Here is a 71,615-nt window from a genome sequence, read left to right as displayed (position 1 = left end):
CTTGAGATTTGAGGAAGTGTTTTGGGTTTTGCTGTCTGGTTCCCGGTGTAAAGGAACTATTGAAGACGTGGGAAGGTGAAGGTCTGTGATCTCAGGAAGTGCTGGGCTGGGCAGCTTTCCCACTGTGACGGGGGCACTTGCCCTCAAACCCGCCTGAGATAATCGCGTGAGGATGGTGCTGCATTGTGACAGCTCTGAACTTGATCTCCTTGAACGTTGCCAAGTACATAAGCTTTGGGCGGTTACCGTCTAGTGTCTGCGGGAGACCTAGAATTTGAACATTGTTGACTTTAGAACACTCTCATTTTGATAACACTCTACCTGTTCTCAACAATAGGAAATATGCTGTGTCCTTTTTTTTAATGCCTTAATATTCTGTGTTGTGGTGGCAGTAGTTGCAGCGGATGTTACTTCTGGTTCATGGTCATCGCCAAACACAAGCTTCTGGAAACCGTGTGAAAAATGAAGGGGAAAGTGCTTTTCTGCAAAGGGCTTTTTTGAACATCCTGTTTTTTTCTGGAATATCTGTTGTGGTGTAAAACGTTTTCATATTTAGGGGTTTGTAACGTGTTTTATATGGTTAGCTTTGAAACCCCATGTTTTTGCATGTCATGGGGCTGCTTTATCCTATTCTATGATATAGCTGGTTTGCAAAACTATTGGTTATTTCACTTTAAAAACCAAAGCAGCTTGCAGATTGAGTGTGATTCCTGTAAGAATTTAATTGTAAAATTGATTTGTGTTCAATAAGCTTACTGGAATGTCTAGATCCGTGGACAAAAAGATAAGAACATGTCAAGTCTCTGGGCCAGGAAGGACTTCCAAATAATACAAGTGATACACGGTAATTTCTTAACAAACAATTAGATTTAGTATATAACTGGTTAAAACCTCTATATTTTCTATTATAGCCATTCCACAGTGCCCATGGGGGTGGGCTGCAGGACTGCCTATGGAATCCAAGGTCTGTGGGCACTCAGGTCCCTGCAATAAAATGGCATCGTGTTTGCATATGACATATGCACATCCTCCTGCAGACAGTCATGTCAGGGTTGCTCGTAACAGCTATACCATGCACATGCCATGCGAGTAGTTGTTTAATGAATAATAAAGTCTGAATGCTTAGTACAAACACATTAAAAAAAAGTCTTGATCTGTGGTTGGTTGAATCCACAGGCCTGGAACCCCGGGAGAGAGTACAAACTCTAGAAGCAAAACGAACAAAGCACTTGAGGTCAGCAGTGACGGGTGTGGGATCACACTGAATCTCATGTGTTTTGCTGTCTGTGTCACTGTGTCCCGTGTAAACGGGAATCATTTGTAGCTTAAGGTAAAATAGGTAACAGGAAACACTACAGAATGGGCACGAAGGCGCGCCCCTCATTACCCCGTGTTACAGCCAAGCATCTGCCTCCTGGGGAAGGATCTGTTCTGTGGGGAGACTAGATGTTGATGATTTCCGGATGTGTGAAGGGAAACTCCCTCCGAGAAGCGTGGCTTTGGCCGGAGCACATCAGATGAGAGTTAGCGCGGCATGGAGTTTCCACAGTGCCTCTCAGGCCTGCTGCTTCTCTCCTCTCTCCATCCCTGGCCCTGACTCTTACCAAGGGAGGAAAGTTCAGCTCCAGCTGAGCCCCGCACAGGGCTGTGGGTCTCTAGGGCAGGTGCCACCTTCGTCTGAGCAGGCTGTGTCAGAGGAGGATCTGGCTGTACTTGAGCTGTGAGAGATGCTCTCAGAGATCCAGCATCCTGAAAACCCAGGTGCTGAAGGTTCCTCCTCTTCCACCATCCTGCGGGGAAGGGGGTCTTATCCTGCTTCCCCTCAACCCAAGCTGACTTCTTGTCTGTTCTGTACACCTAGGTTTTCAGAGCAGTTATTGTTAATCATCTAGCAGACAAACAACCAGAAGGTGACAGCCTGGGAGGGTAGACGGCGCTGGAAGGTAGTTTTCTGAATAACAGCGTTCAGTTTCCTGTTTTGCCGTCATTTGACCCAAGGCCCCAAGATAATTGAAATACCGTCAGCCAAACACCGATTTTTTACCTGAGGTTTTTTTTTTTTTTCTTTTTAAGTTATGGGTGCAAACTTATAACCAGGGACCTGACAAAAGAGAAGGATTTATTTGCAAAGTGAATGTCGGGGATGGTTGGCATTTGCCAACTCTGACTAGCAGGGACCCAGGCTGCTTCCGTTCTGCCGCCCAACTCCTGACCCTCCAGCTCCTGCCCCTGTTCCCACCAGCAGGAAGAGGAGCGGGAAGGTGCCTTTTCCCCTTTAAGGGGATGAGGTGAGAGTTGCACCTGCCAGTTTGCTAGTCCCTGGGGTGATTCTCCAGCATGGGTGGGAGTTGGGTTTGGAGGCCTGAGCCCCGTGAAGCTGGGGTTGCTGTTCCCTGAGCAGCAGGAAACTGGACTCTGGGAAGTGGGGTCAGAGGGTAGCATCCTCAGGAGGGGCCTCTCGTCCCGTTTGACATCTTCACTGCAAAAGGGGGTGTGGGCTTCATGGTCCATTGACAAATAGAACGTTATTTTTGTGTTGTTTTTTAAGCACATCGAATCCTAATTCCTTTGGCCTTTACTAAAGTGGCATTTTGTAATTCCACATGATTTCATTGATATACTCGCAGGAGAGAATGCTTCCTGTAAACCAGAAGGATCTCTGAGACGGTTCTCGGCCCATAGAGAGTTCATTTTCCCAAGGTTAAAGATACAGCCTCAGGCGGGGTTGAGGACACACTGCAACAGCCTCAGGACGTCCTGGACATGTGTCCAAGGTGTTTGGGACACAACTCGGTCTTACACATTTTAGGGAGACGTGAGACATCAATATATATGAGATGTACGTTGGTTCGGTCCAGGAAGGGAGGCTCGGCTCCAAGCGGGGAGGGGTTTCCAGGTCACAGGTAGATCAGACAAATGCGTTTCTGGTGTACCTTTCCAGAGGAAGCAGCCAGATCCGCATTTATCTCCGTGTGCAGATGGGGACTTTGAATTCTCTCCTCTGTCCATGAGGAATTTCCTTGTGCATCCGTTGTGAGGGAGGTACGTGGCTTTTTTTTCCCCTCTCCCCAGTAGCTGTCTCTGTTCGGAAGAGCATGGGAGGCAGGTTTGCTCTAAGCTCTTCCTCACCTTGACGTCGCTTTAGCGTAGTGATTTTGGGGTCCTGAGATGTAGTTTCAACTTCATGTTTCTGAACACACTGGCACTCGAAACAGTATTGTAGTACTTAGAAGTAGTACTTGAAGTATTGTAGTACTTAGAAGAAGAATCTATTTGGAAGGACTTGAGCACATTCCTCCTTGAGAGAACCAAGCCTTTGTTTAGTTTGCTTTGCCCCGAGGCTGTTACGCTGCCCCGGGCTGTGCGGCCTTAGAAAGCTGTGCCCCTGTGAGCTACTGCCTGTGGAATCTGGTGACTTTGAAGTTAATCCAGCAGCTACATGTTTTGGAAAGCAGATTCCCTTTTAAAGTGTTGGTGATTATGATTCTAGCACTAGAATTTCAGTGCGTATTTTCCACCTTCTTACTTTGTCTCCTCATACACTGAGGTCCTGCTGCATTTGCCCTTAGGCTTCACGGAGGGAGGGTCAGTTCTGACCCTTTCTTAGATATTGACCTTGAACAGACAGAATCGAGATTCAGGAAAACTCTCGAGCTATGAGTGTGCGCTGATATCTATGTAAGTGGGGTTCATGTGTCAAACTCAGGTTTAAGAAAAACCAATTCTAGGCTGGGCATAGTGACTCACACCTGTCATCCCAGCACCTTGGGAGGCTGAGGTGGGCAGTTCACTTTTGAGCCCAGGAATTCGAGACCAGCCTGGGCAACATAGCAAGACCCTGACTCTACAAAAAATTAAATAGGAGTGGTGATGTATACCTGTGGGCCCAGCTACTCGGAAGCTGAGGCTGGAGGTTCACCCAAGCCTGGCAGGTTGAGGCTGCAGTGAACCATGATAGCACCACTGTACTTATGGTGCACTGTGCCTGAGTGACAGAAGAACAACCACCCCCCCACACACACAAAGTATCAATTCATGCAGTGGCCAGTTCTGCTGGGACCACCTGTTAAGGCTACTCTGGGCCTCACGGTGTGAGAAGGGTCTGTCCAGCGGTGAGAAGGAGTGGCTTGAAGGCCTAAAAGCCAGTTGCTGTGGTTCAGCATGACTGCGGGTGTGGAGTTGGGGGAACGGCTCTCCATGGCATGAGTGGGTAAACGCATGGGCTTCCAGAACGTGCCCCTGTGACTTTGCCTGGTTTGCATCCGTCCAATACAAATCCACAGGCTCTTACTCTAGAAGCTTCTGCCGGGGCTGATGGACTGGCCTGGGGACAGAGGGTGCCCTCAGAGCCTCAGGGTGCTGTCTGGTTTAGGACGAGCACTTAGTCACCTAGATCTAGGATTTATGACACGACAAGGGGACTCGTCACACTCGGAGCAGCATCCATCTGCATTCTAGACTTGGTTCTAGGTGAAGTATTTTGGAGCCTGTTGGTACCCTGTGTTCTGTTTATGTGTAAAACAAGTTAGAGTTATAACTAGTTAAAACCTATTTTTAAAGTTTTGCCACAGAATATGGCAATTGTGGTGGAGCCTGGCCAGAGACCCCCACACTTAGACGCTGCCGTGTGCTGGGGCTGCAGGCGTTGACTGCATCGGCTGTCCCTCCCAGCGTGTCTGTGTTCTTGACACGGGCGCCCATCGAGGCTCGGCCTGTGAGAATCGTGCCACCGTTTGTCTCCGTGTTCCTCTGAGGTTCCGCAGACTTCACGGTCCCATGGCAGAGCGTACGGTATCTGCTTGCATCCTGATTTCCCCAAACCCCAGGACAGGCCAAGAGTTCGTTACACACAACTGCAGAGGGCCCCGTGGTGTGGATTCGCGGTGACACAGCCTTTCCCCAGATTGGCCTTCGTCTCCAGAGTTGGCTTTAGGGCGATAGAAGCTTCCTTCAGACTGGGGGGCCCTGAAGCTTTGGTGCTAGGAATTCGGTGACCAGCACGGATGATACCCCATTTCTCTGCATTTGTAGCAATAGTTGTTAACACGACCACGAGATGTACAGAGGAAGGAAAAAGGAGGTTTTATTTTCAGAGTAACACTCTGTGCTTTGGGAAATGTGGTCTTGGGGGAGCTGTAAGCACACGCCCCTCAGGAGGAGAGGAGGCCGCGGCGTTACACGTTCCGGGGTTTGTTGGCTGTGTGTGTTCATCGGGCTCAAGGAATGTCTGAACGTTTACAGGGAAAGTGGGGTTTGTTCATCCGGTTCGTGCAATGTCTGAACACTTACAGGGAAAGTCTAGCACACATGCAGTGAGTTAACCTGTAACATCCATGTTCGCCTTGGGGCGAGCGTAACATTTGAAATGAGGTGGACTGGGCGTGTCATGTACAAAGGTGAGCTGTTGAGCGCAGACGTTTATGCGCAGCCTCAGTCACAGCCAGGACTGGCTCAGGGTCTGCAGCTTGTGGCGGGAAAGGACATTCACGAGGTCATTCTGTCCAGTTGGGGCTGCCGGCAGGGTCCCGGGGGGGGTGTTGTCTGGTCAGCCAGCCTCTGGAGTCCACCCAGGTCCCGTGGACAGCGTTCCTCTAAACCAGGCTTCTGATTGTGGAGGAGACTTCATGCTGGTTAACACACTGTACAGGAGTAGTGCCGTGGGGCTTTGGGGTTGACCTTCCCTATGATGCCAGTTACATTTCTCTCCAGATCTCATCATAGCCACAGAGATTGTACCTCCTCTGACAGCTGGGGGTGCCATGTTGATATAGTAATTTATTGCATTAAACTTTTTATTACTATTTTAATACCTTTTTTTTTCTTTTTCAAGAGATATAGGGTATTGCTGTGTTACTCAAGCCAGTCTTGAACTCCTGGCCTCAAGCAATCCTCCCACCTCGGCCTCCCAAAGTGCTGGGCTTATAGACGTGAGCCAGTGCGCCCAGCCTACAGCCATGTTTTTAAAACTCAGCAGTTCAAAAATCCTATTCCTTTCACCCCCTCAAGCAGGCTGGTTGGCCTTGTGCAAACTGGGGTGTCACGATCTTAGCCTCCCCCTTTTATTTTTCGCTTTGGCCTCAAGTTCTGATGAGAACAGCAGTTACAAAATGGGCATTAGGTGATTCTTCTGTTACTAAAGCCAGAATTCTCACCAGTTGGAGATGTTTGTCCCCAGGATCCCAGAAAGCTGCTTTGAATCAAGCCCGTAGTAAATAAGTAAGGAACTAAACTCTTGGTCCTCTGCTTAGTACCAGGGGAATGGGTTAGTTGCTGATACCCTTTGATATGTGCTCACGTGCTGCATCTCATCACGGGAAGCAGAGTCGCCCTGTGGAATAAAGCCCGGCTCAAGGTGGCGCGTCGAGACGCTTAGGGCTGTCAGTCCCTTATACAGCGGCAGACTTGGAGACTCAGTATTGCGTGCAGAGCCCAGGCAACCGGAGTGCATCCACCTTAGAGACCACATGGACGGTCGGCAAGGTGGATGTCCGGGCATATGGCCTTGACAGGCCCACTGCGAGGTGAATTAGGAATTCGTTAGCAAAGAAATCAAACTCGCCTTTGGGTCCCAGCTGCTTGGAAGGCTGAGGCGGGAGGATTGCTTGAGGCAGAAGGTCAAGGCCGCGATGAGCCATGATTGTAATACTGCACTCCGGCCTGGGTGACATAGCGAGACTCCAAGTCAAAAAAAAAAAAAAACACAAAAAAACCCCTCAAACCTTACTCTTCATAGCAGGAGGGAGAATTTGTCAAAGTAACTGCAACAAAATCTTAGATGATATAATTTCAGTGGCTAAGTGAGCTGTCCATCCCACGTGGCTGGCTCACAACGCAACAGAGCCAGGTGCTGCTGAAACTGCGCCCCTCCCCACCCGATCGCTTGTGGACATTTTCTGTTTTCCCATATCTCCCTTTTGGATACGTAGCTCGCTACTTTATAGCTAAGCATCAGTAAAACAGGTTGTCTATTTTGAAAAGTAACTATTATGTCTTTTAAGGACAGAAAATGAAGCAGGTGACAATAGCATGGCAACCTGGTGAATAGATTTAGAGGAATATTTAATACCTGGCACCACTCTGAACCCTTCTTCTCTCATGCTTAGTTACAGCTACCGCCTTCTATGACAAAACACTTTCAGCTCTGTGAGTAGGAATTAAGCATATTCTAAATCAGGAGTTTTAGTTAAGCAGTATTTTACGTGAATGCCCAGATCCTAAGTGTTCACTGTACTGGTGTGTGGTGTTGAAGAAGGAACGAGGGCTTGGGGCTGCGTTTATGGTGCAGCGTCCGCGTTCCCATATGTGAGATGAGGGCCATGAGACACGGCCTGGAAGGTTCAGACTGTGGGATTGAAGGGATCTACCCACTCCTGGAAAGCCTCAAGTCTAACTTGACTTGGGCTGGTTTTAGGGAGATGCTGGCAGCGCTGTCCTCACAGGTTACCGGGAGGGGCTCTGGCACCGTCCCCGTCAGGTGTCTCATGATCAGCCCAGCTTGCTCATCTCAGAAGCTGCTGGTCGTGTTCTCGTTCCTGTTGTTTGTTGCGTGTTATTTAGGGTTCTGTTCATCTGGGGACCTAGGAAGTTTCACAGTGAGAGGAGAGCCGCTGAGCCGACTTCCTGCCTGGACGCCAGCCCCATGGAGGACCGTAACTGCTTGAGGTTGGCTTCTGCCCCCGGCCTCACCTGTGGAGGCATTGATGCAGTGGTACTTTCTAAGCTCCTGGGGCACACAGTGCTGTTGTGTGGATCCACAGGCCACTGTGGCGTCCAAGCACGTGCTCCCGGAGGAGAGGACTCTGCGGGCACTGATAGTGGGAGCTGGCTGAGAGTCCAGCAAGTGAGACTCCCTGTGACGTGCACAGCTGCCATCTGCACAGCCCCTCCTGAGGCCAAGATGGTCGTGCGATAAATGCACAAAGCGCGTCTCCAGCAAAAAGCCGCCAAGTGTCCACATCCAGGATATCCACCAAGGTGGCCTTTTGGTGTTAATACGATGAATGTGAGCAGCAGGTGGTCTGTGTCGAGTGTGACTGTGCCACTGCAGTTTTGTTCTCATGTCTTGATGAGCATGAACAGTTCCTGACGAGGGTAGATAAGGATGCTGTGACCTGAGACTCTGCAGTATTGCAGCTTGAGGAACCAAGGAGTTCTTCTCTCTTGCAAAGCCGTCAGGGAGGATGTTCCAGGCTGGTGACTGCTCCATGAGGTATTCAGAGATCCAGGTTTCTTCCTGTCCCTGCTCTGCGTTCCCATGGACATGGCTGTCCTTGCTGTGGTTGGGACTGGGCGATTGCCATGCTGGCAGGGGAGGCTTAAGGTGAGAGTGGCCCTGATTTACCTAATCTACATAATGACAGGGAGCCTGGGAGTAAAGTGTAGCCATGGCCTGGAGGATGGATGATGGATGTTGGTGAACGACTGGCTGCACTCACCGCAGCTGGCCCAGGAATGGGGAAGGATGGCTGAGTATGTCATTCAATGGTACCTGGTTCTTTCAGATTTGACTTCCTTATGGATTTTCTGCTGTAAAGAGGAGAGAGCCTGTGGTTCTAGGCCAAGCATCTCACTCATCTCATAGCATCTTGTATCCCTCAGCCAACATTTATGTCAAGTTTTAGAAGTCCTATCAAACTGGCAAGCATTTCTCAATTTGGTTTAACCATTGGATTTTATATCTGTGTCTGCATGTCTATTTTACATCTATGTGGTTATTTGACACTCTGTAGTACCTTTGTAATAGGTTCTATTTGGTGGAAGTTACTTTCAACAAACCCTTGCTGCTACTTGAATTTTCAAGGTTGCAAGTAGAAAGGAGAGAATAAAAACCACATCTTCTCTAATTTTAAAATGTGTTGTTTCTCAAATCACACCAGAAGTACAGATATTACAAATTACAAAAGCAGCCAGAATCAAGGTTAAGAGATTTCTGGGCGATTCTGGCTAATCAGCAGTATTTGCTGAGGTGTGTGCAGCAGAGCAACATGCCAAAACGCCCGGGACGGGGGAGAGATGGGAGGCCAGGCTGTGACTTCGGAGGTGCTGTTGCCTCAGGGAGAGGAGCTAGATGTAGAGAGGATAAATGGACACAGGTGTGACCACCACCATCTTTGCGGTGGCATGGAGGTCTTTGTACAGGGACCTTTGTGAGCTGAGTTAAAAATTGAAACTGAGAGAGTGCAATGCATTCTTAGTTTTTAAAATAAAATGCTAATAGAGAACGTTTTGTTTGTAAGAATGTAAAATGTTACATCTTTGTTAAAGAATAATAATTTGCTTCTGAGATCTTTGTGACTGAGATTTGAAATCTTAAGTATGGTTTTTTCTTCCATGTTTTATACATATGCACGTATACACATATATGTAAGGTATATAAAAGGAAAATAAGCATATCTGTATTCACATTTATATACACTTCCATAATGTGTATACTTCTAGTCACACATAAGTCTAAGAGACTATGACTTGACTTGATAACCATGAGAGGGTAATTAAATAATTTATCTGCTCTTAGCCTTGCTTTTGTATGTGAGCAGGGACCCTGCGAAACGCGCCTCCTGCGTTCCAGGCCTCACACAGCCCGTGCCAGGTTTTGGAAGCAGGAGTTTGTCTGCGGCCACTTCGGGAAACATGTGGTTGCCAGGATTGCCTAGAGCTCCAGGCTGTCTCCAGTCCCAGCCTCCCTGGGGTAGAAGCTGCCCTACCAGGGGCCTGGACATGGACGTTAGGGCCTGGAGCCAGGGACCGCTCCTGAAGCGGGGGGCTCCCCTCACCGCTGGGCATGAGAACCGAGGATAGGAGGCGGAACCAGCCTCGGGCCAGTGCACGGCCTCCCTGAAGTGCTTGCGGGAAGCCCCAGCTGTACTTTGCTGACCCCATAGACAGCACCACACTCTGTGAGATCCCCCTGGCCCACCCCTCAGGTTCCTAAAATGATGAAGGTTTCCTGAGCTGTGAATTTTTAGGTCTAGGCTAAAAAGTCCTGGGACAGGCTCACAGGGTTGTTTATGTAGAAATGATGAGTGTGCTGGTGACTCAGAGCAGGCACTGCACCCTCACTCCAGGGTCCTTCGTGCCAGGTGGAAACGAGCGTGTGGGTCACCCAGAGTCCCTGCATCCTCACTCCAGTCACTGCTCTTTGGTTTCTTAATTAAAAGCCTAAAAGCCTTGATAATGAAAATGCATTCTCCCCAGAGAGTCGAGTTTCCGGCTATGGAGGCTCACCTGTAAATGCCGTGCCAGGTCAAATATGCTGAGATCTGGGCCAGGTCCTGCTTCCTGCTCACGGCCAAAGCAGGTACTTCATTTGGGAGGTGACCCAGGGAGATATCTGAGAGGCCTGCCGGTCCCCGAGGGATGAATCCGCTGGCCTTCACATTCTGCTCCGGCCTCCATCAGCTCCTTCCTACCTGCAAACTGCCGGCTTTGACGTTGCCATCATTGGAGATATGTTAGGGACTTGGTATGGGTTGATGCCCATAGGACCAGCAGATCGTGAAAAGGTGGGAACCATGGCTGGGAGGGTGGTGACCACGGCCAAACTGAGAACCGTGGTGGGCTGGGAGGTCCATCTTCTGTCTGAAGTGTTTTTTAAAATAAAAAACAGTGTCTCAGGAGCATGAGAGGGGAGGCCACAGACGGGGAGAACGCATCTGTAAAAGCTCATCTGAGAAAGGCTGTTATCCAAACCGTGCAAGGAACTCTCAAAAGTCAACAAGAAAATGAACAACCTGATTAAAAATGGACCAAAGACCTGGACAGATACCCCAACAAAGAAGATACACAGATGGCAAATCTACACGTGGAAAGATGGCCCGCGTCTTATGTCATAGGGCGAGGCGTCACTGCACCCATCGGCCTGGCCAAAACCTGAACTCCGACACCACCACGTGCTGGTGGGTGTGTGGGCATCAGGACCCTCACTCATCGCTGGGGGAAGTGGGGCAGCTCCTGTGGGAGGCAGCATGGCGGTTTTCCGTGGAACTAAGCTCTCCGACCACAGAAGCAATCACAGTCCTGGACGTTTACTCGGAGGAGCTGAAAGTTTACTTCCATGCGGAAATGTGCACACAGACATTGACAGCAGCTTTATAATTGCCAAAACTAGAAAGCAACCAAGATGCCCTTCAGTAGGTTAATGGATAAACTGTGGTATGTCAGATACTGGGATATTATTCAGCACTAAAAAGAACTGGACCCCTAAGCCATGAAAAGACACAGAAGGATCATAAACGCATGTTGCTAAGTGAGACTCCAATCTGGAAAGGCTGCCTGCTGTCTGAGTCCAACCACAGCACAGTCTGGAAAAGGCAAAGCTGTGGAAACAGTAAAATAATCAGCAGCTGTCAGTGGTTGGGGAGGGGAGAGATGAATGGGAGGAGCATAGGGGGTGTGTAGGGTGGGGCAGCAACTCCAGGTGGGGCTTTCATGGGGGATCCATGCCGTTCCACGTCTGTGAAACCCACAGAGTGAGCAGCAGCAGGCCGAGTCCTCGGGTGAGCTGTGAACTGTGGGTGGTGGTGCCGTGTTGATGCGGGTCTGTCGGTCGTAGAGACATGCTGGTCTGGTGAGGGCAGGAGAATGATGGAGGCTGTGCCTGTGCTGGGAAAGGATATGTGAGGACTCTCTGTACTTTCCTCTTGATTTTGCTATGAACCGAAAACTGCTTTTAAAAACGTCTATTGAAAAGGCAAACAAAAAAGTGCTGGCCAGACAACATCAGTGTGAGGGTGTGGCCTGTGTTCTACGTTCAGAATTTCCCTTTTAGAATACACGTATCTAAATTTTTCAAAGTTAAACCTTTGCATTAAGTAACTCACTACCAAGTTACAGTATCAGCTTGAGCACTGCCAGGATGGCCAGGATCCTGTATCCTGACCAGCTTCTCCCCTTACAGGTGCAGTTGACGTCCATGGCCACATCCCAGTAAGCAGCAGGGCTGGAATCAGGAGTCAGGCTTTGCGGGACAGAGAGGAAGTGAGATCTTGTAAGCACGTGGCTGAGGGCGGGCAGGGAGGAGCCCGTGGTACAGGGAGCTGGCAGGGATGACTTTTTGACCAGTTTTCCTTATCGCTGAGGCCTTCTTAGACTTGGGGAGTTGGGAGTCCCCACTCTCGGGTGCCTCAGAAACCAAAGGCTGCTTGTAATGCTCAAGTTCCAGATGCCTCAGGGGAGGTACCTGGGTTGTTGGGTACAGTTCCGTTATTTGCTGCTCGGTGGGATTTGCCTGCAACATTTCTGATTGTTTTTAAGAGCTGATGTTGGAGCTGCTTAAAATCACATATGGATGTCGATTTATCTATAAAAGTTAAGAATGGAATTTGAGTGCAAAGAGTTGTGAAAATGCTCAAGGTTATGTACTAATGTGTACATTACATTTGTGGAAATATTTGAAAGTGCAAGATTTACATTAAACACTTCTCTTGATTTTTGTAATATCTACCTGTCATTTTCCCATTTGATTAATAGACGTCAGAGGGCTTAAATTTTGAGTGCCTGAATTCACTGAAATTAAAACTTCTTACATCAAATGTAATTGAACTGAATGTAGCAACAGTGCATGCTTTTATAAGGACTGATTAAAAAATATATAAAAACACATATCCATGAACATGCAGATGGGGGCAACATATTAAACCATGGAAGTAGAATTAGTATTGTTTTCTGAGAAGACAAATTTTTAAAAAGCTAAGGGGTCTTATAACTTTCTAGTTTCCAACTTATTTACCCTAAAGTGGAAGATTGACAGCAGCAGAAGAGGAGATCCTGGGCCAGTGCAGGCTCTGGGAGCAGCGGGGTGAGTGCTGGAAGGAGCTGGCTGGAGGCAGAGCCAGGGAGGTGCTCAGACAGGCCAGGACGGCCTCAGGGCACGTGGCTCAGTGAGTGAGAAAAGGTTCACATTTCTTGGAGAGCCCTTGACTCTGCCCACGGAAAACCCAAACTCCTTCCAACGGGGATGTGCATCTCATGTAAAAGTTGTTACTCCCAGAAAGAAAGCCAGTGGATGTAGAAATTTTACGTATGCAGAAATTACTTCAAATTTGTTTCTAACCTTATCCTTTTCTTCCCCCATCTTAATGTGTGGTGACTTTCTGCAGGTGACGCACACATCTTAGGAGAGCGCTGTATTTCAGTTGCTGTTGGCTCTGATGTGACTTTGTGGTGTCCGATGTTCTTGTTCTGAGGTTCTGCCCAGAACGTGGCTCCTCCCTGCTGAGCGTTGCTTGTTGAAGGCCCGTGTGGAAACTTTCCCTGTAAGCTCGTTGACCGCAGCAGTCTTGGTTAAGAAACCTTTGGACCTCCTGAGACTTCACACAGCCTTCTAACCTTTCTAGTGTGTCCTTTTCATTTTACTGTTCCCCATTAACCCAGATGTTTTCCAGAATGTAAGTAATCTGCTGAATGCAGGGTGGGGGGTGCCCTCCGTTGGCTCTGGGGAGAAGCATCGCTGTTTCTCCGGGTGGAGCTTCCCGCCCACCATGGTGTGCTCCAAGACGCAGCAGGGTTCTTTGGCAGAAATAATCCTCGAAGGCCTGCGTCTCCGTGGCAGGGTGGCTGTGGGTATGGGACCTCGCGGCCATACCGGCCCCTCCCCATCAATGGCACCACGGAGAGGAGCAGGGGGAGGCCTGGGATCTGTCTCCAGAGTCACAGCTGTGCTTCCGAGACTGCGTCGTCCATATGTAACTAGACATGCAGAGAAAGTGTTGGAGATCAGCAGGAGACGGTGTCTGTCCCTAATGAGCTCAGGCGTGCCCTTGAGAGGGTCAGGTTTCTGTGCGGCTGATCTGGACTCAGCCTGGCTGTGGCAGTGCAGGTGACTGCTGGGCTTTGGCAAGGCTGCACCCACTATCTGTCTGAAATGGCCCCCTTCCTTGGCTCGCGGTGCCAACTGGGCCCCCAGGCCTGAATTCCCGCCAGGACGGAGGCCCTGTGTATGTGTCGGGGAAGGGGGAGGTGGGGGTCCTACTTTATTGCCGTATCCAATGCCACGCGGGGTCAGCACTCAGGAAACATGTGCTGTGTGGGTCAGCGATTGAGTTCAGAAACCTGGAAAATTCAGCAGTGTAGGCTTTGGGCATGACCCGTCCAGCCTTGGGGATCTTTCTTTCTCTGAATTTCCTTCCATGGCATCCTCCTCATCCCAGGGGCCCCTGTTCCCATATGGCTGTTGGCAACTTCACAGGTTCCTCTGCCTCCTCTCCCGGGCCCTGGTGTGGCTGGGGCAGCTAGTAGCTGTGTAGACCCCACAGCCAGTAGATCATTGGTGCCAACGCCTTGGGCCTGGTTTACTTGAGTCAAGGACTGCAGTACATGGCTGAGCCCACCCCGAATGCCTGGATCGGAAGGCCTTGGGTTGCAGAGGGGTGGGGGTTGGATATTGAAGGACAACCTGCAAAGCAGAAGGGGAAATGGCTGTGCTGATGGGCAGCTAGAGGAGTCTGTGCAGAGCCTGGGACCCAGTGCAGACACAGAGCTGACATGGGCAATGCAGTGACACGGCCACCGTGGAATTGGGCAAAGTTACAGGCTTCAGACCGATATGGAGCGGCTGGTCTAAAACGATCCTCATTTTCCTTTAATCCCAACAATTGCTGGCTTACAGGGTGGGGGAGTGAGATCTGTGGTGGCCGCGAGGAGAGACAGGGATTTTAATTAAACCCCTCTTTCTGGGAGAGGGGAGTAGCCGTTTCTGTAGGGCGGTGAGCATCGTCATCTCAGGCAGCTCAGGCTGCTGTAACGAAACACCATTGACTGAGCGGCTTATGAACAACAGGAATTTGTTTCTCACAGTTCTAGCGGCTGGAAGGCAGGATCAGGGTGCCGCACGGGTGAATTCTGGTGTGGGCTCTTTCCTGGTTGGCACACACCTTCTCTCTGGCCCTGACACAATGGGAGGGTGAGGGATTTGCTGGGCCCCTTTCTGAGGCACAAATCCCATTCAAGGGTCTCCAGCCTCGGGAACTCATTACCTCCCAAAGACCACCTGACAGCATCACATTGAGGCTGAGGATTTCAACCTGTGTTTTGAGGGGCAGGCAGGCAGATTGTAACCTTCACCCTCTTTGTGTATTTCTGACTCAACATTGAGTCTGCCTTTGGCTCTCCAGTGGACAGAGCCTGTGTGGACACTGAGCAAGGTCAGAGCTGCAAGCATGTACACATCGGGGGCAAGGGAGCTGTCAGGGGTGTGAGAAGGGGTTTCAGCATCAATCGGAGCTGCTTTCCTGGCAAATGTACTCATAAGCTATCCTGGCAACATTTGGTTTTCACGAAGAGTTGATGAGGCAGTGGGGGCAGCAGGCGGTGTTGCCAGAAGCTTGGAACTGATGAGCAGCAGAGAAGGGGCAGAGGCCACGACCTTGGGGTAGTCAGCAGTGCCAGGTGTCTGCCCTCCAGGCCTCACATCTGTGACTGTGTAGAGACCGAGCCGACCGGGGCTTGCCGGCCAGTGTGGCTCTCATGCAGGTGATTATCACGTTGTGCTTTCTATGTAATGTTCCCTCAACCCCATGCCCACCCCACCAATTTCTGTGCCTAGCAGAAATGATGTTGCGTTTCCTTGATGAAGCCTTGAGTTTCCTGTGGAGATGTAGGAATAGCATGATTTGGCTCACATCAAAATACTTTGCAGTGAAGCTGCACGGAAGAGGATTCTAGGCTTCCATTTGACGTTTTCAACAATGCCTGAGTGTTACAGGACCGTCTTGCTTGTTAAAAAGCACCAGATGAAAAAGGCTACTGGTTAATAAAGAAGACTTTTTACATTAGCACAGAGAGGGTGGCTTGAGATAAATTCAGCGTAACGTAGGTTTATTTGTAGGCCGTCAAAAGGACCATCTCTCTGCTGGCGACACATGTTTTCCGGTATTGGTTTTGTTCTGAAAAAGGATGACTGGCATTCGGTAGAGTCATTCCAAAATTCACCTGGAAGGTGTCCACATGGTGCCTTATTTTCTCCTGACATTCTGGGCACCACGAGGAATTATTCCTGTCTTCAGCACTAGCAGGAGACTTTTCCTGAACACCTGCTCCTCTTTGGCGTTGTGGGTGTGAAGGGGTCAGAGTGACCCTGTCTTCATGGAGCTTTCAGACACCGTGGGGACAGTGTAGCACGAGTGTCGGGCTTGGGTGGGAGGGAGACTTTCCCCAGAAAACAGCTGCCGATTCCAGGACGGCCCTCGACCCCTCCTCGCTCTGTTCCTCTGCGTCATGTCTGAATTAAGGCTGTTCTATCGTAGCGGGGGTGTCATGTTAACTGGAAGTGTGCTTTTTTACTGGGCAGTAAGTAAATTAATGGTACATTTGCCAAGGACAGCGAGGTTTGATTTGATGAATCCAGTGGGGAAAGTAGAAGGGGCTTGGCTGGGTGGGGACGTGTGTGATGGGAGCAGAATGGAGTAGCCATGCAGGCTGTTGGGATGGAGGGGCCACGCCCGCATTTCCATGGGGTTTGTCGCTGTTTGTGCCACTAGACCTGAACCTCTGTCTCTACTTCTAACACCTGCATAATGAGGAAGCCCCTGATGGGCCTGAGTTGTTACTTCCCATGGCCCTCGCTGGGAAATGCCCCGGACGCCTCTCCTGGCTGGTGACGGCCCTGGGCCTGGACACTGGCTTTGTCCTGAGTTGTTTCTTCTTGTGGCCATCGCTGGGAAGTGCCCCGGACACCTCTCCTGGCTGGTGACGGCCCCAGGCCTGGACACTGGGTTCGTCCTGAGCTCTGCGAGGGGCTTGGGCTCTACGTGCAGCAGGCACCTGTGCATCCCTTTGGATGTGAGATGTTGGCGCTCGGCTTGGAGGCCAGCGCGATCTGGGTGTGGTCAGGATCCAGTTCATCCTTTGGAAAGAGAGCACCTGCCCGGGGACCCCTCTGAGGTACATAGTCATGCAGTGTCCTCACAGGATGCCCGGTCCTCCGAGAACTTCCCGCCATTCCCCTGGACCCTCAGGTATGGGAGTCAAGTGTGGTGTGTGTGTCACGGGCGGGGGTACTGAGGACACTACGTGCCTGCTCATGCAAAGACCTGAAGGGCTGCGTGAGCTCGTTCCCAACGGGCCGTTGGCATCTGGGGGCCTGTGCGTGTCTTTCCACTGGTAGGAAATAATGGGTGGGCCATGTTACCTTTTGTCTTTTTTTTTTTTTTTTTTTTTTGCCAAAAAGCCCTAATGCCAACGTCGCCGTCCCGCTATTGGAACCGCCCACCTCAGGCTCACTGGCCCTCCTGTTTCTGGGCTGCTGCAGTGTTGTGTTGGGATAACTGTGTTAACTTCGTTTGAATTTTCTTCCTGTTCTTTTGGAATAAGTGTTGATAGTTTGTGCTGCTTGTTCACCCCAGAGGCGAGGATGTCCTTTAGGCCTGGAGGAGCACAGCCCCTGTAGGGAGGTGCCGGGCCTCTACCTCTCGTGTCATCTGCAGCCCTCTCCACACGTCTGCTCTTGGCTCCTCGTGCCCACGGCTGGGGTCACGGGCCGCTCGCTCTGCTGTTTGAAATCCTCGGAAAAGGTGGTGTTTACACTGAAGGGAGATTGGGAGTGTGCGGCTGATTTTAAATAGGAGGAAATGATCGTAACAGAATGAGCAATGCCTAGCACTTAGTCTCAGGCTTGAGAAAGTGTGTTTTAGAAGCAAGGTATCCCCAACTCCGGTTTTCTTCAAATTAAATCTTTTAAAGAGTCCACAAATATAAATAGTTAAAGCCTAAAACTATGCAACAGAGGGCCTAGAGCCCAAGCCACTGCCAACTCTGACTCCAAGACACCTCAGAAACTTGGTTCTCCTCCTCACAGAACCCCCCTTCTGCTCCTCCCTCCACACTGCTCCCTCCACACTCCTCCCTCCACACTGCTCCCTCCACACTGCTCCCTCCACACTGCTCCCTCCACACTCCTCCCTCCACACTCCTCCCTCCACACTCCTCTTCCGCCACCTCTCCTTCTTCCTTCCTTCCTCCCCTTCTTCCTTCCTTCCTCCCTTTCCTCCTCCCTCCTCTTCCTCCTCCCCCCCTTCCCCCCTTCCCCCTCCCTGTCCTTGGGCAACCTCCATGGAACTCTGGTTCAAAGTCACTGGTCTGTGGGGCCGCCCATTTGATAGACGAGCACGCTGGGGACCAGACACAAGTGACTGACTCAGACTCGCAGAGGCTGACCTAGCTCGCATGTTGTCTCCTGCCTCCCATAACGCCGGGTTGTCCCTAATGGAAGAGAATCAATGATGCTGCTTCACTGATCTCCTCCAGGGAAAACAGGTTGATAACAGGTTATAAACATGGGAACGTTTTGGAAAAACCGTCGTCCACTTGTCAGCGCCATCTCTCCTGCCCGGAAGATGTAGGGAAAACCTACCCTCATCCCATAACAGGACAGAGGACAAAGGGGCAGTGACCCAGGTCCTGTCAGTGCCCTCAGGAAACCCCCCGTTTCCTCCTCATGGTGGAAGTGGAAACCATCCCACTGGACTAGATCTTCCCGGGAAGCCCCTCCACCCCGAAAGCAAGGAATCTGGTTTGAGCACACACCATTCTTGGTGCCATCACTTTCTCCAGCTGAACCCTGCATACGTGGCCCATTAATCTTGCTAGTCCGGTGTTACTGGGTCCTGGGAGTTTCTGTGGGCTGATGGCAGGTGTTTACCATTGTGTTTAGAGAGGAGAATACAACTTTATTGTGTCAAAATCAGATGATAACCATTGCCATGTGATTCCTTGGGTTGGTTTGGGTGGGGGGGGTGCTCAATGCTTTTCCTGAGGGCTAAGTTCTAGTTTGAGACCGTCTCTCTTTGTCGCCCAAGCTGGAGTGCAGTGGTGCAATCTTGGCTCATTGCAACCTCCGCCTCCTGGCTTCAAGCAGTTCTCCCTGCCTCAGCCTCCCAAGTAGCTGGGATTATAGGTGTGTGCCACCATGCTTGGCTAATTACAAAAGTGTTTAATACAGGCTGGGTTTTGCCATATTGTCCAGGGTGGTCTCAAACTCCTTGCCTCAAATGATCAGCCCACCTTGCCCTCCTAAAATACTGGGATTACAGGCTTGAGCCACTGTGCCCGGCCTGATCCTGACTTCTTTTAAAGCTGCCTTCATGTACCAAAAGCCAGTCTATGTTTGAAAATCAGTCTTGAAGAGCCTAGGAAGAGAGGGATAAGCTTCAACTAGGTAAATAACTATGCATATGTTAAAAATACGGGCCAAAATCTACCCCAAATATTAGCTCTTCTGCTTTGCGTATTATATCCATTTATAGTTATTTCAGTACTAAGATTTTTAAAGATTCTTTTGATAATTATGGACAAATTACTATTAAAACTCAGCTGCATTTGTAACACTTCAAAGAACTAATTGGATGACATCATTTTTCCCAGAGGCATTTTGGATTGTTACATAATTAATGTTTATCTCTTTGCCAGAAATCTTTGTTTTTTCTTTTCCAGAACAGATACCTGAAAAGAAACTTTCCTTTGCATTAAGTGTTATTTCACTGTGTGACAATCAATTTTTGAACGTGAGAACAAGATCATCATGTATTTTTGGGATAATTCTTGCTTAATAGTGATAATGCTAAGTGTTAAAATTATGGAACAATTTGTTTCTTTGAAAATTACTGTTTGTGTGCTCACCAGGTGGGAGCTGATGAGAACGTGGATGTAAAAATTAAATTGTATTTAGCTTGTATAAAAGAAGTTTAAAAAAAAGCTTTTTTTGTTTTGTTTTGTGCTACTACTGAAGTTGCTTCGTTGTAGAAATGAGGTTATTGCAGGCACCTAGAATTTTATCTCCTTCACTTGTACAATGGGAAGAAATTCTCCAACAAGCACAGGAATCTGACTTTCTGATATTGAGACTCCTAGGCATCAAGCCCCATGGAAGGGTTGGTGATTACGTGAGCGTTGGCGTTGGCGTTGATGTGGGCACCCTCCAAGCCGGACGCAGGGAGCAGGGAAGGGCAGAACAGGCCCCTCAGGAGCCATGAGAAAATCAAGTGTTGGCAGCAGTGGTGAGGGTTGATGTCAGGGGCCAGGAGGAGGTGGTGAAAGGAGCATGTGCCTCAAGGCAGCCCTGGAACCCGCGGTCCCTGCAGTGAGGTCTGATCTGCAGGGGACGTGGACGGCCACGTGGCGAGGCCCACGGACAGCCTGGACTTGGCTGCCTCAGAACTCTGGTGGACGTTGCAAACGGCCCCACAGGGTGGCAGTGCACATTCCTCGGACAGAGAGAAGACGCTTGTAACTGTTTTCGGCATGAAGCCAGCGCCCTGTGAACAGTGGCCACTGCTGTCGTGACTGAGTGCCGTGCAACTGGAGGCATTTGCTCTGCTCGGTTCACTTAATTGGGCCAGGAATGGGGTGGCCCTGCCTTCAACAAGCTTGACGCATTGAACGAGGACTCAGTCAGTAAAGTACTCTGTAAATATGCTCTGCTGGCTAGAGTGAGCAAAGCCCAGGGAGAGAGTGGTTCCTCAGTATTAGACAGGTGTTTGTGGTGGGGCCAGCTGTGTGGCTGCCAGAGCGAATGTGACCAGGAAGCCTCTGTCCCCCCGGAGGTGGCCAGCGTAACTGTTACACGTGCCATAGGTAGAAAGTGGGCACTGCTGGGAAACTTGCTCATGTTGCTGTTTTCTGATTGGAAATTCAAGGTTTCTGAGCATCCTATATCGAATTTGTACATTGCTGAGACTGTACACCTTTCAACATTTGTTTTTTCCTGCTTTTCGGATCCATACAACCTGGCATTTGGCCGTGGCTTCCAGGACAGGCTGGATGCAGAGTGAAGTCCTCCTCACTGTCAATCTTTGCAGATGTCTTTCTTGAGAGTCTCAATTAGGTTTTTACTTAACTAGACTTTTAAAATTGCCATGCACATAACTCTACCAGTTACAATCGTGAGCTAACATGGGTTTTTGGTTTTACTTTGATGAATGTTTAACATTTGCATGCTGGATGTGGGGGTGGAGGTCATTTATCTGCTTTTCATTTCCTTCTTGGTTATACTTAGTGACTTTCAGGTACGGTGTGGAAAGCCTGGCACAGGGTGAATTGCAGGCTGCAGTGTGGCGCGGTGGACGAGAGGCGCGGGCTGCAGTGTGCACAGTGGATGAGAGTGAAGCTATTTCCATCCTGGAGGGAAACACACAGGAAACAATTTAAAAAACTGATCATCTAGCTTGAATGAGGTCCAACAAATTCAGTTTGCAAAGTTTAACTTCCAAGTTAACTTAGTAACTTTTCCCCCAAGTCATTAATTTAGTAGCTTATGTTTATTGCCTAAAGCAAGTGATAAATTCTAAAATGAATGACTAAACATGTAATAATTTAGGCATACAGCACCTGAAGGGAAAACTGCCAGTATGCTAAAATATTGGATACAGATGCTCAAAAAATATAATGTAGCATTCTTACAATGCATGTGCTTTTAGCATGTAACTTGGTGAGTAGTTTTGAGCTATATTTGTAGGAATGTGTATCTTGAATACTTTAGGACACCACTGGAGATGTGTGCTTGAGAGGTATAAATACTGGATGTTCTTCTCCCTTCCCTTAAATGAAAAACATTAGCTCCCTTCCTTTTTATTTTTATTTTTTGAAGTGGACTCTCGCTCTTGTTGCCCAGGCTGGAGTGCAGTGATGCAATCTCGGCCCACTGCAACTTCCGCCTCCGGGGTTGAAGTGATTCTCCTGCCTCAGCCTCCCCAGTAGTTGGGATTACAGGTACCCACCACCATGCCCCACTAATTTTTGTATTTTTATTAGAGATGGGGTTTTGCCATAGTGTCCAGGCTGGTCTCAAACTCCTGACCTCAGGTGATCTGCCCACCTCGACCTCCCAAATTGCTGGGATTACAGGTGTGAGCCACTGTGCCTGGCCAGCTCCCTTCTATAATGATTTATACAGTTGTTTTTGCTTTTTGTTTTTTTGAGACGGTGTCTCACTCTGTCGCCCAAGCTGGAGTGCAGTGATGCAAATCTTGGCTGACTGCATCCTTCACCTCCTGGGCTCAGGTGATCCTCCCACTTCAGCTTCCTGAGTAGCTGTAACTGGACACACGTCACCACGCCCAGCTTTATTATTATTATTAGTAGTAGTAGTAGTAGTAGTAGTATTTTTAGTAGAGACAGGGTTTTGCCATATTTTCCAGGCTGGTCTCGAGCTCCTGGGCTCAAGCAATCTCCTGGCCTCAACCTCCGAAACTGCTGGGATTACAGGCATGAGCACCACATTTGGCCCATTTTTTTTTTTCTTCCAGGATTAGGAGTCGACTTTCAGAAAATCCTTCAACCTTGCAAACTTAATTTTCCATAAAAATATTCCTCTAGGATAAAAACAAGACACAAAGAAGTACGTGTAGACTGCAGTTAAAAATTTTCAACACAACTTAGCTTAGGAAAGTTGACATTTACAAAGAGCAGGAGGCCCGTTCAGTGCCTTCTAGGCACTGGGAATGGCGGTCTGTGGGCGACCCTAACATGTGGGGTGTCCTGAGACGTGATCGTGGTGTTCACGCTTTTACCGAGGGCTTCCCAGGGGTACCAGAGGCTGTTCTTCTGCAGTCGGCCAGCCAGACAGCGGCTGCTGGAGAAGGAACAAACAGTAAAAGACAGATGGACATGGTGTTATTGTGGCAGAGAGGTTAAAACCAGGCTCACTTTGTTCTTACAGTTTTAAAAAGCTAATAATGAAGTCCTTAAATATGTTCAGGATTTCAAAGCAGTTGTGGGTGTGTCTGTGTCTCTAGCTCCCGTTCGGGTGCTTCCTGTGAAGAGAGCTCAGAGACGCCACCTTTCCTTGATGAGGTGACAGGGCCTGGAGAGGTGTGAACCCCGTGGTGGGGGGGAAGACTGACCTGGGGTGAGGCTGGGTCAGCGTGGGGATCCACCCCCACTGCACGTTCCTGTAGGGAATCCACAGTTTTAAGTCTTTATGATAGGGGTAAAAATAACCTGGAAGAGGTGTTATTTTTTAAGAAGTAAGTGCCATGCTCTTTTTTCCTCATACTTTTCCGTGTTTAAGCAGCATTGAAGGATAAGGCACTAGTAGCATGTTGTTTTGGAAACAATGTTGTTGGTTATTTTACATTGAATATGGTACTAAGGTTGCCTGGTAACAGAAGTTTTCCTTAAACAACATGGAACTCTGTTGAATCTGTTGCCCCATTGGCTGAGCCGTCTGAAATCAGTGCAGTAGCAGCTGAAGAGGCCTCTTCCCCTTGGAGGAAACCGCTGGATTGGCAGGAGGCACCGGTCTTGATTTGAGGGAGTTGGGGGGGAGGGTTGCAGGGACCCCACGTGGCCCCTGCAGCTCTGTCCTGCCCCCTGCTGGTTGGCCAAGCAGCCTCCTGACAGTGTGCTCATTGTGAATGTTCACTGGGGCAGGCCGAGGCTTTTGTTCCAGAAACACTGACTTCAGAAACGGCTGGCTGTGTGTGTTGAGCATGGCAAGAAAGACTTAAGTGCGTCTTAAACCTCTTGAACAAAGCAAGTTGATGTTTCAAATGCATCTCAAAGGCTAATGACTTTGCTATGGTCAATATTCAGGAGAAAAGAGGGTTTGATGAAAGAGAAAGACAGGAGTGGCAAGTGACGTGCTTGTGCCCCGTATGACTAAGCGATGTCCTGGCCGTTCCACACCACGGCCTCTGAGCAGCCAGCCTGCAGATACTGGGTCAATTTAGATATCCCTGATCTCGGCAGAGGTTTGATCAGGTAGCCCAAGAGCAGATAAACACAAACGCTGACTGGAAACCCTGGCACACGGGGACACTGGAAACAGCAAGCTGCTATTAACATCATAGTAAGAGACAGTCGCCTGCTCTCTTAGGGGTGTCAGTTTCTTTTGCTTCTAGACATTCATCTGCGTTACAATACAGTTTTGCTCAGTTTATCCCCATTACTCCACTGTCTTCGCCGTTAAAGTCTCAGCCAGCACTTAGCTCTGACACTGCAGGAGTTTCACTGTGCGGCTGACCAGGCCTACCTGGCTTGGCTGTAAAGCAGGTGAGATTTTCCGGAAGGCAGTGACGAGAATCCGAGGCAGGAAAGAGCATTGCTGGTCTACATACGGCAGTGCACCTGCAGCAGAGCATGTACGTGCACGTTCAGGCTAAACAGGTGTAGGAGAGAAGAAAACCACCTATGATTAGTCACTTAAAATGCCACACACCCAACCCTTGAGACCCTAGCACATAGAGTAGTAGTGGTCTTGGAGATGGCAGGTGTGCTGAAGTCTGATTTTCTCACTTAGATTTTCCAGCAGCGTTTTCCTCATCTCTAAGCTGGGGCTAACAACTGCCCCGCATAGATTTGTGCATGGAACCGTGCGTGTAAAGTGAGGTAGCCCCCAGGACCTAGGAAGGACTCGTGGTCAGTGTCGGTGGTCATGCGTGCTGTACGGGTCCCCCAGGAGGACCATTGCTACAGATAACTCCCTCCGTTCAATGTCACTGAATGTAAAAGGTGGGACATTGGCTTCTGATGTGTCTGGTTTGCTGCAGGCCGCGCTGCACCCCGTGGTTCCTGAGCCCTGAGCTGAAGTACATCCTGCTGCATCGCCTGTGTCGCTTTTGCTGTGTCACTTAGAGCTCCTGGGAAACTTCCTCGCGCCTGACGAGCACCACAGTTTGCAGCAAGACCTGTCCAAAGCGTGGACTGCGAGAGCCCCGCTGTGGTCCTGTCCTCTCCATGTTGGGAGCGACTTTGTGGGGTTTGTCGGCCCTTCTCTCAGGTGTCCTGTGTCTCATGGATCAGCCGACGAGCCCCGTCTGGAGGAGCACTCTGCAAAACGCTGCCGGCCACCCAGATCTCCTAGCGCAGAGTGAGGCCACATCTGCAGACTTTACCGCACAGAGTCCCGAGGCATTCGGCAAGAAGGGGAGTGGGATGTGTGTGAGATCCCACTGCGGAAGCCGGCTCTGCTCCGTACTCTGCGTGCGGGGTGCCTGATGTTCAGACCTGCTGTGTCTATCGGGGGCCATGGCGGGGTGGTGGGAGTGGGGGCAGGGAGCAGCGCGGATGGATCCAGGAAAGGACTTAGTTGAATCCCAGCTGCCCACATACCTGTTGCTGGTCTTGGACAAGGTCCCTAGTTTCTCTGGGCTTTCGGTTTGATTGTAAGACTAGGACGCCGCCCCAGTCTGAAGATGTCGGTGTGTGCGGGAATGTCTGGCGCAGTCACCATGGGTTTTCCTTCATCCTCCTCCGTGCCCCTCCCTGGGTCAATCAATATCCATGCGTGCCACAAGTAAATTCCAGTCCCTCCGAAAAACCAGTTGACCCGAGTTTTATGGTCGAGCATGGTGAGTGTCCTTGCCAGGAAATGCAACTAGATGTCTTGGGCCTGCTCCTCTACCTCCACAGCAATCCCCGCAACAGGCTGGTTCAGGACGTGGGAGGTGGGAGTCGGTGTTGTACCTAGGACAGGCTGAAGTCAAAGGCTCATTTGCTCTGTGAGGGGTGATCAGGATGACACATCAAGTGGAGCCCCATGGCTGACCCTGGAGGTGGACGGTCGGGTCGGATTGGCTGCCCTCCAGCACGTGTTTCGAGTGATGCCTTCCCTGGGTTACGCAGCCCTGATCTGTAGCGCACAACTTCCCAGCTCCAGCCAGTCTGGTCTTGCCGTCTCCTTCCAAGAAGGTAGGTGCGGCGCAGTTGCCTTTAAGCGGCTCCTTCTGGACACCGCAGGGCAGCAGCAAGCAAGCACGGGCGGCTTTTTTCTTACGTTGACCACAATACGCAGGGCCAGCTTTGCACGATCCCATTCAGCATCACACGTGTGCATCGGCCACTCACCTGTCCATCTGCCACAGACAGGCTTGGACAGGACCATTGAGTGGCCTTTACGGCAAAGAGCCTAAAGGGCTCACAGGAAACCTGGACCCAGCGCAATGGTAACAGCGCAGCAATACCTGTCATTGATCAAGGGGTATTCTGGGCCCGACATGGTGTTAAGTGATCCAGTTCGGTTAGCACTCTTAGAATTAACCCCCTTTTGCCTATCAGGAAATCGAAGACGGAGGGCATTAACGCCAGGGAGCAGGGAGTAAGGGGACACACAGAGGGGCTGAGGGGCTGGGCCCTCTGAGCCCACGGATCTGCCCACAGGCCCCGGCTGCACGGGCACCAGGGCTGCTGCTCTGGAGGGGATGAGGAGCTCTGGGGAAAAGATGGAGCCTGACGTGGGTAAGATTTGGATATTTTCAGAAGAGATTTTCAGCCTGGAATGAGGGTGTAAGTGACTGAATCGGAGTGATGAGCCAGATAGCCCGGCTGCGGGAGCTCCCCTGTGGGGTGAGGGAGGAAGGCCTTGGGGGCGTGTGGCTGAGCAGAGGCGCTGGGTCGCCAGGAGCCGCCGCGGGTTTGGAAAGGGGGAGAAACGCAGCGCCCTGCACTGCAAGGGCACCGAGACGTGGTTGTGGTTCTTCCTGACCGTGACAGGCACAAATGGTGCTGATGGTGGAATGCACGGAGTTTGCCTTCAGAGAACTCCTGCTGTCTTTTAAAACCTGGGCCTCTCATTTAAACTTGGTGGCCTCAGGTGAATGGTCAGAAACAGTTTCTGATGAGGTTGCAGAGACTGTGCATGGCCTCTGATTGTGCAGATCCTGTGATTGTGTATAGTCTCTGATTGTGGCCTCTGGCCTCTTTGTGGCCTCTGATTGTGTGGGTCTCTGTGTGTGGTCTCTGATTGTGGTCTCTGTGCAGCCTCTGATTGTGTGTGGTCTCTGATTGTGCTCAGTCTCGGATTGTGCGCGGCCTCTGATTGTGCTCAGTCTCGGATTGTGCGCGGCCTCTGATTGTGTGCGGCCTCTGATTGTGGGTTGTGTGAGTTTCCCGGGATTGAGTAGATGAGCCTCGTGCTGGAGCAGGTGTGCCTTGTGTTGGGCATGTGGATAAAGAAGTTTAACCCATCCCCTCTTTGAGAATGGCAGGGCAGTAACAAAGGTGGTTGATTTATACATGGCCATCCTCGTGAGGTGAGGACCTGAAAGGTTTACTGCTTTCCCGGAAAGCTGCTCTGGGCGTCACCATCACTGATCATGGACAGCAGCTCAGAAGCCCCCTTAAGGTGCAGGGAGGGACCGGCGCTGGTCCTGTCTGTGCCCAGGCTGCTGGTCACCCTGACGGCCAGGCGATGGCTGCCTGTGCACGAAGCTCGGGTCAGAGTGAATTTGGGCAGTGTCGGCTTTGATTTACGTCAAGACTGATCAGTCTTCTTAAAATACTAGCCATGAAAGCTTTCATAGATTGTAGTTCTTTGGGAGATTTATATGTGGTTTTTAAAGCACAGGGCCCATGGACAGTGTTGAATTACATTTTGTTCAGTGTAACTGACAGGACACTGGACCTGAGTCTCAGGCCTGCCACAGGGTTCAGGGAGCTTCAGAGAGGGAGATGTTTGTGCTCAAGTTTTCGCAGATGGGATGGGACATGGGCATGGGGCTGGAATGCTCTAAACTTCAATCTTCAGTCATCGGTATCACCTGTGCACACGCATATCATTTTCAAAGATGGACGAGCTTTTGGGAAATATCTGAAGACTTTTCCAGTTTTGAAAGAAGCTGGGGTGACACTGGAAACGTCAGGTGTCTTGGCTGCTGATCAGGTCCATCACCACGCGCATGGTCCCTAACCTGGCCCACCTCTGATCATGCACAGCAGGTGACGAGGTCCATAACCTCACACTTCTGTGCACAGCAGGTGACCAGGTCCCTAACCTCAAAAGCTTCTGATTGGGTGCAGCTGGTGACCAGGTCCGTAACTTCGCATGGCTCTGATTGTGCAGAGCTGGTGACCAGGTCACTAACCACCCACACCTCTATTCATACCCAGCGGGTGACCGGGTCCATCACCTCACACCTCTGATTGTGCATAGCGGGTGACCAGGTCTGGAACCTTGCACACCTCTGATCGTGCACAACGGGCGACTAATTCCATGACCTCACGCCTCTCTGCACAGTTGGTGACCAGGTCCATAACCTCACACCTCTGATCGTGCACAGCTGGTGGGCGCAGGACCCACTTCAGTGAGGGGCTGACTTCCCAGGTGTGAAGGGGGAACGCTGTGTGGCTCGCTAAGCCCCTCCATGCTTTGGGGGCTCCAGGCTGTGGCCGGCAAGTAGGAGGTTGTCCCAGGAGGCTGCTGTGTGTTGGGGATGGGAGGCAGCTGCAGGGTGGAAGTACGATGTTGTCGTAGGGGGCCACTGTGGGGGGGTGGGATGGGAGGCAACTGCAAGTTGGAAGTAGGATGTTGTCCCAGGAGGCTGCTGTGTGTGGGGGAGGGAGGAGGCAACTGCAGGGTGGTGTGGTGGTCCCCGTGCCACTGATTTCAGGTTAAAATAGAATGTGGACCTCTTTTTACCATAGTTTTTAATTACTCCGCTAGTTTGTGTTGCTGTCTCTTGCTATGAAGTCCACAGTCCGACGTCTCTGTGGTCCCCATGTTTCCCTCCTGCTGGTGTTACCCAATCCTGTGGGTCAGCTGTGAGGAAACCACTCTCCACTCCTCATCTGGAGTGGCCTCGAGCTGAGTGTACTGCTCTCCTTGTGGGCTAAAGTGTTCTTCTGTTACTGTTTTCTCTGTTTTTTGATTAAATTTAGCAGACTTGTGTATGGTGCAAACACTTTTAAGAATGTCTTTTGCTTTTATGGAAAAAACACCTGCATTGCCTTAAAATGAACCTTTCCTGTGTCTCCATCCTTCCCCATAGATTGCTCTGTGTTAGAAACTCAGTGGTGTGTGTGCTTCATGGCCTCATTCCATCAAGCACTGTAACCTCTGATTGCAACAGTGACTGCACTCAAGGCAAAAAGCTTTGCAAATGTTGAAAAGAATGAACAAAAACAATATATTGTTCTCTTGTCATCCTGAAATGGCTACTCTTAATATTTTCATGTAGTTCTTTCAATTCTTTTTAAGTAAAGTTGCTTCTAACACAAGCAGTTTGATTATATTGATCAAATTATATTCAGGAAATAAGGAGAAAGTAAAAAGAATATCCAGTTTGGGGCAAAAAGGAAGACGACATAGAAAGAGGCTGTAAAACTCCCTGCAACTTGAAAAGCTGGGTTGTGGTGGTTGTGGTTCTGTTTTTACCGTGAGAGCACAGGATTCTTCTTGGCACTGAAGGGCAATAAGATAATACCCTGTGTATGTGTGTTCTGGTGGCTGTATAAACCGAGCCACATGTCCGCTTTCGAAGCAGAGTAAAGCATGAGGTTTGAGGTAGTGGTTTGGTAACTTTTGGAAAGTCTGTTTGTAGGACTGCACTGCAGAGATTAGGTCAGTCTGAAGTAGATTCAAATGATCTGTTCAGTGCTCGGGAGCTTTCTACACCGGGTGTACGTCTGTTCTGGATGTGGTGTAGAAGGAAGAGGACTGGGAGGGTTTCTTGCTTCCCGGTCATAGAAATGCCTGCAGTTTTCACTGTTTGTTTTTTCTCAGGAAGCTATTTCGGGAAGGAAGTGTCCGTTCCAAGGCTGCTGGTTGGCCTGTCGTCACCCTGGGGGTCTTGGTGTGGGTCACGGGTGCTGTGACTGCTCACGAGTGGAGCTCTGTCTCTCTCGCTGCCGCGCTGGTAGACAGCTGGTCACCAACAAAGTGTGTGTCCCAGTGGCCTTTGAGAAGAATTCTCTGCATCATTTTTATACAAGGTCCTTTTTCCTTTCAATGTCAACATCGTGTCTTCTAGCCAAGCGATATGTTCTTGCAGAAACAGGAAGTGTGGCCCAAGTGAGAAATGAGGGAATTGATCCATAACTGCTATCAGTTTTTATAGAGATGAGCCATTGTAATTTATACATAGACATGTTAAATCTGTAGAAGTGAGTCACGGTGCCAGACCCTCACAAATGCCGAATGTCTACGTGGGACCTCTCTTCTATCGGGTCCACATCACAAGAAGAAAAGTCGCTCAAATGCAGCACGGAGTGGACGTGAATCTCTGAAAACTCCATGAATCAGAGTGACTGCTTTCCCAATTGCCGGTCTCCCCATTTGAGGTTGTGAGATTCCCGTTCTGAAGCTCCTTCAATTTCCCAGCATCCATTTCACTCCTTCATGGAAATAACAGACTCACACTGATACCTTGTTCTCAGATTTTCTAATTAGAAAAAGCACATATTTCACAAGAATTGTCCAGCTAACTCACTCCTTAGCCTGGGGTAAGCCACATACCTCTTTTCTCTTTAAAATACTCGCCTTTCAGAACTCTTGGTAAATTATTTAAGAATAGGAAGGTACCATGACTTTGGGCACAAGCAGTATTATGTATAATGTGCAAGTGAATGCCTTGAGAGCCATGGTTGCTAAAAACAAATTTTCTGAGAAGAGAAAAATGTAAGCAGTTCTTTACATGATCGTTAATTTTGTTTTGCCTAAATAACATCTTGTCTTTGTACAGGGATACAGGATGTTGCTGAGTATTTACGGGGGCGAGTGGGTCCTGCTGCCCCACTATGTGATCCTGAATATAGACAGGGGTGAGTGGGTCCTGCTGCCCCACTGTGTGTGACAAGCCCTTTGTTTCTGGCCCGGAAATGTGCCGGCTCTGTCAGTGCATTGGGCTGGTGTTGGCTCCCTTTGGTAGTTTGCATGCGAGGCAAAATCTCACGCCTTTCACTCTTGTTGACATACAGATGCCAAAGCTTTGAACAAATTCTTACTAAATCAAACCCAGAAATATGTAAAAGGGATAAGAATACCATGACCACTTAGAGTTTGTTCTCATGATCTGTAGTTTTGCATTGCACATTTGGCTCATCATTCAAAAATCAATGTAATTCACCACATTAACAAAAAATAAAGCAGAAAACCCATTTTATCCTCTCGGTAGACACTGGAAAACATCTGTTGAAATTTAATAGTCCTTATACGAATTTCCTGTCACATCAGGAACAGAAGGGAACTTTCTTCATTTGATAAAGGCCACTCCTGAAAAACAAGAGCTGACCCCCCTCCTCGGTGGTGGCAGCCGGGGAGCTCTGCCCACAGTCAGGGGTGTCGGGAGCATGGCCATTCTCCATGGTTCAGGTTCGCATGATGCGCACTGGGGCCCTCGTCCGTGAAGTGAGTCAGGAAAACTAAAAGGCATAAAGACTTGGAAGCAGGGAGATGCTTGATGGACAGAAGACACAGGGCCTTATTTAGAACATTTTAGGAAATGTACAAACAACCAGAAATGGTATGAATTTTGCAAGCATGCAAGATGGACTCCTTGCAGCAGATGTATACCGATGCCCAGTGGCCCGTGAGGGGTGCTCACCAGGGAGTCATTGGGTAAGTACAACTTAATTCCACGAGGTTCCCCTTCACAAGAGTGGAGAAGGGAGGACAGTAGCAGGTGCTGGTGAAGATATGACAGACTGGATCTCAGACTGATGGAGACTTAAAATGGCACAGCCACTTCAGCACACTGTGGCAGTTCCTTTAAAATGTGTACACTTACCATATGGCCCAGCAGGTATGCTGTAGATGTTCACCAAGGAGAGCTGAAAATGTGTGTCCTTGTAAAAGAATGCACATTATCTGCAGAGTAAATTGTCATAACCAAGAACTGGAAACAATATAAATGTCTCTCATCTGGAGAAACATGAGCAAATTCTGAGATATTCATACATTGTCCTAGTTCCCATCAGGAAAAACGTACAAAATACTGAAACCAAAACAGAGAATGGCGGTGAGTTCCAGGAGCCTTGAACTGAGCAGAGAGTGAACACTACACCGTGGAGTCCATGTGACGATGGAGAATCTATGCGAGTCTCGGGTGATGGAAGAGCGCCAAGAACACTCCTCGAGAATGAACAGTGGCTGTCTCTTGAGGGCTGGGATTGACTGGGAGGGGACTTGTGGAAACTTTGATGCAAAAGATTTGAGTAGGGTAATAGATTTCCATTTATCGAAATGCGCCAAGTGTACTCAAGATCTGAACATTTCACTGTGTATACTTTGTACTCCCTATCTTCCAAAAAAACAATGAAAAAATAATTACAAATGAGCACTGAACTGGATAGATTTTTCACAGTGGTATTAGATAGCAATTCTGAAAGCATTTCTTTATCTCCAGGCTTAAGCAAATAAGCTTAATAAATCAGTGAATATGTTGAGTGTTGCAGGAGGTACAAGTATAAGCTGGTGGCTCCTGACAGATGTAGACAGGGATAGAAGTGCCTGTGGATGGGTGTGGGTGCACATGCGTGTACATGCGTGTACATGCGTGTGTGTGTTCTACTTGCCGGCAATGCCCAGCAGCACCCGGTGCCCACTCTTAGCTTCCAAACACCGTTCTTCACAAGAAGGAGCCCTGGTCTAAGGGCTGAGGATTCCGGTGTCAAATCTGGGACCAGTTGAGCAACAGAACAAACCATTGTAACTATGAATCATAACCCACCAAGCCAGACTCCGTGAGTACATATGGATATATGTAAATGAATGTTGAAAGACAAAATTATTTTTCAGTGAATATGGAAGATCTAATGATTTAGAAGGAATGACAGGAAATCAGTGGATGCTAAAACTAGTAGTGAAGAATTCATGGAAAACAGAATATGCACATAGTGTCAGGGTGTCTCCTCCCAAATCTTAATTTCAATGCGAAAAGCAGCATCTTTGCTTTGGAGGCACTTAGGCTCCACCTTCACTGAGTTGCCGATGTTAACATTGTCACATAGGACAGACTTCTGTGGTGTCCCTGCTAAAATGCATACTCTTGAGTCTAGTCCGGAAGATACCAAAATAAAGGACAAGCTGCAAAATAACTGACCTGTATTCTTTAACGTTTCCAATTTCAGGAAACACAAAACCTGAGAAACTTGGATTCTGGACGGGTAAAAATCACATGGCAAATCAATTCATGATCCTGGATTGGATCGTAAAAGAGGAAAACAAAGTAAGAAAATTATGGAGACAGTTGACACCATTTGAAAGTGAACTTTGTATATGACAGTTAAATTTCCCGATCTTGAGGAAAATGAATGTGAGAGCATATCCTTGTGTTTAGGAAATACATTGAAACATTTCGGTATGGAAGGACATAGTATCTGAAATTTATTTTCATTTGACTTAGAAAATTCATGGGGGAGGGGGGAAAGTAGTGATGTAAGATAGGAGCAGTTGGGCCTAAGTTGAGCCTGGTAAGTTATGTGGGAATTCGCTACGCTGGTGTTGCAGATTTTCTGTGTGTTTGAAATTACTTCCAAAAAGTTTAAAACGGAGAATATGCAAAACAAAAAGCGATTTGTGGAAGTGAGTGGACTGTCACCTCATTGATCCCTTCAGTTTTCGGCCATGAGCCAAGTCAGTCACATAGTGGTTTTTGACCTGGGAATTAGAAATAGTGGCCAGATGACCAGGCTCTTGATCTAGTTAGGGAGAGAAGTGTGCACAAAGGCTGACCAAGACCAAGCAGTGTGATGAGCTGCTTGTGGGCATGATGCTGAGGGTCTGGGTCCTGTCTCAGGTGGCAGCTTGGGGGGTTTAAGCCAGAAATCCACATACGATTCCCTTTCAGTGGGATCATTCTCGCAGCTTCAGAGAAAACTGCCCCAACCCGTCTTCACTCACGCTGGCCATTTTTGGTGGTGGTAGTTTTATTCTGCTAACACCGTTCTCACTGACAGTTTAGGGCCTTTGAGCAGGTTTTTGCCTGTGTGTCGAAGATTCTCGTCTTGACAGCCGGTGTATTTCATTCCTGTTGTTCTGATTCTGTGTTAAGAGGGTTCTTCCCTGGCTTCACAGTTTGGAGTTGCTGCTGCATCTGTCTCTGCTTTAATTCTCTAGCCCATCTATCACTTGTCTCATCCCTTAAGAAGTGGCCTGCGTGAGATGCCATGAGACTGTCTGCCTTATCACCACTGCGACCCCAGCCCATAGGGACTTACAGAGAAGGCATTCAGTGAATGTGTGGAATTAATGTAATGGTTTAATAGCCACAAAATGTCTTAATGGTTGTTTTAGTCCATTTCCATGCTGCTGATAAAGACACACCCGAAACTGGGAAGAAAAAGATTTAGTTGGCCTTGCAGTTTCACATGTCTGGGGAGGCCTCAGAATCATGGTGGGAGGCGAAAGGCACTTCTTACATGTCAGCAGCAAGAGAGAACGAGGTAGAAGCAAAAGCAGAAACCCCGATAAGCCATCAGATCTCATGAGACTTGTTCACTATCACCAGAATAGAACAGGAAAGACGCGCCCCAATGATTCAGTTACGTGTCCCTAAGTCCCTCCCACAACACATGGGGATTCTGGGATGTAGAATTCAAGTTGAGATTTGGGTGGAGACACAGCCAAACCATATTCATAGCCAACACAGTCCTGGCCCATGGCTGGTGTTGAGCTGAGCTGCGACTGTGGCTGTGTGAGTTGGGGTGCGAGGCGTGCACACGCCTCTCAGCGGTACAGTGAAAGGATTTGGAGGCTCAAACGTGTGACCTACAAAGAATCTCCAAAGATCAAGGTGCATTCACCTTAAAAAGAAAAATCTCAGTGCAGTTTATAGCCAGTGTTTGCTTGCAGATGTGGATTCTACAGTAATAAAATGAATAATTAAAAGTCTGTGAATAAATTTTAATGCCTTATTGGAACTGTAAACACTGACTTTCTTTCCTCACCCACCCATCTGTTGGTGAGTTTCAGAAGGTGGATGAACCGTGCTGCGGGGACAGAGAGGAGGGTACAGCTTGGCCTCTGGGACCTCATTTGAGCACTGAGTGACTGAGCTCTCTCCATTTCAGATGTCCACTCGGAAGCTGTCCAGGCGGCTCTGGCCAGACACAAAGAGCGGAAGATGGCAGTGCCTGTGCCTTCCAAACGCAGGTCCCTGGTCGTGCAGACCTCCATGGACGCCTACACCCCTCCAGGTAAGGGACACGCTCCCCGACGCTGCCTCTTGAACATGCTGGGCACCTCAGAATTGACAGCTAGCCCAGCAGTTGGGTTTTTGCCTTCAAAATCATGGTGCAGAAATGCAGATTTTGTGAACCAGAAGTCCGAAAACAGTGTATGAAAAGTAACACTATGTATCTGTATAAATACACATTTTTAACTTTTCATCAAGATTCATACATATGATACATACCAGTAAAATCTCACACAGTTTTGTTCATTTAATTCTTTGTAGTGAAAAGGGAAGAGTTTGTAACACTCTGAGTGGAATTGGCCTTTTCTTCTGATTAGGCTGTGGCATGCATATTCTCAAATCTTCAGATAAGTGTGCTATATTGTTGGATTGTTTTAGAACAAGCGAATTGGACAGTTTAGGCTGCTACCCGAATCAGCTCATAAACTTTGCCTGCAAGGTGCTAGCTAGTATTTTAGTTCCTGCAGGCCATAAGGTCTCTCACAACCACTGAACTCTGCCCTCAGCCATGGGTGATAGCAAATGCGTATGACTGTGTACCAATAAAACTTTATTTACAAGAACAACGGACCAGATTTGGTGCACAGACCTGCCAACCCCTGATCTAAATTACTGAAGGTAATAGCCAATTTATATTTCTGCTATATAATACTGCTTTTCTTTAATCTTGAATTTTACATAACTACCCCAATTCTCTATTTTCTCTGCCCAAATAATTATAAACTACATTTCATGATCTTCACGCCCAAGTAAAGCAGAAAGTTTAGTTATCCAGATACTTGCTAGAGACACAGATTGAACCTACGCTATTTGGTGTTTAGTTTCTGTGATTTTGATTCCAACATTATTCATGTCGTTGTTGCAAGCTTGTCTTCTCAAAGGACCTGAATAACCTTACATCCCACGTTGAAGCTACATATCACTTTAAATGACACCGTATTTTTGCTCCAATACCAAAGAAACTTAAGGTACAATACGAATAGTTGAAAATGTACAACATTTTGGGGAGTATTTTTACTTCTGAAGTTTAGCTTAGTCTTGGCAAGCAGTGAGACAGAAGGACGTGCTTCAGATCAGAGCTGAGGTCAAGCGTATGTCCACATTACTGCAGGCAGCTCCTGAGTTTCACCTTTACGTGAAGGTACTGGAATTTAAAGGACAGAACTTAGAGTGCATCATTTTGGGTTTTCGTTGCTTTTTGTTTTGAGACAAGGTCTTGCTCTGTCACCAAGGTTGGAATTCAGCATCATGATGGCAGCTCTTGGCTCACTGCAGCTGTGACCACCTGGGCTCACACGGTCCTCCCACTTCAACCTCGAGCAGCTGGGATCACAGGTGCTCACCACCACACCCAGCTAATTTTTAAGTGTTTGTAGAGACAGGGTGTTCCTATGTTGTTTCTGTTTTTCATTGACACATAACGTGTTCTTCTTCTAAAGAACGCAGTGCCAGGAGGCAAGGGCGTGAATGCCGTGCTAGCAAGTTGTTGGCAAGGGAGCCCTTTCTGCCAACGTGCTTCCTGGGGCTCCTCCCTTTCCTTATTTTAATATTAAGCCACATCACATAATTAAGGGCTGGGCACGATAGCTCATGCCTATAACTGCAGTAATTTGGGAACCCAGGGCAGGTGTATGGCTTGAGCCCAAGGGTTCAAGGCCAGCCTGGACAACATGGTAAAATGTACAGAAATGCCTTTTGTACCTCTTGTCTCCACCAAAAGTACAAAAAATTAGCTGAGCCTGGTGGTGTGCACCTCTAGTCCCAGCTACTTGGGAGGCTGAGGTGGGAGAATGACTTGAGCCCGGGAGGCAGAGGTTGCTGTCAGCTGAGATGGCACCACTGCACTCCAGCCGGGCCAACAGAGCAAGACCCCCATCTCAATTAGAAAAAAATAACGATAATAAATGCAGACTCTTTAAAAATGATTAGGCCAGGCATGGTGGCTCATGCCTCTAACTTCAGCAGTTTGGGAAGCCAAGGCAGGCAGATTGCTTGAGTTCCCAGCATTTGAGACTAGCCTGGGCAACATTCCAAAGCCCATTCCTACAAAAAATACAGAAATCAGCCAGGAATGGTGTTGTGTGCCTGTGGTCCCAGCTGCTCGGGAGGCTGGAGTGGGAGGATCAGGCTGCAGTGAGCCATGATCGTGCCACTGCACTCAAGCCTGGACAACAGAGCAAGACCCTATCTCAAAAAATAACATGCTCAATCCTGTTTGTTTAGTTAATGGTTATAATTTGCCAAAACTTATGGTAAAATAATTGTATTTGTATGTGTTCTTTGTGTAACTAACAACATGGACGTAAAAGGATAACCCACTTGAAATATTTTAAACCAACTTTTTGGCGCTAACCAGTATGTAAGGCAACGGACATTTTTCTTGACCACTTTATATAAGAGAAATGACTTTGAAATGGAAGAAACAGTGCGGTTATTTGCTTATTTCACTTATTGAATCCAACCGCTGAGAAATGTTACTCGGTCATGTGTGATGAATAACCTCCTTGTACAGATGTCTGCAAAATATAAAAGAATATTATTTGAAATGTTGTTTTTGTGAAATATTTGGATTTGACCAACAGTTTTATATAAGCCATAAAGCATCCTTTGTAAATTTTCATCAGGAGTTCTCTTGATATATCATATGGGGCAGTTTTGTAAAATCGTAAATGTCAATATCATAAAATTTTTTTACTCCCAGCCTATTTTGTGCTTAGCGACAGTTTGCATGTTTATTACCGTACTTATTGATCCAAATCTTAGCTGCATTTTCTTACCTATTTTTCTTGGTTGTTGGTAACAGTGGTTAGATCTTACTCAGTTTCGATGCCCTTCAGAGAATGTTCTTGAAGTTTATCTTCATGAAATGACTGGCTGCTGACCTGGATCCTAGTTTCTGGAGAAACTCTCATTAGGATTGTCGCAACGCTAATATTCTATGGGTGAAACTTTAGTTTCCAAATGTAAAGATAAAAGAATAATTTGCCAAAACTACTTCTAGCCATGATGAGAGAACAGGGACCCAAATCACACATCTGCCATAAACAACTGTAAAACTGCACAAAACGAATGAGGTGGCTGTTTTTAGTCTGTGACCACAGCTGTACCAGCCAGAACCTGAGGGCGAGGGCAGGAGAATGAATAAGATGCACCCACAGTACACTTGCTCTCTGGAAAACACCTGCAGACCGTGGTGCCGAGAGTTCAGGTGTGGGCAGAGCATGGCCATCCTACCACGTCCAGAAGGCGGAGCTCGGAGAGAGCTCAGGTGTGAGCGGAGTATGGCCACCCTAACACGTCCAGGAGGGGGAGATCAGAGAGAGATCGGGTGTGGGCAGAGCATATCACCCTACCATGTCCGGGAGGGGGAGATCAGAGAGAGCTCAGGTGTGGGCGGAGCATGGCCATCTTACCACATCCAGGAGGGGGAGATCGGAGTGGGTGCAGGATGGGAGCTCTCCACAGATTCACACCAACAGCGAATCCAACCAAGCCTGCCCATGTCACGATGACCCAGCCGTGCCTGTGCTAACTGCTAAAACAAGAGCTGGAAAGCTTTAGAGGAAGGTTAGGGATCCTGAGTGTGCTCAACAAGTTACCCACAATGTGTAATATTCAGCAAATAATCACTGCATACACAGAGAAACAGGAGGTAGAATCTGTGGTCAAGAAAAAGGCAGTAAAAAGTGCACACACATGCAGGATGGTCTCTGTCACTCACCACACGCGGCGGCTGAGCGCATGAAGTGCGCCCGGTCTGAACTGGATTTGCTGCGTGAAAGACATGCCAGTTAATATAAAAAACAGAAAATATTGTATTTGTTTTTTTTTTTTTTTTTTTTTTGAGACAGAGTCTAGCTCTGTTGCCCAGGCTAGAGGGCAGTGGCGTGATCTCGGCTCACTGCAATCTCCGCCTCCCGGGTTCGTGCCATTCTCCTGCCTCGGCCTCCCAAGTTGCTGCCCGCTGCCACTCCTGGCTAACTTTTTGTACTTTTAGTAGAGACGGGGTTTCACCGTGTTAGCCAGGATGGTCTCGATCTCCTGATCTCGTGATCCACCTGCCTCGGCCTCCCAAAGTGCTGGGATTACAGACTTGAGCCACCGCATCTGGCCTATTTGTATTTCTTATTGCAAGTATGGTATGAGCATTTTGAGTTAAAAATATACTAGTAAAATTAATTGTACCTGTTTATATATTTATATGAGGCTACAAGGAAGGTTTCAAGTTCTATAACAGGACTCTCATAATTCTGTTGGAAAGTGCCCGTCTAGATGTCTGATACAGCAGAAGACCGAGTTTTTAAATCTACAATTATAAATATTTAGGGAATCAAATTACAATGTGTCAAAGAATGAAAATATTTTAATTCTTGAGCCAGAGGAAGGGAAGACACTTTTCACTATAATGGAGTTGGGGAATTTCAGGTTCCATACACGATAATCTTGAGAATTGTCACTCCCTCCTCACAGGTAAAAAGCTGAGCAAACTGAAAAATCAGCAGCTCTTCTTAAACCTGCAAGAGACCTGAGGTCACAGGCAAGCCACTGTCCGTAGCGGTAAAGCAGAGAATCACCATACACTGGAGCACAATGCTCCAAGGAACCCACACTGGGATTGGAAAACCTGAACTGGAATTGACAAATTGCTGCAGTGAGGTGTGGCCACATCTGAGAGTTAAAACCTCCAGGAGGCCTGTGCATATGGGTCTCATGCTTTTGTGAGTTGTATCATCAGAAGCTCAACCAGGTTCTCGAAGTAAACATCACAGAAAAATCCCCTCATACTTACTACAGGGGAAAGAGAATAGGAATCATTTTTCAATATGTAGGTGCACTCTTCACTAGGTCTACCTTCCAGAGAAGCTAGTTAGCTAGAGACTAACCTGGTGGGATTTTATCAGAGCCTTCTGACCTGGGAGAAAGGGAAATACCCAACTCCAATCTCCAGAACTGAAAAGCAAAAAAGAACAGAGTATCCAAGCACGATGGGACTTCCACAGAGGCATAAAATATGCATAACGGTAATACAAGGGGGAAGAAAGAGGAACAGAAGAAATATTTGTAACAGTCATAGCTGAATTTCCTCAGATTAATGCCAGACACCAAACCATAGATCCAGGAAGCTCAAGAAACACCAAGAAGGATAAATGTAAAAACGACGACGACAAAAACAAAACAAAAATAAACTCTATTTGGGCATAAAATACTCAAACTATGGCGAATCAAAGATTAAAAAGCAAAGAAACCAGAGTAATCTCCTTCCCTATGGTGGATCAAAGATAAGAATTATTTTCAACTTCCCCTCAAAAACCATGAAAGCAAGAAGTGGAGTGAAGTATTTAAACTTTTGAGAGGAAAAAAATTCCATTAACCTAGAAGTCTATACTCTGTGAAATTATCTTTCAAAAGTGAAGAAAAAAAAGACCTTCTCGGACAAAAATTGAAAAATTTGTCGCCGGTAGACCTGCCCTGCAAAAAATGTTCAAAGTTCTTTAGAGAAAATTGTAGAGGTCAGTAACTCAGATGTGCACAAAGAAAGGAAGAGCACAGTCTGTTTACAGGGCTCACAGCTGTCATCCTAACACTCTGGGAGGCAAAGATGGGAGTACAGCTGGAGGCCGCTTAGTTGAGACCAGCCTGGGCAACGTAGTGAGACTCTGTCTCATTAAAAAAAAAAGCCAAACGTGGTGGCCAACACCTATAGTGCCAGCTACTTTGAGAGGCTGAGACGGGTCACTTCTTGAGCCCAGGATCCCGTTCAAGGCTGCGGTGAGCTATAATGATGCTGCTCCAGTCCAGCCTGGGCAACAGAGAAAGACCTTGTCTGTTTAAAAAAATAAATAGAAAAACAAAAACCATTTAAAAAGAAATAGTGAAGGTAGAAGGAAATCTTTCATTTTTCTTAATAGATCTAACTTAACAGTTCATTCATATAGCGACAGTAAATATACTGTATTATATGCTTATGTATATGTCATATACACACACTTAAATATAAGTGAAATGAATGAGAGCAGTGATACCCAAGGGATGGGAGAGAGCAATTAGGAATTAGGATTATTTTGTTATTATAGTGTGCTTGCATTATCAAGAAACCAGTGTAGTGTCGTTTGAAAGTGGACTTGGGTTACTTGTAAATTTATATTGCAAATTCCAAGGCAGCCACTTTAAAAAAAAAAAAAAAGAGTAACTGATATGCTAAGAAAGGAAAGAAAATAAATCATAGAATATGCTCAATTAAGACCACAAGGAAAAAAAAAAGTGAAAGACAAAAAGAACAAGGGCAACAAATAGAAAATAGTAACAAATATGGTAGATGTTAATTCAACTGTATATTATTACTTTCATTGTCAGTCCAAATGCACCGAACTACATATTATCTATAAGAAATCCACTTTAGATATAAAGACATACATATAGATCAACAGTAAAGGGATGGAAAAAGATATAAATGTTAACACTAATTTTTTGGTGTGCAATGGCCTGATCTCATCTCACTGCAACCTCTGCCTTCCAGGTTCAAGTGATTCTCCCTCAGCCTCCCGAGTAGCTGGGATTACAGGCATTTGTCTTCATGCCCGGGTAATTTGTTATTATTATTATTATTTTTTTTTAATTTATTTATTATTATTATACTTTAAGTTGTAGGGTACATGTGCATAACGTGCAGGTTTGTTACATATGTATACTTGTGCCATGTTGCTGTGCTGCACCCATCAACTCGTCATTTACATCAGGTATAACTCCCAATGCAATCCCTCCCCCCTCCCCCCTCCCCATGATAGGCCCCGGTGTGTGATGTTCCCCTTCCTGAGTCCGAGTGATCTCATTGTTCAGTTCCCACCTATGAGTGAGAACATGCGGTGTTTGGTTTTCTGTTCTTGTGATAGTTTGCTAAGAATGATGGATTCCAGCTGCATCCAAGTCCCTACAAAGGACTCACTCATCCTTTTTTATGGCTGCATAGTATTCCATGGTGTATATGTGCCACATTTTCTTAATCCAATCTGTCACTGATGGACATTTGGGTTGATTCCAAGTCTTTGCTATTGTGAATAGTGCTGCAATAAACATACGTGTGCATGTGTCTTTATAGCAGCATAATTTATAATCCTTTGGGTATATACCCAGTAATGGGATGGCTGGGTCATATGGTACATCTAGTTCTAGATCCTTGAGGAATCACCATACTGTTTTCCATAATGGTTGAACTAGTTTACAATCCCACCAACAGTGTAAAAGTGTTCCTATTTCTCCACATCCTCTCCAGCACCTGTTGTTTCCTGACTTTTTAATGATCGCCATTCTAACTGGTGTGAGATGGTATCTCATTGTGGTTTTGATTTGCATTTCTCTGATGGCCAGTGATGATGAGCATTTTTTCATGTGTCTGTTGGCTGTATGAATGTCTTCTTTTGAGAAATGTCTGTTCATATCCTTTGCCCACTTTTTGATGGGGTTGTTTGTTTTTTTCTTGTAAATTTGTTTGAGTTCTTTGTAGGTTCTGGATAGTAGCCCTTTGTCAGATGAGTAGATTGCAAAAATTTTCTCCCATTCTGTAGGTTGCCTGTTCACTCTGATGGTAGTTTCTTTTGCTGTGCAGAAGCTCTTTAGTTTAATGAGATCCCATTTGTCAATTTTGGCTTTTGCTGCCGTTGCTTTTGGTGTTTTAGACATGAAGTCTTTGCCCATGCCTATGTCCTGAATGGTACTACCTAGGTTTTCCTCTAGGATTTTTATGGTATTAGGTCTAACATTTAAGTCTCTAATCCATCTTGAATTAATTTTCGTATAAGGAGTAAGGAAAGGATCCAGTTTCAGCTTTCTACTTATGGCTAGCCAATTTTCCCAGCACCATTTATTAAATAGGGAATCCTTTCCCCATTTCTTGTTTCTCTCAGGTTTGTCAAAGATCAGATGGCTGTAGATGTGTGGTATTATTTCTGAGGACTCTGTTCTGTTCCGTTGGTCTATATCTCTGTTTTGGTACCAGTACCATGCTGTTTTGGTTACTGTAGCCTTGTAGTATAGTTTGAAGTCAGGTAGCGTGATGCCTCCAGCTTTGTTCTTTTGACTTAGGATTGTCTTGGAGATGCGGGCTCTTTTTTGGTTCCATATGAACTTTAAAGCAGTTTTTTCCAATTCTGTGAAGAAACTCATTGGTAGCTTGATGGGGATGGCATTGAATCTATAAATTACCTTGGGCAGTATGGCCATTTTCACGATATTGATTCTTCCTATCCATGAGCATGGTATGTTCTTCCATTTGTTTGTGTCCTCTTTTATTTCACTGAGCAGTGGTTTGTAGTTCTCCTTGAAGAGGTCCTTTACATCCTTTGTAAGTTGGATTCCTAGGTATTTGATTCTCTTTGAAGCAATTGTGAATGGAAGTTCATTCCTGATTTGGCTCTCTGTTTGTTACTGGTGTATAAGAATGCTTGTGATTTTTGCACATTAATTTTGTATCCTGAGACTTTGCTGAAGTTGCTTATCAGCTTAAGGAGATTTTGGGCTGAGACAATGGGGTTTTCTAAATATACAATCATGTCATCTGCAAACAGGGACAATTTGACTTCTTCTTTTCCTAACTGAATACCCTTGATTTCTTTCTCTTGCCTGATTGCCGTAGCCAGAACTTCCAACACTATGTTGAATAGGAGTGGTGAGAGAGGGCATCCCTGTCTTGTGCCAGTTTTCAAAGGGAATTTTTCCAGTTTTTGCCCATTCAGTATGATATTGGCTGTGGGTTTGTCATAAATAGCTGTTATTATTTTGAGGTACGTTCCATCAATACCGAATTTATTGAGCGTTTTTGGCATGAAGGGCTGTTGAATTTTGTCAAAAGCCTTTTCTGCATCAATTGAGATAATCATGTGGTTCTTGTCTTTGGTTCTGTTTATATGCTGGATTATGTTTATTGATTTGCGAATGTTGAACCAGCCTTGCATCCCAGGGATGAAGCCCACTTGATCATGGTGGATAAGCTTTTTGATGTGTTGCTGAATCCGGTTTGCCAGTATTTTATTGAGGATTTTTGCATCGATGTTCATCAGGGATATTGGTCTAAAATTCTCTTTTTTTGTTGTGTCTCTGCCAGGCTTTGGTATCAGGATGATGTTGGCCTCATAAAATGAGTTAGAGAGGATTCCCTCTTTTTCTATTGATTGGAATAGTTTCAGAAGGAATGGTACCAACTCCTCCTTATACCTCTGGTAGAATTCAGCTGTGAATCCATCTGGTCCTGGACTTTTTTTGGTTGGTAGGCTATTAATTGTTGCCTCAATTTCAGAGCCTGCTATTGGTCTATTCAGGGATTCAACTTCTTCCTGGTTTAGTCTTGGAAGAGTGTAAGTGTCCAGGAAATTATCCATTTCTTCTAGATTTTCCAGTTTATTTGTGTAGAGGTGTTTATAGTATTCTCTGATGGTAGTTTGTATTTCTGTGGGGTCGGTGGTGATATCCCCTTTATCATTTTTAATTGCGTCGATTTGATTCTTCTCTCTTTTCTTCTTTATTAGTCTGGCTAGTGGTCTGTCAATTTTGTTGATCTTTTCAAAAAACCAACTCCTGGATTCATTGATTTTTTGGAGGGTTTTTTGTGTCTCTATCTCCTTCAGTTCTGCTCTGATCTTAGTTATTTCTTGCCTTCTGCTAGCTTTCGAATGTGTTTGCTCTTGCTTCTCTAGTTCTTTTAATTGCGATGTTAGAGTGTCAATTTTAGATCTTTCCTGCTTTCTCTTGTGGGCATTTAGTGCTATAAATTTCCCTCTACACACTGCTTTAAATGTGTCCCAGAGATTCTGGTATGTTGTATCTTTGTTCTCATTGGTTTCAAAGAACATCTTTATTTCTGCCTTCATTTCGTGATGTACCCAGTAGTCATTCAGGAGCAGGTTGTTCAGTTTCCATGTAGTTGAGCGGTTTTGATTGAGTTTCGTAGTCCTGAGTTCTAGTTTGATTGCACTGTGGTCTGAGAGACAGTTTGTTATAATTTCTGTTCTTGTACATTTGCTGAGGAATGCTTTACTTCCAATTACGTGGTCAATTTTGGAGTAAGTATGATGTGGTGCTGAGAAGAATGTATATTCTGTTGATTTGGGGTGGAGAGTTCTATAGATGTCTATTAGGTCTGCTTGCTGTAGAGATGAGTTCAATTCCTGGATATCCTTGTTAACTTTCTGTCTCATTGATCTGTCTAATGTTGACAGTGGAGTGTTGAAGTCTCCCATTATTATTGTATGGGAGTCTAAGTCTCTTTGTAAGTCTCTAAGGACTTGCTTGATGAATCTGGGTGCTCCTGTATTGGGTGCATATATATTTAGGATAGTTAGCTCTTCCTGTTGATTTGATCCCTTTACCATTATGTAATGGCCTTCTTTGTCTCTTTTGATCTTTGATGGTTTAAAGTCTGTTTTATCAGAGACTAGTATTGCAACCCCTGCTTTTTTTTGTTCTCCATTTGCTTGGTAAATCTCCCTCCATCCCTTTATTTGGAGCCTATGTATGTCTCTGCGTGTGAGATGGGTCTCCTGAATACAGCAGACTGATGGGTCTTGACTCTTTATCCAGTTTGCCAGTCTGTGTCTTTTAATTGGAGCATTTAGTCCATTTACATTTAAGATTAAGATTGTTATGTGTGAACTTGATCCTGCCATTATGATATTAACTGGTTATTTTGCTCGTTAGTTGATGCAGTTTCTTCCTAGCCTCGATGGTCTTTACATTTTGGCATGTTTTTGCAATGGCTGGTACCGGTTGTTCCTTTCCATGTTTAGTGCTTCCTTCAGGGTCTCTTGTAAGGCAGGCCTAGTGGTGACAAAATCTCTAAGCATTTGCTTATCTGTAAAGGATTTTATTTCTCCTTCACTTATGAAACTTAGTTTGGCTGGATATGAAATTCTGGGTTTAAAATTCTTTTCTTTAAGAATGTTGAATATTGGCCCCCACTCTCTTCTGGCTTGTAGAGTTTCTGCTGAGAGATCTGCTGTTAGTCTGATGGGCTTCCCTTTGTGGGTAACCCGACCTTTCTCTCTGGCTGCCCTTAAGATTTTTTCCTTCATTTCAACTTTGGTGAATCTGGCAATTATGTGTCTTGGAGTTGCTCTTCTCGAGGAGTATCTTTGTGGCGTTCTCTGTATTTCCTGGATTTGAATGTTGGCCTGCCCTACTAGGTTGGGGAAGTTCTCCTGGATGATATCCTGAAGAGTGTTTTCCAACTTGGTTCCATTTTCCCCCTCACTTTCAGGCACCCCAATCAGACGTAGATTTGGTCTTTTTACATAATCCCATACTTCTTGCAGGCTTTGTTCATTTCTTTTTCTTCTTTTTTCTTTTGGTTTCTCTTCTCGCTTCATTTCATTCATTTGATCCTCAATCGCTGATACTCTTTCTTCCAGTTGATCGAGTCGGTTACTGAAGCTTGTGCATTTGTCACGTATTTCTCGTGTCATGGTTTTCATCTCTTTCATTTCGTTTAGGACCTTCTCTGCATTAATTACTCTAGCCATCAATTCTTCCACTTTTTTTTAAGATTTTTAGTTTCTTTGTGCTGGGTATGTAATTCCTCCTTTAGCTCTGAGAAATTTGATGGACTGAAGCCTTCTTCTCTCATCTCGTCAAAGTCATTCTCCATCCAGCTTTGATCCGTTGCTGGCGATGAGCTGCGCTCCTTTGCCGGGGGAGATGCGCTCTTATTTTTTGAATTTCCAGCTTTTCTGCCCTGCCTTTTCCCCATCTTTGTGGTTTTATCTGCCTCTGGTCTTTGATGATGGTGATGTACTGATGGGGTTTTGGTGTAGGTGTCCTTCCTGTTTGATAGTTTTCCTTCTAATAGTCAGGACCCTCAGCTGTAGGTCTGTTGGAGATTGCTTGAGGTCCACTCCAGACCCTGTTTGCCTGGGTATCAGCAGCAGAGGCTGCAGAAGATAGAATATTTCTGAACAGCGAGTGTACCTGTCTGATTCTTGCTTTGGAAGCTTCCTCTCAGGGGTGTACTCCTCTCTGTGAGGTGTGGGGTGTCAGACTGCCCCTAGTGGGGGATGTCTCCCAGTTAGGCTACTCAGGGATCAGGGACCCACTTGAGCAGGGAGTCTGTCCCTTCTCAGATCTCAACCTCCGTGTTGGGAGATCCACTGCTCTCTTCAAAGCTGTCAGACAGAGTCGTTTGCGTCTGCAGAGGTGTCTGCTGCATTTGTTTAGTTTACTGTGCCCTGTCCCCAGAGGTGGAGTCTACAGAGACAGGCAGGTTTCCTTGAGCTGCTGTGAGCTCCACCCAGTTCGAGCTTCCCAGCAGCTTTGTTTACCTACTTAAGCCTCAGCAATGGCGGGCGCCCCTCCCCCAGCCTCGCTGCTGCCTTGCCGGTAGATCACAGACTGCTGCGCTAGCAATGAGGGAGGCTCCGTGGGTGTGGGACCCTCCCGGCCAGGTGTGGGATATGATCTCCTGGTGTGCCCGTTTGCTTAAAGCGCAGTATTGGGGTGGGAGTTACCCGATTTTCCAGGTGTTGTGTATCTCAGTTCCCCTGGCTAGGAAAAGGGACTCCCTTCCCCCTTGCGCTTCCCAGGTGAGGCAGTGCCTCGCCCTGCTTCAGCTCTCGCTGGTCGGGCTGCAGCAGCTGACCAGCACCGATCATCCGGCACTCCCCAGTGAGATGAACCCAGTACCTCAGTTGAAAATGCAGAAATCACCGGTCTTCTGTGTCGCTCGCACTGGGAGTTGGAGACTGGAGCTGCTCCTATTCGGCCATCTTGCTCCGCCGCCTCAATTTATTATTTTTTTCTATTTTTGTACAGATGGGATTTCACCGTGTTGGCCAGGCTGGTCTTGAACTCCTGATCCATTCTGCCTTGCCCTTCTAAAGTGCTGGGATTACAGGCATGAGCCACTGTACCCGGCCAACACTCATTTTGAAAAATGAAAGTGGTGATATTAATTTCAGACAGAGTTGGCTTTACATCAAGGAAAGTTACCAGAGATGAGTATTACGTAATAAAGAGGTCAATTCTCCAAGAAGATGTAACAATCCTTAAATGCACTTTTGCTAACAAAGCATCAGAATTCCAAAGCAAAAACTGATAAATTTCAAGGAGAAATAATTAACTCACTATTATAGTTGGAGACGTTAACACCCCCTTTATCAGAAATGCACCAATTAAGTAGCCAGATAATCAGTAAGGACAAAATTGAAATCGGCATCCTCAGTCAACTGTATATAACTGACGTTTATAGACTATTTCCTCCAACAACAACAGAATACAGAACATTCACCAAGACATACCATGTTGTGGTCCATAAAACACACCTTAACACATTTAAAAGAATAGGAATCAAACAAGTATGTTCTCAACTACAGTAAAGTAGAAATCAGTAATGGACGACTGGAAAATATATTAGGATATTAAACAGTACACTTATACATAATACATTGTTCAAGGAAGAAACCTGAAGATTTCTTTGAATTTTTGAAGTAAATGAAAATGAAAACTTGTTAAAATTTGTGAGCTGCAGTGACAGTAATGTTTATAGGGAAATTTATAGATTTAAATGCATACATTAAAAAAAAATAAGATCTAAAATCAATCAGCTTCCACCTTCGAAAACTAGAAGAACAACATCAAATTAAATTCTAAGCAGGTGACAAATAATGAAAGAGCAGAAATCAATACGTTGAAAACAGAATATCAGTAGAGAAAAATCAATGAAACAAAAAGCTGGTTCTTTGAGAGAAAATCTGTAAGCCTCTAAAAAGAGAAAGAAATACAGCAGATAAATTTCCAATATCAGAAATGAAATAAGGGACATAACTACAGATCCCATGGACATTAAAAGGATAATAAAAATTATGAATAACTCTATGGCCACAAATTTGATAATGTGGATGAAATGAACCAATTTCTTTAAAGACAGAATTTGCCAAAATTTGAACAGGAAGAAATGATCTGTATGGGCCTGTATCTGTTAAATTGAATCAGTGGTTAATAACCTTTCAAAACAGGAAGTGCCAGGCCCAGAAGGGTTCACTGGTGAATTCTACCAAATATCTGAGAAGAAATACCAATTATCTACAATCTCTTTCAGAACATAGAAGCTGAGGAATACTTCTTAACTCATTCTATAGAGCCAGCATCATTTTAATATCAAATACCATTTTAATAACAAAATATTACAAGAAAACTACAGAACATCTCTCATGAACATAGATGCAGTAATCTTCAATAAAATATTAGCAAATTAAATCTAACAAAAATTGTGCACTAAAACCACATGGAATTTCACATATCCAAAGCCGGTTTAACATTGAAAAGCCAATTAATGTAATTCATCACATTAATGGGTCAAAGACTAACAGATGCCTCATCTAAGAAGATATAGAGATGGCAAATCGACGTATGAAATGATGCTTCACATCACGTGTCATAGAGAAATGCAGATTAAAGCAACAGTAAGATATCACTATGCCAGAATCCAGAACACTATCAACACCAAAGCCTGTGAAGACGTGGAGCTGTGGGAATTCTTTCTCATTGCGGGTCTTAATGCAAAATAGAGCAGCCTTTAGGAAGACAGATTGGTGGTTTCTTACAAAACTAAATAGACTCTTACCATATGATAAAGCAATTAGACTCCTTGGCATTTGCTCAAAGCAGTTGAAAACTTATGTCTACACACAAAGCCTGCAAGTAGATATTTAGAGCAGCCTTATTCATAGTTGCCAAAACTTGGAAGCAACCAAAATGCCCCTCAGTAGGTGAATGTATAAGTGAGCTGCGGTACATCCAGACAATGGGATATTATTTGAGGCTGAAAATAAATGAGCGATCCATAAAACGACATGGAGGAAACTTAAAGGGCATATTACTAAGTGAAAGAAGCAATCTGAAAAGGTTGTTGTATGATTCCAGCTTTACAACATCCTGGAAAAGGCAAGACTATGGAGACTGTAAGAATATCAGTGGCTGCCAGGGGCCAGGGGGAGGCAGGGATAAATAGGCAGAGCAGGAGAATTTTTAGTATCTTTTGATCTCTATGATACTGTAATGGTGGATACATGTTATGCATTTGTCCAGACCCATCTATTGTACAACACCAAGAATGAACCCTGATGTGAATGATGGAGTTGGAGTGGTAATGATGTTTCGCTGTAGGAGTATCAGTTGTGACAAATGTACCAGTCTGGTAGGCAATGTCGATGATAGGAGACGCTGTGCATATATAGGGTATACATGAGACATCACTGTGAAGCTGGAAAATATGACACTGAGATGAAATTGCGCTGATGGGCTTAACGGGTTGGAGAAGGAAGATGAAAACGAATTAACCAAAGTGAAGCCCAGAGAAACAAAATGAAAGAAAAGCCAACAGAACTTCAAGCTCCTGTGATACGTCAATATACTTGTAATACAAGAAGGAAAAGAGAGAGAAGAGCAGGAACATTTGAAAAAAGGAGTCCAAATTTTCTCAGATTGGTGTCAAACCACCTGTGCCCGGCCCCGTGAAGTTCATTGAATTCCAAGCAGAACAAATATAACAAGAATCACATCCACGTTCATGATAGCCAAAGTACTGAAATCCCAAGATGAAGAGGAGATCCTGAAAGGACTCAGAAGAAAAAGACACGTTACACACCAGAGAAGCATTTGAACAACGCGTGACTTCTGTGAAGATACAGTGGAGACCAGAAGACCATGGAAAGACATTTTTTAAAGCACTAGAAGCAGGAGAAAGGCCTGTCAACTCATATCCAGGGAAAATCTCCTTATAAACGGGTGAAACAACACACTCCCAAACATGAAAGCTGAGAGAATGTGTTATCAGCAGAACTACACTATAAACATGCTAAAGAATGTACTTGGCTGATTGCAAAGGATATCAGATGAAAGGTCAGCTCTACGAAAAAGAACCCTAGAAATTGTAACAGTGCGCTCTGAATTTTGTAGAATATAAAATCATAGAATATTTTACTCTATGATTTTATGGCTTTTGTTTTTTTATGATCTTACAATTTTATGATATAAAGTCATAAGTTTTACATGCTTCTCTATGCCTCCTTTACGTGTTTTGAAGTCCTTGCTGTACCATGCATCGGTAGTTTATTCCTTATTATTTATTTATATTCTATTTGATAGATATGACACATTCTGTTTATTCATTTACCAGTTGGTTATTCATTGTTTCCAGTATTCAGCTGCTGTCGACATTTATGTACCTATCTTTGTGTATGCATATAATTTCCTTTATCTTAAGTGGATGCCAAGTAGCATGATTGACTCTTACTGTAAATTTAGGTTTAGCTTTTTAAAAACTGCCAAATTGTTTACAAAATAGCTGCACTATTTCACACTTCCACCAGCAGCATATACACATCCCAGTTTCTCCACCTCATCACCACCAATAGTTATTGTTGATGTTTTGATTTTTGCCATTCTAATTGATGTGAAATGGTATATCATTGTGTATTTACTTTGCAACAATGAATGATGCTAAGCATTTTTAATGTACTTATTAGCTTTTAATGTGCTAATTCCTATTCATAGCCATTTGTATATATTGGTAAAATGTTCAGATTTTTTGCTCACGTTTTAAATGGGTTGGTTGTCGTCTTATGGGTTTTAGGTGCCTTATACAATCTGAATATGAGACTTTTACAGATGTAACGTTTCTCAGTGAAAGAACAAACTATTATGTAGCAGACAGAACAAAGCCTTTGCCCCAAGATACCCAGGTCCCATTCCACAGAACTTATGAACCTGTTGCCTGAAGTGGCAAAAGGGATTTTGCAGCTGATTAATTCGATTAATTTAAGATCTTGAGATGGGACCATTATCCTGGTTTAAGTAGGTAGACCCATTGTAATCAAGAAGGTTCTTACAAGAGAAAAGAACTGGAGACTGGAGTGATGCCCTTTAAAGATGAAGAGGGGCCAGGAGTCAGGGACACAGGTAGCCCCTAGAAGTTGGGAAAGGTAAAGAAATGGATTGTCTTTTGAAGCCTCCAGAAGGAATGTAGTTCTGCTGACACTTAGATTTTACACTTCTGACTTTTGACTTCTCCATCAGTAGGATAATAGATTCGTGTCTTGTTATAAGCCACTAAGATCAAGGTAATTTGTTACATTAGCTATAGGGAGATAATCATCTTTTAAAACTTACTAGTTTTCTATTTTAATGAAGTCCATTTTACTAATTTTTATGGATTGTGTTATTGGAAGTTTTAGAAGTCTCATGGTCTTACTGTTCTTTCATTTAGGTCTGTGATCCATTTGGAGTTAATTTTTGTGTGTGCAGTAGGGATCTAAGTGGGATTTTTATTTGTTTTGGTTTGGTTTGGGGGATTTTTTTCCCCACGCTTTTTCTTTTTGGTGTGTGGGTACCCAGTTGCCTCTGCAACATTTGTTGAAAAAACAAACTGCCTTTCTCTTACTGAATTGTCTTGAGACCTTTGTCAAAAATAAAGTAACCATAAATATAAGGCTTTATTTCTGAGTTTAATTCTGTTCCTTTGATGTATGTGTCTATTTTTGTGCTAATACCACTGCCTTGATAACCATGACTTTATGTTAAGTTTTGAAATCAGATAGTGAAGTCCTCCAACTTTGTTTTCCTTTTTCAAAATGATTTTGGCTATTGTAGGTCCTTTGTATTTCCAGATAAAATTGAGAATAAGTTTTCCATTTCACACACAGCCTTCTGGGATTTTATTAGGCAGTGCCTTGAATTAATGGAACAGTTTGGGAAGAATTTTCTTGATAATGCTGAGTTTTCCAATTCACGATCATGAATCTGCCTCCATTTATTTAGTTTCCATTTATTTGGATCTTTAATTTCTCTCAGTAATGTTTTATAGTTGTCATTGTGCACATTTTGCACCTTTTTGTTAGAAGTTCAGCTGAGTGTTTCATGCTTTTGATGCTATTGTGAATGGAACGATTTTCTTAATTTTATTTTCAGGTTGTTTATTGCTAGTGTATGTATATCTTTATCTTGTGTCCTGTGACATCATCAAACTTTGTTTTAGTAATGTAAACATTTTTGGTGTATTTCTTGCCATTTCCTACATCCCAAAGTCATGTCATCTATGAATAAAGACACTTTTATTCCTTTCTAATCGGAATGTCTTTACTACTAAATTTGTTAATTTATTTCACCAGCTAGAACCTGCCAGATAATGTTGAATCATAGTGGCAAGAGGGGACATCTTTGTCTTGTTCTCCATCTTAGGGAAAATGCATTCTATTGTTTACCATTGAATACAACGTTAGCTGTGGCTTTTCACGAATACACTTTAACAGGTTGAGGAAATTGCCTTCTATTCCTGGTTTGTTGAGTTTCATTCTCTTGAATTTGTCAGTACTTTTCTATGTCTCTTAAGGCTAACTTGCGGTTCTACTCCGTAATTCTATATTGTGTAAGACATTAATTCACTTTTGAATGTTAAATCAACTTGACTTCCTGTCCCCATGCTGTGTAATTCTAGTCACCACTGGTCATGCTGTATCATCCATTTCATATGCTGCTTGCTTGGTTTGCTGCTATTCTGTTGAGTGTCTATATCACATTATTCTGCAGGTTTCTTGGAAAAGGTAGGTGGGAGTTAGGAATGAAAGATTGTAAAGGGTTGTGAGAAGACGTTCTGGGGAGATGGTTGTGCTCCATATGGACACCTGGTTGTGTACCTTTCTCAAAAGTCTCAAGGCTGTGTCAGTTTTACTTTTACTTTTATATAAATTGTGTAAGTTTTCTTAAAAGGCAGGGTGGGCCAGGCGCAGTGGCTCACGCCTGTAATCCCAGCGGTTTGGGAGGCCAAGGCAGGCGGGTCATGAGGTCACAAGGTCAGGAGATTGAGATCAGCCTGGCCTACAAGGTGAAACCCTGTTTCTGCTACAAATACAAAAATGAGCCAGGCATGGTGGCACGTGCCTGTAATCTCAGCTACTTGGGAGGCTGAGGCAGGAGAATCGCTTGAGCCTGGGAGTGAGAGGTTACTGTGAGCGGAGATCATGCCACTGCACCCCACCCTGGGCAACAGAGCAAGACTCTGTCTCAAAAGAAAAAAAAGCAAGGTGATAGAGAATTTTCAGGCTCCTAATATTGTTGCTTGTCTAACAAGTAAACTTTAAAAAAAATTCCCAGACAGCATAAGTCATGTGACAGTGGTAATAAGTGTGAATATTGTTTGCTATTATTGTCTTTTAAGAAGCCAACCTGTGTCTTAAGCTTATTTGCTGTGACTCCTCCTCTCACCCAATGATCTGGAGCTGCTCACCTGAGCCAGCACCTCCCATCACTCACCTGTAGGTAGGATTCTGAGTGTCATCCTTACGTTGAAGTTTAACAAATACACCAGCACTTTATTCCCAAAAACCTTGGTACTGCATGAAAAGTTATTAACTGAAAAATGTTCTCCTGAATTATAGTGAAAAAATGGATGTATTTTATCATAATCCAAGATACCCAATTTGTAGATAGAAAAATCAATAATGAGAATGTATAAAAAACGAATTCTGTAAAAGTGAGTAGAGTGTAAAATGGGACATGAGGGTATGTCGTGTGCCCCGGAGGAAAACAGGGAGGTGGAGGGGCCGCTCCATGTGAGGCACATTCTGGTGTCTCTCCTGTTACCATCATCAGCGTCTTGATCCTTAGAGAGCTGCATTCGTATCGAACACACCGACGTAGAAATCCATCACTCTCATGGATATCGAACACACTGACGCAGAAATCACTTGCATGGGTATCGAACACACTGATGTAGAAATAAATCAGCTGCATGGGTATCTAGCACACTGATGTAGAAATAAATCAGCTGCATGGGCATCTAACACACCGATGTAGAAATAAATCAGCCGCATGGGCATCTAACACAACGACATACAAATAAATCAGCCGCATGGGTATCTAACACACCGACATACAAATAAATCAGCCGCATGGGTATCTAACACACCGACATACAAATAAATCAGCTGTATGGGTAACTAACACACAGACGGAGAAATCAGCTGCCTGAGTATCTAACACATACACCAATGTAGAAATAAATCAGAGCCCAGAAGGGCATCTCAGGAATAACAAGGGGTAAACATAGTCACACTGAGACTACTGAGAGCCGCACAGGCCCTCCGCCTCCCCTTGCCCTCTCACTTTCTGACTGACACAAGAAAACACTTGGTTTCTTCCCAAACTGCTGTGTAGAGGAAATGTGTCAGTGCATCTTTGAGATGACAGTATCAAACATCTTATAGCATGTTTGTATAAGGTGCTTTGGAAGCAAAATTCATTATGCTAAAATAAATGGTTCATTATCTGAAAAGTGGTTTAAATTCTCAAGAGTGTCTACCGCAAAAAGTCATTAAACAACTGTTCAGACTTGCGTGAAGTAAATCTCTGTTTGAGGGACTGAGATTGTGGTGTATGTTTCTGCTGCAATATATAGCAAATCGTTTTTCTTCTTACACAGATACCTCTTCTGGCTCAGAAGACGAAGGCTCAGTGCAGGGGGACTCCCAAGGCACCGCGACCTCCAGCCAGGGTTGCATCACCATGGAGCACTGGATCAGTCAGGCCATCCATGGCTCCACCACGTCCACCACCTCCTCCACCTCCTCCACCTCCTCGTCCTCCATGCAGAGCGGGGGCAGCAGGGCTGCCCACAGGCTGGCGGAGGTCATGGCCCAGACCCACATAGGTGAGCACGCTTCACAGTGTCTTTCTGTGCCTGTTGTCTAAATGCCTTTGTGGGTGCAGGTTTTCCTCTGTTTGCATCATGGCTGTGGAATCCCTTGGTGGAAAGAGCGCAGAGCCCCTCTGGTCCCTGGGGTGCTTCGGTTGGATTGTTTCTGGAATCTCCTTTACTGCTTCTCATGCCCAGATCCCTCCCACAGCTGGAATTCCAGGGGCCTTGCTACTGGGGAATCCTGCAGCCATATCCACTCCCATCTTTTCTTCTCACTTATGCTCCTTTGTGAAACCTTTACAGTCCCAGTCAACAGGACAGGGTTTTAAAGTGTGCTCCTCCTGACCACGGGAGTCATTTATGGAAACGAGGGCTTTAACCACGGCTGCTTTACGCTGCTGTCTGCCACAGGTGTTCAGATTTCTTGGGCGTGGCGCACTGTTTTGTGTAGGTTCTATGACAAGGGAGATCCTCTGTGTTAGAAAAAGAACGAAGTTAGGATCACTGCCCTACAACGTTTGAAGATGCCGTGGAAAAGGAGTGAAGTGAGAATTACTAGAGGTAGAGCCGGCGCGTGGAGGAGCGGTGATGAGCCTTCTGTCGCTCTGCCTTTGAATGGTTCAGGACTACATGTTTTCCATCAAGTATGGGACTTGGGTTGACTAGGATTTGGTGTGTGTCTCTATTAAAGCAGTAATCGGAGACGACTGTGTACCATGTTGCCGATAACGGAGCACAAGCCACAGGCTCAGACCCTCCCGGCATCAGCTACCACAGGAAAGCCTGATCTCTGCAAAACCCTCAGTGGGAAGCAGGTGGACGTCATGTGTGATCAGATAGCCCACAGACACCCCAGAACCCCAGAATGTTCACTTCTAGATCACTGACTCCTTGACACCCAGAGGCGTTTGGGATTGACTTGGGTCCCAGCCCCTTCGGTGCCCACTGACACTGAAAGCGTCAGCTGTTTTCTGTCTGGAACAGGAGTTTGCTGTCAGGAGAGCTGGTCTGTCTCACTTTTCCCAATAACTGCTGCTGGGATCTTGAAGTCCCTTCTCCTGCTTTAGGCTTTGAGTGAGGGAAAAAAAATTGAAAAAAATAATTTTTCTCTCTCAACTGTTGTCGGTATAAAGGAGAAAACAGAAATACTCTTTAAAAGTTTGCAAAGTAGTACTCAAATGCAAAGCAGTATTACACTTCAGTTTGACACAGTTTCAGGAACATGTACACTCATTTATGTGAATTAATAACCTATACTTGAAATTACAGTAGGTTGAACATTGAACAGAAATGTGTGACTTCTACATATTTTTCCATATTAAAATTCCATGTGTATATTGGATTCCAGGATAGTGGTCGAGGCTCTGCCAGACCTGAACGGGGAGGCCAGACAGCACCTCTGCCACTTGGTGGAAGCATTTGTATCCTCGGAGTTTATTCAATTTTAAGGAAATGCACAGAATCTTACCTGGAAAACACAAATTTTTGAACAAATGAAGCACTGCACTTGGGCCTCCCTTTGTGGGTTGACCCTTGCAATACTGGAGGAAGTTTTAGTACAAAGACTTAATTTATCCAAACTGTGAGGGGCTCCTAACTCATGTACATCAGGGCTCAGTGTGACCCAAATGTAACTCTCAGGTGATCACGTTCTGGTAATTTCTAATTGGGCACAAAGGTAATCCTCGTAGACTATCTGGACATTTTCTATAAGTTTGGGATTTTTTTGGAAAAGCCGTGGCAAAATAATGAAACTTGAAGAGGAGAAATATTTTGTGTGGCAAAACAAGAGAAGTAAAAAGTCAGATGTGCATGTGACCTTCTGAGATAATCAGAAGCCTGTGAATGAGAACTCAGCGTGTGTGATCGTGTGTGCGCATGCGTGTGAGAGTTCTAAGGAGTCCAGGCACAACATAGTCACACTGGCCACCCCGTCCAAGGGATGGAAGGAGAGGCCACAGAGGCTGCTTTCATCGGAGGGGAGAAAAGCCCAGGGCTGCAGACTCCAGGTCACCCAGTCTCACAGAGCTGGCCGCGCTTCTACTTGTTGTTGAAGCGAAATCTCAAGACCTTTGTGGATTTTTTTCCACCAATTTATGCCAGCAGTTAAGTAGGAACATCTCACATATATCTTCACAGTCAAGCCAGTTTGGCATAAGATAGGAAATCGCATTCTAGTTTTCTTTTTCTACTGCTTTACCCGCTGTCCATCTAGAAGCTGTCTGCAGCACTTTCACACCTCGGAGCTGAGAGGAGGCCTCCGAGACGCTACCATCCAAGTCCGCTGAGGATTGAGGGTTGGTTCTGCAGGAAGTCGGGCGGCCTGCCTCCAGGTGGAAAGTCGTGGCACTGACGGACGGTGTGGCGGACCCTCCCCTTAGTGAGAGCCGATCATTCTTCTCTTCTCAGTCACGGGTTCCAAGTGAGTGGCGTTGCCAAATCGACTTGTGACAACAGACTGACACCCTCGGGAGGGGCTGACGCTGTGCCCAGGCGGCTCAGCACCCCCACCCCACCCGGTTCTCGGATCATAAAGGAGCATCGTTTCACGGCCTGTTTTGTGCCTCGATTTTCTGTGTGCTGTTTTTGTGCGTTCAGTTGATTTCGCCGTCTAAATGGCCTCCGGGCGGGTGCTGACACGGGCAGTGTGCGGTGAAGAAAGGCTTTTGAGGATGAGCGCCACTTTCAGCAGCACAGAATATCACACTTCTGTGTCTTCTGTTGCGTGGGACGGTGGTGGGTGATCCTGAAAAGCTTCTGTCAAAGCAGGATTCAGAATCCAGATCCGCACTGTGGCGCCCATCCTCAAGATTCTAGGTGTGACGGGCGTCGTCAGTGGGCTGCTTGACACATCTTTCTCAACGTTTTATTCATTAACTAGCAAAGCATGCTTTTCCCCATTTAGCCGTTTACGGCTTGACTTTCTCTCCACGGGGTGCTGTAAGAGAAAGAGCTCCATGCGCTCATTGGCCTTAGGCAGTCCTTAGTACACATTAGGGTGTAAAGGTGGTTTTTTGAATGACTAGTATTGTTTGTACTAAGACAAATAATAGTAGTTCTTGATGTCTCCCCCTTTTGTAAAGAAAATCCTATGAACTGTATATGTGTTAACTCATGTAATCCACCCAACTACCCTACATGGTCATAGCCATTACTGTTCCCATTTGATGAAGAAACTGAGGCACGGAGAGCTTAAGGGACATCCCCAAATCTCCAGAAGTTTCCAGAGCCGGGTTTCCATTTCCAGGCCCTGGGCTCCAAAGCGCCAGTAAAGCCCTGGGCTGTGTCGACGGTGGCTGACAGGAAACGGGACCCTTCCATAAACACACACACGGTTCCTGGTGCCCCGCCATCGCCAGTATAACGTTATTTTAGTTAAAACGCCGCTAACGTGGCTCCTGTTAGGAAATTGAGGTTTCACCGAACTCTGCTCCATTTTCGGCAGCATGAGTTATGCTGAGGTCCCCCTTTGTGCCGGATGTTTGTGGCAGACATGGCTGAGATCGGCTTTGGCTTCTCACGGCAACCCCAGGGTGAGAGCCTGCGCTCCGGTCTCTTCCTAAGTTATGGCTTGCTCAACCTGCAGAGCAAACGCCACAACCACCAGAAACACTCATGATGTGCTTCTTTACAGAAAATCATTCTGCACCTCCTGACGTAACCACGTACACCTCAGAGCACTCCATACAGATGGAGTGACCACAGGGTTCCACGGGGTCCCGGACAGCGCCCGAGTACGGCAACGCCGAGCTCATGGAGACCGGCGATGGTACGTCCCAAAGCAGAGATGCGTTTTTTTCTGGTAAACGGTTTGTACTGATGTCCCGTTCCGTGCCCGTGACTGGGTGTGTTTCTTCCTGGGGTGCAATCTGCTGCCATTTTGTCTGCTGAATAACTAACAGTGGTTCAGCAACTGAGAAATTCTTGTACAGGTGTTAAGACCATGAACAGTCACTGAGAAGAGCAAGATGAAGTTAAATGTACAACAGAATTACTGTCAGATGGGCCGATATGTTGCTTTAGACTTAGGAGGAAAAAGGGTCTTTTTATCCATGTTGGACAGAGATGTCAGCGACTTGGTAAAAGGCTGTGGCAGGGGGCTTCTCCTTCCTTCCTTGTGGCCTGGTCTTGGTATGTTCTCATTACAGCGGCCGTTTGTATCACCTCGCCCCTATTCTATTTAAGTCTCAGTCCTTCCTGGGGTCATAAAAGTCAGTGTAGAGCCTAACAGTGAATGAAATACAATACCCGGTGTGAAGCCTCATGGAGCAGTTTTGGCATAGCATCATCTTGCAGTGCATGGGACTCATAGGTGGACAGGGAGGCCTATCCCAGCCCCAACAAGTAGACAGGGAGGACTATCGGAGTCCCGACACTCACAGTGGACAGGGAGGTCTATGCCCTGGGCTTAGATAATGGTGCGTCAGGGTAGCCTTCCACCCTTTAGCCCAGAGCTTGGTGTTCCAAAGGCCACGAGGAGTTTCAGACCCTCGACCCCGGACATGTTCCAAGACTCTTATGTCAGATATGGAAGCCCTGCCTCAGCTTCTCCCAACACTCAGCTTCTCGGAACACTCAGCTTCTCCCAACACTCAACTTCTCTGCCAACATAGAAGAAGCATCTTGATTGTGCTTTTCTTTAAAAAATCAATGTATTGCTATACATACATATTTTATACTTAACTGCATATCTTAGAGTATAAACTTTGACATATAAAAATCTCCATAGTGGTTATCTGTGGGGCACAGGATTGGCGCAGAAACAGGCACTTTCCCTTTGAACTGTGATGTTTGCGTTGTTCATACTAAGAATGTGCTCGCGTTGGTTGTACTGTTTGCTTCTAAGTTTCTATAAAAAGAGAGCAGTAGACTGATGCACTCAGTGTCCTGGAAATAGAGGCTGTGCTCTGGGTCTGAGTGCTGCCAAGCCCCAGCACCCCCTTGGGCGGTGAAGTCAACATTTCCGTGCCCGAGTCTTCTCATCTCAAATTGGGGAATAATAACCATAGGCTTGTGGTGAGTTTTGAGTCCCTATGCATGACTCAGAACCATTTGGCACATGGAAGGTACCACTAGGGCATTGGTTTGCCATCTGTAGGGGGAGGCATCAGCACCACCAGGTCAGAAGTTAAGGGGTGACCCTGGACACCACGTCTGTGGCGAGGTGGGGCTGTGAGGCTGCCTGTGTGTCAGGAGCACCGCGCTTCTGTGCCCAGCTGTGTGTGCCGGGAGCACCACGCTTCTGTGCCGGCCTGTGTGTGTGTTGGGAGCACCACGCTTCTGTGCCGGCCTGTGTGTGTGTTGGGAGCACCACGCTTCTGTGCCCAGCTGTGTGTGCCGGGAGCACCGCGCTTCTGTGCCGGCCTGTGTGTGTGTTGGGAGCACCACGCTTCTGTGCCCAGCTGTGTGTGCCGGGAGCACCGCGCTTCTGTGCCGGCCTGTGTGTGTGTTGGGAGCACCACGCTTCTGTGCCGGCCTGTGTGTGTGTTGGGAGCACCACGCTTCTGTGCCTGGCTGTGTGTCAGAAGCACCGCACTTCTGTGCCTGCCTGTGTGTGTGTGTGGGGCGGGGGGGACACCACGCTTCTGTGCCTGCCTGTGCCTGCGTTCTGTGCCTGTGTTGTGTGCCTGCCTGTGTTCTGTGCCTGCCTGTGTTCTGTGCCTGCCTGAACACCACGCTTCTGTGTGCGCCCTTGCACTCCAGCCTGAGTGACAGAGTGAAACCGTGTCTCAGATAAAAAGGGGGGGATTCTGTAATGGAGATAACAAAACATACGTGATTTGGGCTCTAAGATGACTTTTCCTCCCAGCCTCTTGCCCGGCAGGCCAGTGTTCGGAATCTTGGCTAGCCCAGCGTTTTGCTTTCATGTGGCTTTTAAAAACAAAACTAAGTATACCTTAAATTTTTATCACTAAGATAGTGTATTCGGCCTCTTGTAACAAAGTACCACACAGTGGGTGATTTAAACAACAGACACTTGTCTCAGTTCTGGAGGGTGGAGTCGGAGACCCCGAGGTGTCATAGGGCAGGGCCTCTGGAGGTGCTGAGGGAACCCGCCCCAGGCCTCACCCCGGCCTTGGGTGCTCAGCGATCCTGGATGGGGTACCTGTCACTCCAGTCCCTGCCTCCATCATCATGTGAGCTTCTCCCTGTGTCTGGGCCTCTCTCTCCTCTTACAAGGACAGAGTCATTGGATTTAGGGTCCATTCTAACGCAGTATGACCTCATCTTAACCTGGTCATAAGATGGCCCTGGCTTAAGGTGGTTCAACTTGCGATTTTCACCTTTACAATGGGTTTATCAGGTTGTAACCCCATTGTATGTCCAGGGGTATCTGTCTCTGCACAGGCCCTGCTTCCAAATAAGGTCACAGATACGAGGGGTGATCTTTTGCAGGGACACGATTCAACACACAGCAGATACTGAAGCTCACAGTTCCTGACTCCCACATTGATCTTTGTAGAGGACTGTTAGGGTGAGGGAATGGTGGCAGGACCACTGACAACACTGTGTTTTCATTTTGAAGTTTTAGTTTTTTTGAGGTCTCTGGGAAGTAAAGGCCAGGAGAATAATGTGTAAAGCCCAGTGATTTGAGCTCACGCTATCTAGGTGGTTCCGTGTGGGTTTTCTTATTTGGGCAGACTTTGCTTTTCTATCTGATTAGCTCTATCCTTTTTGATTCTTACATCTAGAATACTTCTGTTTCAGGAGTCTTTCATGCTTTTTTCAGTACACCAGTTAATTCATTCCAATGAGATCTCCTCTTGCAAATTTTAACTTTTATGTTGCCTCATTTTTGCCTTCAGCTTCATTATAATCCATAATAGTTTAAAGTTAAACAGCAAGCTTAGGTCCAGCTTTTAAGTGTAAAGAGCATTAAAGATTTACATATGGAAAATTACAGAAACAAATGTGATGTGTACCTAAATTGTGGTGACTCACTTAGATAACCATTGAGGAATTGTTAGTTTTCAGGAATATAATCCATGATCTTAGATTTTAACTTGTTCACAAATTCAGTCAGCACATATTTATTACTAGACATTTTCCAGGGCTGGGATGCAGCAGTGAGCAAAACAAACTGGAGAGTTGAGTCTGAGGGAGGAGGTCGCACAGGTAGTCAGAGATGTGTGCTATGGGGTGGACACGCTGGGTGGGGAGTGTTTTCTGAGGGGATGAGAAGTCTCAAATTTGAGCCAAACTCTGGAGACGCGGAGGGAGAGGGCCGTGCGGAGGTCTGCCGGAGGAACGTCCTGAGTAGCAGCCAGAACCAGCACAGAAGCCTCAAAGCGGGAGCAAGCTGGGGTGTCCGGCAGAGGAGGTGGGGCAGACCCCAGAGTGGTGCACATGTGCGCAGTGGTCTTCTGAAACCTGCCTTGTGTGGACCCCCTTCTCCTGACCCACAGTTCATTCTACAGCTTGCCTGCCACCCAAATAATTTTCCTTAGAACTTGGCAGCCAGAATGGCACAGCATAAGTCTTATTTTAGATTCTTATATATAAAATTGGGCATACGCCCAGACAGCCTGCGTCTGAATTGAGGCTGTACAGTCAGGATTTCCATGATTTCTGTTCAGTGGTTTTGTCTGCACTCTTGGAGTGGATGCACCCCCTTCCAGACGTTTGCGAAACTGGAAGAGCAGACCATGCAGTGACGGAGGAGCTGGGAGGACAGAGAGAGCCGGTCTGTGCAGGACCTGCATAGAGAGGTCAGGAGAGGAGCTGCCTTCGTAGTTTTCAGGTATTCTTGAGATTCTCTGAGAACGTAGAGGCGGAAGCAGTAGACTCGCCAGCAGCCGTTCATAAACAGAAGGAGCACCCCCTAATGCGGCCACGTGGGTGGCCGGCACTGTTCCCAGGGGTGCCCAGCCTGCCGCGTGTGTGCTGACTGCACAGCTGTGGTTGTGATGGCTTATCTGCCCCTGCATATTCAAGTTAAAAACTGTCGTTACAGGCCCACGGATGACAGTAACCAGCCCCCGGGCCGGGGCGTCCTCTCCATGCATGGGCTGACCTATGGAGTCATTCATTTGGACTCGGAAGAGAAGCTCTCCGTGCTCATCATGCAGGATGTCGGCCTCGTGATGCCTGGAGGTGAGTATGCCTTGCGAGCCGCACAGATTAACCGGTTATTAAATGCTTTTCTAACACACATCACCAAAGCCCACATTCCCGTGTTCCCACGTTCCTACGTTCCTACGTTCCTGTGGTGCGTCCTCTGGCTGCGAGCCTCACTCCCAGTCTTCTGAAGCCCTTGTCAGGCTTCAGACATTTGAGGCAGCGTTCCCTCTCCTGGGAAATGATGGAAAAGATGGGGAAGAGCAGCTTTGCACAGTGGGGTCTCAGGCTCCTCTCCCCTGGAAGGCTTCTGGGCCAGTGCAGTGTCCACACTGGTGCTTGAGCAGCTTCCCTTCTCTGCCCCAGAGGACGTGCCCGTCCATCACCTTAAGGCACCAGTGAGAGTGGGAACAGCCAAGCTTGGCTGCCTCCATGGCAGATACGTGTGAAAACCAAGGAGTGTGAGTCTGTGTGACCATGAAGCCTGTTTTCAGCCGTACAGCCCTTTTTCCAAGTCTTAGAAGCCTTTTCCACAGATGGGTGAGGAAGCACCCAGCTGCAGGGCCCACCGTGCCTCCCACCAGCCCCACAAGGAGTGCCCAGGCACCTCCCAGAAGCCACTTTACCATTCTCAGGGTGCACACACCTGGCGTTCAACTCATGGGGTCACAGGCAGCATCAGCCCCTGGCTCTCTGGCCCCTGAAAGGGAACCTGGCTCTTTTCTCAGCTGGGGACCCCAGAGCCTGTGTCTCCTGCTGAACCCTCCAGGCATGGGCTGTGGGCTCAAGCCCAGCAGGGTAGCCATGCCCGTGCGAGCAGTGCTGCCACCATCAGCAGCAGGTGCAGGACGCCAGGTCAGGTGGGTCTCAGCAGGGACCCCCTCCCCGTGGAGTCTCACACAGGCAGACCCCTCATGCCCCTTCATGGTGAGCTGCACTGGGGCCAGGCGCTCCAGAAACTCTTGCCTTTCTGTTCGCCTGGTTTGGCATAAAAGAAATGAAGGCAGCCCTGGGCTTCCCTCTGCCTCACTAACCCGATTCCCTGTGGACGCCCTCCAACATCCCCACGGCTCTGCCTCTGCTTCCAGCCCTCCAGCCCCTGTGTCCAGCCCACTCCCTGCCCCCCAGCTGTGGCCAGGCCCCCTGGCTCCCTTTCTTTAATATTTAGTTTTCAAATAAATGGGGCTTCATGGTAAAATCTTCAAAAAGTTCTGAAGGACACAATGGAAACGCTCCTTTGTGACTGTGAGAGCAACCGCGAGCTTCCCATGCTCCCCGTCAGAGGCACCTGGGGCTGTGGGACAGAAGAGTGCGCCCTCCACCCTGTGTGTAATTTTCTGCCCTGGGTTTGGGGATTTTCTCACATCATGATAGATGTGAGAAACTGACAGAAACATGACAGATGTGATAGACTGCCTACACACGCATATTTTATATCTTGGGGTCCTTTGTCAGCACGTAACGAGCTCCGTGCTATTCTCGAGGTGGCACAGTGCTACGTTGTGGGAGCACTAAGGTTAGTTGAGCCAGCCCTGTTTGGTGATTTTCCCTCTTTTGCTGCTGCGGTGAGTGACCCCTTCGTGGCAAATGGAAACAGTTCTTGAAGTGGGAGTTCTGTTTCACAGAGAACTACCGATGTAGCTTTTACGATGATTGTCTTTTTGAAGCCTGTGAGGCTATACACCCTGCTGAGCGGTAAACAGCAGCACTTCTTTCTCCACTCCTTTATCTGCCCTATTAGCTGACTTTTATTTTTGTCAATATGATGGGTGAAGAATCTTTCAGTGTAATTTTAATGTGAATTTTTCTTCCTGTGAGTTTAACTTATGTTTCCGCTGTTGCACTATTTAGGCACCTGTACTCCAGCCCAGCGGGTGCCGGCTGTTTCAGGCTCTTTCTAAACAGTTCAGCTGTCACTAATGCACACTCCACCCCTCTGAAGCGTGAGGCTCTTGGCTCGCTAATCAGATCTGTAGCTTGCCGTTGGGGGGGATATAGGACATTGTTGTTCAAAGCATCAACGTGCTGGTGGCACAGATCATTGAGAACTGATCAGCACTGAACCATGTGCGAAGTGCTCCAGGGGTGTTCTCGGAAGGACTCACCTTGCACGGGGCATGAAATCGAAGGTTCAGATTCCCCTAAGACATTAGAGGCTTGATTTGCAGAGTTCAAGTTGCACCACATTGCTGATGTACATGTGGCAGGTGGCCCTGAGGTTGGTTCTGAGGGTCCTCCCCAAATCTAAATGGCAGATGTTACACCCCTAAGTACAACTTGCACACTAACGTTAGAGCAGTTGAAATATTTATTGATGTTTCAGCTCTGAAATTGGACATATTGCTGCAACAGGAAAAATCAAGGTCAAGGGCTCAGTACCCTGAGCCTGCCCCCGCTTCGCCAATGACAAGTTTCAGGTCTTGCTTGCTTCTGGATGACCACCTACAAATCGGGGTTGCCATGTCCTTCTACTTAAGGTCAATAACGCGCCAGACTGGCTCAGGGTACCTAGGGCAACACCTTTACCTACTCTCACCAGTTCGTTATGAAGGACCTGTGAACAGCCAGATGAAGAGGTGCATTGCTCCAGGCCTGGTGGGTGGGGGCGGGTTCCAAGTGCAAGGGCTTCTGGCCCTGGGGAGTGGGAATGCTGCCCTCCCAGAATGTCAAGGTTTTCCCCAACCTGAAAGCTCTCCAACCCCACCATTTAGGGTTTTCTAGAGGTGTCACTGTAGACATGGTTGATGACATCTTTGGCTAGTGGGGATTGACTCATCTCCAGCCCTCTCCCTCCAGGTCAGAGGTTGGCTTGGAGACTGACAGCTCCAGCCCTCTAGTCCTGCCTTGGTCTTTCTGAACCCGAGAACCACCCTGAAACTGCCTAGGGGGCCCCAGCTCCCAGGCCTGTCCCGACTACACAAAGGCACTCTGACCACTCGAAAGATTCCAAGGGTGTTAGATGCTCTGTGCCCAGAACCAGCTGAAGACCCAATAGCTACGTCTCCTTGGATGGCACAATCACAAGCTCTCATCAGCTGACGGTCCGGGGCAGGTGTGCTGAGAGAGCTTTGCTATGGCCCTGTTGCTGGGAATCTCTGTTTTCAAGCCTTGCTGGGCAACAGACGCTCTCTGGTCATTCCCCAAGCTGATTGAATTTCCAGTCTTTTCCGTTTGATTCCACTGTTCTGGCCCAGTTCTTCTGAAGCCTCTTTCAACATCGTTGCCTCACCTGGGCGCTGAGATCCTGTGACCCTCACCCAGCAGGAGATACGGATGCCAGGATCCGGCTACCCTACTTCCAGTTGGATTGTGAAGAAGCCGGCTATAAGCCTTCCCTTCCTAGGTCTCTGTAATGCCAGAAATGGGATGTTTTAGAGTTCATTATTATTTCATTTTAGGTTGATACGAGCGACATACAAATTTGAGTTGGGCAGTTCACTGGCCAGGCACCTGACTCTTCTGGATAAGAAGAGTCTGGGTAAGTCTGGATAAGAAACAGGCCCCACACTGCCAGGACACAGAAGGGCAGCCCCTCTCCCCACAAGGTCGTGACAGAAAACCCCAGCTCCCGCAAATGCAGGAATTCTACAGATTTTCACTTAGAAGAAAATGCCACCCAGGAGTACCCACCCCGATTAATTTTCTCAAAAGTGGTTTTGCAGAGGCTCAGAAGAAAAGTCAGGACACAGGACGCCAGCCAGCCCCATCTTCCCAAAATCACTTGCCCCGGGGTCACCTACCTGCAATCAAACTGTTAGACATGCCTTTTATTCTCAGCTATTACCAGAGCAAATATTCCTGGAGAAGCACGCATTCGAGTAGGGTGCCTCTTTCCCGAGGTCCTGGAGAGCGAGGCTTCCGCAAGTGACTGGCCAGGGACCCTGGAAACTTCACGGTTGGCGAGCTGGAGGGTAGAGGGGGCAGAACCCTAATGGTGGGTGAGTTGAAAATGGAAGAGCGTTCTTCACCTCAGTCTCCTGGGGTGTTTCCCTTCAGGAACTGAAGAGGTGAGGAGGGCTGTGCAGTCTCAGACAGGTGCTACCTGGGCTTCGAAAGCCGACGCATCTGTCCCCAGAGCTGGGCAACCGCCAGCCCAACCCACCCTGTAATAACTGAAGTCCTTTGTCCCCACCTAGAGCCAGTCCGGGGGTCGGGTGCACACTGTACTTGACCAACCCATGCCATACAGGCAGTGCTGATGTCACTTTCCTACTTCAACGGCCCCCCTCCCAAAGTATACCTTCGGGACATTGGAAAAAAGACACCCCTTAACGTAGCCCCAAGGCCTCTGCTCTCCATGAACCTCCTGAGGGTGACTGCAGCATGGCGAGCAGGGAGCCCCGGGCTTCTTGATAAAAGTGTAAAATGAAGCTCTGTCTGAAAGGACACCCATCTGTTAGATTTGGAAAACATCTAAAGGCCGTTTGCTTTTCACAATGAGTAGACTCTTAGGAATGTATTCCAAGGAAAGGCAGAAGATATAGAGAAACAAATTCAACAAGAATATTCTTTGGAGTAATAGCAAGGGAGGGAGGGATGGAGAGAGAAGTAGAGAGGAAAAGGCGAACAGAGGAACCGGGAGACGGGACAGACACAGACAAGAGAAAGAGAAACAGAGTGACAGAGGCAGAGAGAGCAGCTAGCTCGTTTTCAACTTGACCTCCTGGAAGAATCTAGCAGGATCATAGAATCCTCAGCACATCCTTGTACTAGGACAGCCAAGTTTCAAGCCAAAGTTTCCCAAACTACAAGGTAACAAATACTAAGACTGGAGAAGCTGTGCACGTTCTTTTCCAGCTCCTTTTTGCAGCATCAGCAGAATGGGGCAGGTTGCTGCGTTCATTCTAAAAATCAAAACTGCAAGAAGACTCAGCTGCGGAGATGGGGGTGGGAGGGCAGATGTTCTCTTGCTCACTGAGCTCACACCCCGGAGACGGCCAGCACCTAACGCTGCCTCCACAGGTTCCATGGAGGACACGGGAGAGTCTACGGCCATGTGAAGAGCAGATTCACATTTGTGTGGCTCCCTCCGGGGGGAGCTAAGAGCTGTATCCCAGGAGTCCTCCTCGCTCCCGTTGATCCTGCTGCCCTAGCCGTTAGCATCTCTGCCAATCTTCATGAAAGAGCCTGTTGCACCGCAGTCCAGCAGGGCCACAATATTCAAAATGAAAATTGTAATGATCACTCTTCTGACTGCAAAATCCCAAGTCAGAGAACTTCTCTCACTAAAGAAGCCGGGCGGGGCGGGGGGAGCTGGACAGAGAAGCCGCCCTGGCTGTGGGGTGCTAAAAACTGTGACACCGCCTGGCACCAGCAATGAGGGACTCACGCTCGACCCCAGAGGGAAGAATAACAAGGGGCCACCGTGGGTCTCCCCCAAGCTTCCAGCTGTCAGGAAATCTTGTCCAATAACCCACCTTGCCATGCCACCTGCTCACCTGCATTCTGTAGTAGTAGTAATGTATCATTCACGTCCCAGCAGGCCAAGTGGGCAGGAAAATGGGGCCAAAAAGTAGAAAACCATGACCGTAGAAGGCAACGTCACGTGACTGAGCTTTCTGGGTTGTGCGTCCTTGTGGTGATAAACACAGTCCCGAGCTGAACACCAGAATGAAAATGAACCTTCCTCCGTGCTGAAGTCGGAAGAGATGTGCTTGGCTATCGGCAGTGCCTGCCTGTTTGGGCGGTGATTACTGCAGGTCACACGTGCTGTACAGGAGGAGGGCAGGGAACTCTGGAGCCAGGCTGGCCGGGTGCAAGTCCCAGCTCCGTGGCCAGCTCTGTGATCTGGGACAATTCGCCTATGTCCTCTGCCTCTTGATTTCCTCCTCTGTAAAATGGGGGTAATAGTCGCATCTATCTGAAAGGGCTATGTGAGAATTAAAGGACCTTGTCAATGTAAGGGGCTGAGAACAGTATCTGTTCTTGGTGAGCAGGATGACCAGGAGGTGACCAGCAAAATACCCCTTTCGAAGCCTCAATACTATTCCGTAGTGAGCAAAGACATAGCTCCTCTACGGACGAAGCCATTAATAGTCAATCCTGGCAGGCAGAGTGCAGATTCTTTCGAATCAGAAATTTGAACTCTGGCCAACGACTGCTGTACTGATTGAGTAAATCTTAGGATTTATTGTTAATGGTAAAGTAGTCTACAAAAACAAACAGTCTGAAGGAGTTTGAGAGGGTGTGGACTCAGCTGCAACCCCTCCTCCCAAGGCCGTTGGTCAACATCATCTCCAGCCCTGTGGAAAGACAGAAGCAGTGAAGAAAATGTCGGACAAACATTTGGTGTGTTTGTACACTTCTCCCAGAAATCCTAAATGCTTTGCATGTTTCAGCTAATAATTCCTTAAAATGGATTATGCTGACCATTTTATAACCTACTTCACTGCTCTCCTGTCTAAATCCATCCCTTTGTGACAAATGTTTTACACTTGGCTCATTTTTTCAATTGTGTTTGCTGTCTTACCCCCATGTAAATGATAAACGTGCATGCTTATATTGATTTGACTGAGACAGCTAATGCTAAATATGTCTCTGTTCCTTGAATGTTGACTTGTGATGGTGTCATTTAAGTCTCTTCTTTTTCCCCTTGAGTCAGCAAAATATTCCATGTTACTTTGAGCAAAACTTGCTCACTAGTGTTATGGAGGGTATAAACACAAATGGAATAAGTTTCCTGCCTTCAGGAGGATTGAAATCTCAAAGTCGGTATGACAGCAAGGATGGGAGTCAGCTCAGTTTGCAGCTTTTAAAACATGTTGGAATCTTTCCTCTGCCACTTTTGATGGTGAGACCCTGAACCAATCACTTCCACAAGCATCAGGCTCTCCATCTATGACATGGAAGTAAAAAGAGCAATCTTGACAAAATTGTGATGACTACAGACGTGTACCTAACCTCTTATTTACCACCTCCCGATAGAAGATATTGTAACTCATCCCGTTTGAGAGCTGGTGGTGATCACCCCATCCTGTGAGATTCAAGTATAATAATTATCTGGAATCCCCCATCTTCAGATGAGGAAGACCCAGCAGCCCTGACAATGTCTTCTGGAAACTGGATTTTGTTTGAAGGGTGAACTGACTTCAAGTTTCTATTTTCACGTATTGTCCTTCCTACGTGCCTCCTGGGGTTTTTCCCTTCCTCCCAATCTACATTAACCTGATGATAACAGCCAGCTATGTTTTCTAGAATTCCCCTAAATTGACTCATACCAAATACTGAATACAGTAGATTGGGAGGGTTCATTAAATCACGATAGAGCAACCTAAAGAAGGAAAGTAGACACCTTTGTTCTTAAAGAGTCTTCAGCCATCCCACCCTGGAGAAGGTTGCTGATTGCCTCTTCTCCTCAGGCAGTCTTGTTACTATGCATCACTTTTTTTTTTTTTTTTTTTTTTTTTTTTTTGAGATGAAGTCTCCCTCTGTCACTCAGGCTGTCTTGGCTCACTGCAAGCTCCATCTCCCAGGTTCAAGTGATTCTCCTGCCTCAGCCTCCCGAGTAGCTGGACTACAGGTATGTGCCACCACAGCCAGCTCATTTTTGTATTTTTGGTAGAGACAGGTTTCACAATATTGGTCAGACTGGTCTTGAACTCTTGACCTCGTGATCCATCCACGTTGGCTTCCCAAAGTGCTAGGATTACAGGCGTGAGTCATCACACCCGGCCTGTATCACTTTTTATGCCTCGTCTTCATCCTTACAGCTTCTCCTTCCTAGGGGCCTCAACTCCCAACCCCGGAGTAAGGGTCACAACTGTCCATCTTCATGCAACACAGCTTACTTCCCCTTCTTCTCCTCCCCACCATGCCCTATGGGTTGCTTTTCTACAACCAGAATGGAGCCCCAGAGAGATCTGCTAAACTAAGGCAGTTCTCAGCCCTGAGAGAAAAATCTACTTCCCAGTTCTCAGTCCCGCTAAACTATTGTTAAGATAAAGAAGGACCATGATAAATCCTATTGGCTAAGAGAAGAACGTTCTCCAGGTTGCCATAGGATAAGAGAGGAGGTGACAGAATCTGCAGCCATTTGGTAGAATATGTGA

General features: G+C 46.8%; 2 long non-coding RNA genes across 2 annotated transcripts; one reads left to right on the top strand and one right to left on the bottom strand.

The window, feature by feature from the left end:
- Positions 1-34,710: 34,710 nt before the first annotated feature.
- On the top strand, positions 34,711-59,278 carry LOC144334833 (uncharacterized). The gene is made up of 4 exons (XR_013405076.1): positions 34,711-34,839; positions 41,356-41,420; positions 55,294-55,521; positions 59,144-59,278. It is a non-coding gene; the product is annotated as an uncharacterized LOC144334833 (long non-coding RNA).
- Positions 59,279-65,857: 6,579 nt separating this feature from the next.
- Positions 65,858-71,144, bottom strand: LOC144334831 (uncharacterized). The gene is made up of 3 exons (XR_013405073.1): positions 69,006-71,144; positions 67,308-67,471; positions 65,858-66,914 (listed from the first exon to the last, which is right to left on the bottom strand). It is a non-coding gene; the product is annotated as an uncharacterized LOC144334831 (long non-coding RNA).
- Between the last annotated feature and the right edge of the window lie 471 nt (positions 71,145-71,615).

The sequence above is a fragment of the Macaca mulatta genome, chromosome 15, assembly GCF_049350105.2.
Source record: "Macaca mulatta isolate MMU2019108-1 chromosome 15, T2T-MMU8v2.0, whole genome shotgun sequence".
In the NCBI taxonomy this organism is placed as follows: Eukaryota; Metazoa; Chordata; class Mammalia; order Primates; family Cercopithecidae; genus Macaca; species Macaca mulatta.
The sequence above is the reverse complement of the archived record's forward strand: the minus strand, read 5'-3'. Positions and strand labels throughout refer to the sequence as shown.